This window comes from Megachile rotundata, chromosome 10, assembly GCF_050947335.1.
Source record: "Megachile rotundata isolate GNS110a chromosome 10, iyMegRotu1, whole genome shotgun sequence".
Lineage (NCBI taxonomy): Eukaryota > Metazoa > Arthropoda > Insecta > Hymenoptera > Megachilidae > Megachile > Megachile rotundata.
In genome coordinates, this window is record NC_134992.1 from 812,918 (window position 1) to 885,006 (window position 72,089).

A 72,089-nucleotide genomic window follows, 5' to 3' on the forward strand; every position below is an offset into this window, starting at 1 on the left:
CGAAATCCCAGAGGCCGAAATCCCAAAGGCCGCAATCCCAAGGGCCTGAATCCCAAGGTTCGAGATCCCAAAGGTCGAAATCCCAATGGCCGAAATCTCAAAGGCCGAAATCCCAAAGACTGAAATTCCAAAGGCCGAAATCCCAAAGGCTGAAATTCCAAAGACCGACATCCCAAAGGCCGAAATCCCAAAGGCTGAAACTCCAAAGACCGACTTCCCAAAGGTCGAAATCCCAGAGGCCGATATCCCAAAGGTCGAAATCCCAAAGGCCGAAATGCAAAGGGCCGCAATCCCAAACTTCGAAATCCCAAACTTCGAAATCCCAAAGGCCGAAATCCAAAGGGCCGAAATCCCAAAGGCTGAAATTCCAAAGGCCGATATCTCAAAGGCCGAAATCCCAAAGGCTGAAATCCCAAATGCCGAAATCACAAAGTCCGAAATCCCAAATGCTGAAATCCCAAAGATCGAAATCCAAAGGGCCGAAATCCCAAAGGCCGAAATCCCAAGGGCCGAAATCCCAAAGGGCGAAATTCCAAAGGCCGACATCCCAAAGGCCGAAATCTCAAAGTCCGAAATCCCAAAGGCTGAAATCCCAAAGACCGAAATCCAAAGAGCCGAAATCCCAAAGGCTGAAATTCCAAAGACCGACATCCCAAAGGCTGGAATCCCAAAGGCCGAAATCACAATGGCCGATATCCTAAAGGCGGAAATTCCAAAGGACGAAATCCCAAACGCCGAAATCCCAAAAGGCCGAAATCCCAATGGGGAAATCCCAAGAGCCGAAATCTCAATGCCGAAATCCCAAATGTCCAAATCCCAACGATCGAAATCCCGAAGGCCGATATCCCAAGGGAACATATCCCAAGGGCCGAAATCCCAAAGGCCGAAATCCCAAGGGCCGAAATCCCAAAAGTCCAAATCCCAAAGGCCGAAATCCAAAGAGCCGAAATCCCAAAGGCCGTAATCCCAAAGGCCGAAATCCCAAAGGCCGAAATCCCAAATGTCGAAATCCCATTGGATGAATTCCCAAAAGGCCGTAATCCCAATGGTCGCAATCAAAAAGGCCGAAATCCCAAGGGCCGATATCCTAATTTAGGAAATTCCAAAGGCCGAAATCCCAAACGCCGAAATCCCAAATGTCGAAATCACAAGGCCGAAATACCAAAGGATGAACTCCCAAAAGGCCGAAATCCCAAAGGTCGAAATCCCAAAGGCCGAAATCCCATAGGTCCAAATCCCAAAAGACGAAATTCCAAAGGCCGAATTCCCAAATGCCGATATCCCAAAAGCGGAAATTCCAAAGGCCGAAATCCCAAAGGATGAATTCCCAAAAGGCCGAAATCCCAAAGGCCGAAATCCAAAAGGCTTAAATCCCAAGGGCCGAAATCCCAAAGGTAAAAATCCCAAAGGCCGAAATCCCAAATGTCGAAATTCCAAGGCCGAAATCCCAAATCCCGAAATCCAAAGGGCCGAAATCCCAAAGGCCGAAATCCCAAAGGTCGAAATCCCAGAGGCCGAAATCCCAAAGGCCGTAATCCCAAGGGCCGGAATCCCAAGGTTCGAGATCCCAAAGGTCGAAATCCCAATGGCCGAAATCTCAAAGGCCGAAATCCCAAAGGCTGAAATTCCAAAGGCCGAAATCCCAAAGGCCCAAATCCCAAAGGCCGAAATCCCAAAGGTCGAAATCCCAAAGGCCGAAATCTCAAAGGCCGAAATCCCAAAGGCCGAAATCCAAAGGGCCGAAATCCCAAAGGCTGAAATTCCAAAGACCGACATCCCAAAGGCCGAAATCCCAAAGGCTGAAATTCCAAAGACCGACTTCCCAATGTTCGAAATCCCTGAGGCCGATATCCCAAAGGCCGAAATCCCAAAGTCCGAAATCCAAAGGACCGAAATCCCAAACGTCGAAATCCCAAAGGCCGAAATCTCAAAGGCCGAAATCTCAAAGGCCGAAATCTCAAATGCTGAAAACCCAAAGGCCGAAATCCCAAAGGTTGAAATTCCAAAGATCGACATACCAAAGGCCGAAATCCCAAAGGCTGAAATCCCAAATGTCGAAATCCCAAGAACGAAATCCCGAACGATGAATTCCCAAAAGGCCGAAATCCCACGGGCCGAAAAACCCAAGGGCCGAAATCCCAAAGGCCGAAATCCCAAAGGTCGAAATCCCAAAGGCCGAAATCCCAAGGGCTGAAATTCCAAAGACCGACTACCCAAATGCCGAAATCCAAAGGGCCGAAATTCCAAAGGCCGAAATCCCAAAGGCCGAAATCCCAAAGGCCGAAATCCCAAATGCCGAAATCCCAAATGCCGAAATCCAAAGAGCCGAAATCCCAAACGCTGAAATTCCAAAGACCGATATCCCAAAGGCCGAAATCACAAAGGCCGAAATCCCAAAGGCCGAAATCCCAAAGGCCGAAATCCCAAAGGCCGAAATCCCAAAGGCCGAAATCAAAAAGGCCGAAATCCCAAAGGCCGAAATCCCAAAGGCCGAAATCCCAAAGGCCGAAATCCTAAAGGTCGAAATCCCAGAGGCCGAAGTCCCAAAGGCCGCAATCCCAAGGGCCTGAATCCCAAGGTTCGAGATCCCAAAGGTCGAAATCCCAATGGCCGAAATCTCAAAGGCCGAAATCCCAAAGACTGAAATTCCAAAGGCCGAAATCCCAAAGGCTGAAATTCCAAAGACCGACATCCCAAAGGCCGAAATCCCAAAGGCTGAAACTCCAAAGACCGACTTCCCAAAGGTCGAAATCCCAGAGGCCGATATCCCAAAGGTCGAAATCCCAAAGGCCGAAATGCAAAGGGCCGCAATCCCAAACTTCGAAATCCCAAACTTCGAAATCCCAAAGGCCGAAATCCAAAGGGCCGAAATCCCAAAGGCTGAAATTCCAAAGGCCGAAATCTCAAAGGCCGAAATCCCAAAGGCTGAAATCCCAAAGGCCGAAATCTCAAAGTCCGAAATCCCAAATGCTGAAATCCCAAAGATCGAAATCCAAAGGGCCGAAATCCCAAAGGCCGAAATCCCAAGGGCCGAAATCCCAAGGGCCGAAATCCCAAGGGCCGAAATCTCAAAGTCCGAAATCCCAAAGGCTGAAATCCCAAAGACCGAAATCCAAAGAGCCGAAATCCCAAAGGCTGAAATTCCAAAGACCGGCATCCCAAAGGCTGGAATCCCAAAGGCCGAAATCACAATGGCCGATATCCTAAAGGCGGAAATTCCAAAGGACGAAATCCCAAACGCCGAAATCCCAAAAGGCCGAAATCCCAATGGGGAAATCCCAAGAGCCGAAATCTCAATGCCGAAATCCCAAATGTCCAAATCCCAACGATCGAAATCCCGAAGGCCGATATCCCAAGGGCCCATATCCCAAGGGCCGAAATCCCAAGGGCCGAAATTCCAAAGGTCGAAATCCCAAAGTCCGAAATCCCAAGGCCAAAATACCAAAGGCCGAAATCCCAAAGGCCGAAATCCCAAAGGCTGAAATTCGAAAGACCGAAATCCCAAAGGCCGAAATCTCAAAGGCCGAAATCCCAAAGGCCGAAATCCCAAATGTCGAAATCCCATTGGATGAATTCCGAAAAGGCCGTAATCCCAATGGTCGCAATCAAAAAGGCCGAAATCCCAAGGGCCGATATCCTAATTTAGGAAATTCCAAAGGCCGAAATCCCAAACGCCGAAATCCCAAATGTAGAAATCACAAGGCCGAAATACCAAAGGATGAACTCCCAAAAGGCCGAAATCCCAAAGGTCGAAATCCCAAAGGCCGAAATCCCATAGGTCCAAATCCCAAAAGACGAAATTCCAAAGGCCGAATTCCCAAATGCCGATATCCCAAAAGCGGAAATTCCAAAGGCCGAAATCCCAAAGGATGAATTCCCAAAAGGCCGAAATCCCAAAGGCCGAAATCCAAAAGGCTTAAATCCCAAGGGCCGAAATCCCAAAGGTAAAAATCCCAAAGGCCGAAATCCCAAATGTCGAAATCCCAAGGCCGAAATCCCAAATCCCGAAATCCAAAGGGCCGAAATCCCAAAGGCTGAAATTCCAAAGACCGACATCCCAAAGGCCGAAATCCCAAAGGTCGAAATCCCAAAGGCCGAAATCTCAAAGGCCGAAATCCCAAAGTCCGAAATCCAAAGGGCCGAAATCCCAAACGTCGAAATCCCAAAGGCCGAAGTCTCAAAGGCCGAAATCTCAAATGCTGAAAACCCAAAGGCCGAAATCCAAAGGGCCGAAATCCCAAAGGTTGAAATTCCAAAGATCGACATACCAAAGGCCGAAATCCCAAAGGCTGAAATCCCAAATGTCGAAATCCCAAGAACGAAATCCCGAACGATGAATTCCCAAAAGGCCGAAATCCCACGGGCCGAAAAACCCAAGGGCCGAAATCCCAAAGGCCGAAATCCCAAAGGTCCAAATCCCAACGGTCGAAATCCCAAGGGACGATATCCCAAGGGCCCATATCCCAAGGGCCGAAATCCCAAGGGCCGAAATTCCAAAGGTCGAAATCCCAAAGTCCGAAATCCCAAGGCCAAAATACCAAAGGCCGAAATCCCAAAGGCTGAAATTCGAAGGACCGAAATCCCAAAGGTCGAAATCCCAAAGGTCGAAATCCCAAAGGCCGAAATCCCAAAGGCTGAAATCCCAAAGGCCGGAATCCAAAGGGCCGGAATCCCAAAGGCTGAAATTCCAAAGACCGACTACCCAAAAGCCGAAATGCCAGAGGCCGAAATCCCAAAGGCCGAAATCCCAAAGGCCGAAATCCCAAAGGCCGAAATCCCAAGGGCCGAAATCCCAAAGACCGACATCCCAAAGGCCGAAATCCCAAAGGCTGAAACTCCAAAGACCGACTTCCCAAAGGTCGAAATCCCAGAGGCCGATATCCCAAAGGTCGAAATCCCAAAGGCCGAAATCCGAAGGGCCGAAATCCCAAAGGCTGAAATTCCAAAGGCCGAAATCTCAAAGGCCGAAATCCAAAGGGCCGAAATCCCAAAGTTTGAAATTCCAAGGATCGACATACCAAAGGCCGAAATCCCAAAGGCCGAAATCCCAAATGCCGAAATCTCAAGAACGAAATCCCGAACGATGAATTCCCAAAAGGCCGAAATCCCAAGGGCCGAAATCCCAAGAGCCGAAATCCCAAAGGCCGAAATCCCAAAGGTCCAAATCCCAACGGTCAAAATCCCAAAGGCCGATATCCCAAGGGCCCATATCCCAAGGGCCGAAATCCCAAATGTTGAAATTCCGAAGGCCGACATCCCAAAGGCCGAAATCTCAAAGTCCGAAATCCCAAAGGCTGAAATCCCAAAGACCGAAATCCAAAGAGCCGAAATCCCAAAGGCTGAAATTCCAAAGACCGACATCCCAAAGGCAGAAATCCCAAAGGCCGAAATCCCAAAGGCCGAAATCACAATGGCCGATATCCTAAAGGCGGAAATTCCAAAGGACGAAATCCCAAACGCCGAAATCCCAAAAGGCCGAAATCACAAAGGCCGAAATCCCCAAGGCCGAAATCCCAAGGGCCGAAATCCCAAAGGTCCAAATCCCAAAGGACGAAATCCCAAAGGCCGAAATCCCAAAGGCCGAGATCCTAAAGGCCGAAATCCCAAAGGCCGAAATACCAAAGGATGAATTCCCAAAAGGCCGAAATCCCAAAGGTCGAAAACCCAAAGGACGAAATCCCAAAGGCCGAAATCCCAAAGGCCGAAATCCCAAAGGCCGCAATCCCAAGGGCCGAAATCCGAATGGTCGAAATCCCAAAGGCCTAAATCCCAAAGGATGAATTCCCAAAGGCCGAAATCCCAAAGGCCGAAATCCCAAAGGCTGAAATCCAAAAGTTCGAAATCCAAAGGGCCGAAATCCCAAAGGCTGAAATTCCAAAGGCGGAAATCTCAAAGTCCGAAATCCCAAAGGCCGAAATCCCAAAGGTCGGAATCCCAGAGGCCGAAATCCAAAACGTCGAAATCCCAAAGGCCGAAATCCAAAGGGCCGAAATCCCAAAGGCTGAAATTCCAAAGGCCGATATCCCAAAGGCCGAAATCCCAAAGGCAGAAATCCCAAAGGTCGGAATCCCAGAGGCCGAAATCCCAAAGGCCGTAATCCCAAGGGCCGGAATCCCAAGGTTCGAGATCCCAAAGGTCGAAATCCCAATGGCCGAAATCTCAAAGGCCGAAATCCCAAAGGCTGAAATTCCAAAGGCCGATATCCCAAAGGTCGAAATCCCAAAGGCCGGAAACCCAAAGGCCGCAATCCCAAGGGCCGGAATACCAAGGGTCGAGATCCCAAAGGTCGAAATCCCAATGGCCGAAATCTCAAAGGCCGAAATCCCAAAGGCTGAGATGCCAAAGTCCGAAATCCAAAGGGCCGAAATCCCAAAGGCTGAAATTCCAAAGGCCGAAATCTCAAAGGCCGAAATCCCAAAGGCTGAAAACCCAAAGGCCGAAATCCAAAGGGCCGAAATCCCCAAGGTTGAAATTCCAAAGATCGACATACCAAAGGCCGAAATCCCAAAGGCTGAAACTCCAAAGACAGACTTCCCAAAAGTCGAAATCCCAGAGGCCGATATCCCAAAGGTCGGAATCCCAAAGGCCGAAATCCAAATGGCCGAAATCCCAAAGGCTGAAATTCCAAAGGCCGAAATCTCAAAGGCCGAAATCCCAAAGGCCGAAATCCCAAAGGCTGAAATTCCAAAGACCGACATCCCAAAGGCCGAAATCCCAAAGGCTGAAACTCCAAAGACCGACTTCCCAAAGGTCGAAATCCCAGAGGCCGATATCCCAAAGATCGAAATCCCAAAGGCCGAAATGCAAAGGGCCGCAATCCCAAACTTCGAAATCCCAAACTTCGAAATCCCAAAGGCCGAAATCCAAAGGGCCGAAATCCCAAAGGCTGAAATTCCAAAGGCCGATATCTCAAAGGCCGAAATCCCAAAGGCTGAAATCCCAAATGCCGAAATCACAAAGTCCGAAATCCCAAATGCTGAAATCCCAAAGATCGAAATCCAAAGGGCCGAAATCCCAAAGGCCGAAATCCCAAGGGCCGAAATCCCAAAGGGCGAAATTCCAAAGGCCGACATCCCAAAGGCCGAAATCTCAAAGTCCGAAATCCCAAAGGCTGAAATCCCAAAGACCGAAATCCAAAGAGCCGAAATCCCAAAGGCTGAAATTCCAAAGACCGACATCCCAAAGGCTGGAATCCCAAAGGCCGAAATCACAATGGCCGATATCCTAAAGGCGGAAATTCCAAAGGACGAAATCCCAAACGCCGAAATCCCAAAAGGCCGAAATCCCAATGGGGAAATCCCAAGAGCCGAAATCTCAATGCCGAAATCCCAAATGTCCAAATCCCAACGATCGAAATCCCGAAGGCCGATATCCCAAGGGCCCATATCCCAAGGGCCGAAATCCCAAGGGCCGAAATTCCAAAGGTCGAAATCCCAAAGTCCGAAAACCCAACGCCAAAATACCAAAGGCCGAAATCCCAAAGGCCGAAATCCCAAAGGCTGAAATTCGAAAGACCGAAATCCCAAAGGCCGAAATCTCAAAGGCCGAAATCCCAAAGGCCGAAATCCCAAGGGCTGAAATTCCAAAGTCCGACTACCCAAATGCCGAAATCCCAGAGGCCGAAATCCCAAAGGCCGAAATCCCAAGGGCCGAAATCCCAAAAGTCCAAATCCCAAAGGCCGAAATCCAAAGAGCCGAAATCCCAAAGGCCGTAATCCCAAAGGCCGAAATCCCAAAGGCCGAAATCCCAAATGTCGAAATCCCATTGGATGAATTCCCAAAAGGCCGTAATCCCAATGGTCGCAATCAAAAAGGCCGAAATCCCAAGGGCCGATATCCTAATTTAGGAAATTCCAAAGGCCGAAATCCCAAACGCCGAAATCCCAAATGTCGAAATCACAAGGCCGAAATACCAAAGGATGAACTCCCAAAAGGCCGAAATCCCAAAGGTCGAAATCCCAAAGGCCGAAATCCCATAGGTCCAAATCCCAAAAGACGAAATTCCAAAGGCCGAATTCCAAAATGCCGATATCCCAAAAGCGGAAATTCCAAAGGCCGAAATCCCAAAGGATGAATTCCCAAAAGGCCGAAATCCCAAAGGCCGAAATCCAAAAGGCTTAAATCCCAAGGGCCGAAATCCCAAAGGTAAAAATCCCAAAGGCCGAAATCCCAAATGTCGAAATTCCAAGGCCGAAATCCCAAATCCCGAAATCCAAAGGGCCGAAATCCCAAAGGCCGAAATCCCAAAGGTCGAAATCCCAGAGGCCGAAATCCCAAAGGCCGTAATCCCAAGGGCCGGAATCCCAAGGTTCGAGATCCCAAAGGTCGAAATCCCAATGGCCGAAATCTCAAAGGCCGAAATCCCAAAGGCTGAAATTCCAAAGGCCGAAATCCCAAAGGCCCAAATCCCAAGGGCCGAAATCCCAAAGGTTGAAATCCCAAAGGCCGAAATCTCAAAGGCCGAAATCCCAAAGGCCGAAATCCAAAGGGCCGAAATCCCAAAGGCTGAAATTCCAAAAACCGACATCCCAAAGGCCGAAATCCCAAAGGCTGAAATTCCAAAGACCGACTTCCCAAAGTTCGAAATCCCAGAGGCCGATATCCCAAAGGCCGAAATCCCAAAGTCCGAAATCCAAAGGACCGAAATCCCAAACGTCGAAATCCCAAAGGCCGAAATCTCAAAGGCCGAAATCTCAAATGCTGAAAACCCAAAGGCCGAAATCCCAAAGGTTGAAATTCCAAAGATCGACATACCAAAGGCCGAAATCCCAAAGGCTGAAATCCCAAGAACGAAATCCCAAGAACGAAATCCCGAACGATGAATTCCCAAAAGGCCGAAATCCCACGGGCCGAAAAACCCAAGGGCCGAAATCCCAAAAGCCGAAATCCCAAAGGTCGAAATCCCAAAGGCCGAAATCCCAAGGGCTGAAATTCCAAAGACCGACTACCCAAATGCCGAAATCCAAAGGGCCGAAATCCCAAAGGCCGAAATCCCAAAGGCCGAAATCCCAAAGGCCGAAATCCCAAAGGCCGAAATCCCAAATGCCGAAATCCCAAATGCCGAAATCCCAAATGCCGAAATCCCAAATGCCGAAATCCAAAGAGCCGTAATCCCAAACGCTGAAATTCCAAAGACCGATATCCCAAAGGCCGAAATCACAAAGGCCGAAATCCCAAAGGCCGAAATCCCAAAGGCCGAAATCCCAAAGGCCGAAATCCCAAAGGCCGGAATCAAAAAGGCCGAAATCCCAAAGGCCGAAATCCCAAAGGCCGAAATCCCAAAGGCCGAAATCCCAAAGGCCGAAATCCTAAAGGTCGAAATCCCAGAGGCCGAAGTCCCAAAGGCCGCAATCCCAAGGGCCTGAATCCCAAGGTTCGAGATCCCAAAGGTCGAAATCCCAATGGCCGAAATCTCAAAGGCCGAAATCCCAAAGACTGAAATTCCAAAGGCCGAAATCCCAAAGGCTGAAATTCCAAAGACCGACATCCCAAAGGCCGAAATCCCAAAGGCTGAAACTCCAAAGACCGACTTCCCAAAGGTCGAAATCCCAGAGGCCGATATCCCAAAGGTCGAAATCCCAAAGGCCGAAATGCAAAGGGCCGCAATCCCAAACTTCGAAATCCCAAACTTCGAAATCCCAAAGGCCGAAATCCAAAGGGCCGAAATCCCAAAGGCTGAAATTCCAAAGGCCGAAATCCCAAAGGCTGAAATCCCAAAGGCCGAAATCTCAAAGTCCGAAATCCCAAATGCTGAAATCCCAAAGATCGAAATCCAAAGGGCCGAAATCCCAAAGGCCGAAATCCCAAGGGCCGAAATCCCAAGGGCCGAAATCCCAAGGGCCGAAATCCCAAAGGGCGAAATTCCAAAGGCCGCCATCCCAAAGGCCGAAATCTCAAAGTCCGAAATCCCAAAGGCTGAAATCCCAAAGACCGAAATCCAAAGAGCCGAAATCCCAAAGGCTGAAATTCCAAAGACCGGCATCCCAAAGGCTGGAATCCCAAAGGCCGAAATCACAATGGCCGATATCCTAAAGGCGGAAATTCCAAAGGACGAAATCCCAAACGCCGAAATCCCAAAAGGCCGAAATCCCAATGGGGAAATCCCAAGAGCCGAAATCTCAATGCCGAAATCCCAAATGTCCAAATCCCAACGATCGAAATCCCGAAGGCCGATATCCCAAGGGCCCATATCCCAAGGGCCGAAATCCCAAGGGCCGAAATTCCAAAGGTCGAAATCCCAAAGTCCGAAATCCCAAGGCCAAAATACCAAAGGCCGAAATCCCAAAGGCCGAAATCCCAAAGGCTGAAATTCGAAAGACCGAAATCCCAAAGGCCGAAATCTCAAAGGCCGAAATCCCAAAGGCCGAAATCCCAAATGTCGAAATCCCATTGGATGAATTCCGAAAAGGCCGTAATCCCAATGGTCGCAATCAAAAAGGCCGAAATCCCAAGGGCCGATATCCTAATTTAGGAAATTCCAAAGGCCGAAATCCCAAACGCCGAAATCCCAAATGTAGAAATCACAAGGCCGAAATACCAAAGGATGAACTCCCAAAAGGCCGAAATCCCAAAGGTCGAAATCCCAAAGGCCGAAATCCCATAGGTCCAAATCCCAAAAGACGAAATTCCAAAGGCCGAATTCCCAAATGCCGATATCCCAAAAGCGGAAATTCCAAAGGCCGAAATCCCAAAGGATGAATTCCCAAAAGGCCGAAATCCCAAAGGCCGAAATCCAAAAGGCTTAAATCCCAAGGGCCGAAATCCCAAAGGTAAAAATCCCAAAGGCCGAAATCCCAAATGTCGAAATCCCAAGGCCGAAATCCCAAATCCCGAAATCCAAAGGGCCGAAATCCCAAAGGCTGAAATTCCAAAGACCGACATCCCAAAGGCCGAAATCCCAAAGGTCGAAATCCCAAAGGCCGAAATCTCAAAGGCCGAAATCCCAAAGTCCGAAATCCCAAAGGCCGAAATCCCAAAGGCCGAAATCCCAAAGGCCGAAATCCCAAAGGCCGAAATCCCAAAGGCCGAAATCCCAAAGGCCGAAATCCCAAAGGTCGAAATCCCAGAGGCCGAAATCCCAAAGGCCGTAATCCCAAGGGCCGGAATCCCAAGGTTCGAGATCCCAAAGGTCGAAATCCCAATGGCCGAAATCTCAAAGGCCGAAATCCCAAAGGCTGAAATTCCAAAGGCCGAAATCCCAAAGGCCCAAATCCCAAGGGCCGAAATCCCAAAGGTCGAAATCCCAAAGGCCGAAATCTCAAAGGCCGAAATCCCAAAGGCCGAAATCCAAAGGGCCGAAATCCCAAAGGCTGAAATCTCAAAGTCCGAAATCCCAAAGGCTGAAATCCCAAAGACCGAAATCCAAAGAGCCGAAATCCCAAAGGCTGAAATTCCAAAGACCGACATCCCAAAGGCTGGAATCCCAAAGGCCGAAATCACAATGGCCGATATCCTAAAGGCGGAAATTCCAAAGGACGAAATCCCAAACGCCGAAATCCCAAAAGGCCGAAATCCCAATGGGGAAATCCCAAGAGCCGAAATCTCAATGCCGAAATCCCAAATGTCCAAATCCCAACGATCGAAATCCCGAAGGCCGATATCCCAAGGGCCCATATCCCAAGGGCCGAAATCCCAAGGGCCGAAATTCCAAAGGTCGAAATCCCAAAGTCCGAAAACCCAACGCCAAAATACCAAAGGCCGAAATCCCAAAGGCCGAAATCCCAAAGGCTGAAATTCGAAAGACCGAAATCCCAAAGGCCGAAATCTCAAAGGCCGAAATCCCAAAGGCCGAAATCCCAAGGGCTGAAATTCCAAAGTCCGACTACCCAAATGCCGAAATCCCAGAGGCCGAAATCCCAAAGGCCGAAATCCCAAGGGCCGAAATCCCAAAAGTCCAAATCCCAAAGGCCGAAATCCAAAGAGCCGAAATCCCAAAGGCCGTAATCCCAAAGGCCGAAATCCCAAAGGCCGAAATCCCAAATGTCGAAATCCCATTGGATGAATTCCCAAAAGGCCGTAATCCCAATGGTCGCAATCAAAAAGGCCGAAATCCCAAGGGCCGATATCCTAATTTAGGAAATTCCAAAGGCCGAAATCCCAAACGCCGAAATCCCAAATGTCGAAATCACAAGGCCGAAATACCAAAGGATGAACTCCCAAAAGGCCGAAATCCCAAAGGTCGAAATCCCAAAGGCCGAAATCCCATAGGTCCAAATCCCAAAAGACGAAATTCCAAAGGCCGAATTCCCAAATGCCGATATCCCAAAAGCGGAAATTCCAAAGGCCGAAATCCCAAAGGATGAATTCCCAAAAGGCCGAAATCCCAAAGGCCGAAATCCAAAAGGCTTAAATCCCAAGGGCCGAAATCCCAAAGGTAAAAATCCCAAAGGCCGAAATCCCAAATGTCGAAATTCCAAGGCCGAAATCCCAAATCCCGAAATCCAAAGGGCCGAAATCCCAAAGGCCGAAATCCCAAAGGTCGAAATCCCAGAGGCCGAAATCCCAAAGGCCGTAATCCCAAGGGCCGGAATCCCAAGGTTCGAGATCCCAAAGGTCGAAATCCCAATGGCCGAAATCTCAAAGGCCGAAATCCCAAAGGCTGAAATTCCAAAGGCCGAAATCCCAAAGGCCCAAATCCCAAGGGCCGAAATCCCAAAGGTTGAAATCCCAAAGGCCGAAATCTCAAAGGCCGAAATCCCAAAGGCCGAAATCCAAAGGGCCGAAATCCCAAAGGCTGAAATTCCAAAAACCGACATCCCAAAGGCCGAAATCCCAAAGGCTGAAATTCCAAAGACCGACTTCCCAAAGTTCGAAATCCCAGAGGCCGATATCCCAAAGGCCGAAATCCCAAAGTCCGAAATCCAAAGGACCGAAATCCCAAACGTCGAAATCCCAAAGGCCGAAATCTCAAAGGCCGAAATCTCAAATGCTGAAAACCCAAAGGCCGAAATCCCAAAGGTTGAAATTCCAAAGATCGACATACCAAAGGCCGAAATCCCAAAGGCTGAAATCCCAAGAACGAAATCCCAAGAACGAAATCCCGAACGATGAATTCCCAAAAGGCCGAAATCCCACGGGCCGAAAAACCCAAGGGCCGAAATCCCAAAAGCCGAAATCCCAAAGGTCGAAATCCCAAAGGCCGAAATCCCAAGGGCTGAAATTCCAAAGACCGACTACCCAAATGCCGAAATCCAAAGGGCCGAAATCCCAAAGGCCGAAATCCCAAAGGCCGAAATCCCAAAGGCCGAAATCCCAAAGGCCGAAATCCCAAATGCCGAAATCCCAAATGCCGAAATCCCAAATGCCGAAATCCCAAATGCCGAAATCCAAAGAGCCGTAATCCCAAACGCTGAAATTCCAAAGACCGATATCCCAAAGGCCGAAATCACAAAGGCCGAAATCCCAAAGGCCGAAATCCCAAAGGCCGAAATCCCAAAGGCCGAAATCCCAAAGGCCGGAATCAAAAAGGCCGAAATCCCAAAGGCCGAAATCCCAAAGGCCGAAATCCCAAAGGCCGAAATCCCAAAGGCCGAAATCCTAAAGGTCGAAATCCCAGAGGCCGAAGTCCCAAAGGCCGCAATCCCAAGGGCCTGAATCCCAAGGTTCGAGATCCCAAAGGTCGAAATCCCAATGGCCGAAATCTCAAAGGCCGAAATCCCAAAGACTGAAATTCCAAAGGCCGAAATCCCAAAGGCTGAAATTCCAAAGACCGACATCCCAAAGGCCGAAATCCCAAAGGCTGAAACTCCAAAGACCGACTTCCCAAAGGTCGAAATCCCAGAGGCCGATATCCCAAAGGTCGAAATCCCAAAGGCCGAAATGCAAAGGGCCGCAATCCCAAACTTCGAAATCCCAAACTTCGAAATCCCAAAGGCCGAAATCCAAAGGGCCGAAATCCCAAAGGCTGAAATTCCAAAGGCCGAAATCCCAAAGGCTGAAATCCCAAAGGCCGAAATCTCAAAGTCCGAAATTCCAAATGCTGAAATCCCAAAGATCGAAATCCAAAGGGCCGAAATCCCAAAGGCCGAAATCCCAAGGGCCGAAATCCCAAGGGCCGAAATCCCAAGGGCCGAAATCCCAAAGGGCGAAATTCCAAAGGCCGCCATCCCAAAGGCCGAAATCTCAAAGTCCGAAATCCCAAAGGCTGAAATCCCAAAGACCGAAATCCAAAGAGCCGAAATCCCAAAGGCTGAAATTCCAAAGACCGGCATCCCAAAGGCTGGAATCCCAAAGGCCGAAATCACAATGGCCGATATCCTAAAGGCGGAAATTCCAAAGGACGAAATCCCAAACGCCGAAATCCCAAAAGGCCGAAATCCCAATGGGGAAATCCCAAGAGCCGAAATCTCAATGCCGAAATCCCAAATGTCCAAATCCCAACGATCGAAATCCCGAAGGCCGATATCCCAAGGGCCCATATCCCAAGGGCCGAAATCCCAAGGGCCGAAATTCCAAAGGTCGAAATCCCAAAGTCCGAAATCCCAAGGCCAAAATACCAAAGGCCGAAATCCCAAAGGCCGAAATCCCAAAGGCTGAAATTCGAAAGACCGAAATCCCAAAGGCCGAAATCTCAAAGGCCGAAATCCCAAAGGCCGAAATCCCAAATGTCGAAATCCCATTGGATGAATTCCGAAAAGGCCGTAATCCCAATGGTCGCAATCAAAAAGGCCGAAATCCCAAGGGCCGATATCCTAATTTAGGAAATTCCAAAGGCCGAAATCCCAAACGCCGAAATCCCAAATGTAGAAATCACAAGGCCGAAATACCAAAGGATGAACTCCCAAAAGGCCGAAATCCCAAAGGTCGAAATCCCAAAGGCCGAAATCCCATAGGTCCAAATCCCAAAAGACGAAATTCCAAAGGCCGAATTCCCAAATGCCGATATCCCAAAAGCGGAAATTCCAAAGGCCGAAATCCCAAAGGATGAATTCCCAAAAGGCCGAAATCCCAAAGGCCGAAATCCAAAAGGCTTAAATCCCAAGGGCCGAAATCCCAAAGGTAAAAATCCCAAAGGCCGAAATCCCAAATGTCGAAATCCCAAGGCCGAAATCCCAAATCCCGAAATCCAAAGGGCCGAAATCCCAAAGGCTGAAATTCCAAAGACCGACATCCCAAAGGCCGAAATCCCAAAGGTCGAAATCCCAAAGGCCGAAATCTCAAAGGCCGAAATCCCAAAGGCCGAAATCCCAAAGGCCGAAATCCCAAAGGCCGAAATCCCAAAGGCCGAAATCCCAAAGGCCGAAATCCCAAAGGCCGAAATCCCAAAGGCCGAAATCCCAAAGGTCGAAATCCCAGAGGCCGAAATCCCAAAGGCCGTAATCCCAAGGGCCGGAATCCCAAGGTTCGAGATCCCAAAGGTCGAAATCCCAATGGCCGAAATCTCAAAGGCCGAAATCCCAAAGGCTGAAATTCCAAAGGCCGAAATCCCAAAGGCCCAAATCCCAAGGGCCGAAATCCCAAAGGTCGAAATCCCAAAGGCCGAAATCTCAAAGGCCGAAATCCCAAAGGCCGAAATCCAAAGGGCCGAAATCCCAAAGGCTGAAATTCCAAAGACCGACATCCCAAAGGCCGAAATCCCAAAGGCTGAAATTCCAAAGTCCGACTTCCCAAAGTTCGAAATCCCAGAGGCCGATATCCCAAAGGCCGAAATCCCAAAGTCCGAAATCCAAAGGGCCGAAATCCCAAACGTCGAAATCCCAAAGGCCGAAGTCTCAAAGGCCGAAATCTCAAATGCTGAAAACCCAAAGGCCGAAATCCAAAGGGCCGAAATCCCAAAGGTTGAAATTCCAAAGATCGACATACCAAAGGCCGAAATCCCAAAGGCTGAAATCCCAAATGTCGAAATCCCAAGAACGAAATCCCGAACGATGAATTCCCAAAAGGCCGAAATCCCACGGGCCGAAAAACCCAAGGGCCGAAATCCCAAAGTCCGAAATCCCAAAGGTCCAAATCCCAACGGTCGAAATCCCAAGGGACGATATCCCAAGGGCCCATATCCCAAGGGCCGAAGTCCCAAGGGCCGAAATTCCAAAGGTCGAAATCCCAAAGTCCGAAATCCCAAGGCCAAAATACCAAAGGCCGAAATCCCAAAGGCCGAAATCCCAAAGGCCGAAATCCCAAAGGCTGAAATTCGAAGGACCGAAATCCCAAAGGTCGAAATCCCAAACGCCGAAATCTCAAAGGCCGAAATCCCAAAGGCCGAAATCGCAAAGGCCGAAATCCAAAGCGCCGTAATCCCAAACGCTGAAATTCCAAAGACCGATATCCCAAAGGCCGAAATCACAAGGCCGAAATCCCAAAGGCCGAAATCCCAAAGGCCGAAATCCCAAATGTCGAAATCCCATTGGATGAATTCCGAAAAGGCCGTAATCCCAATGGTCGCAATCAAAAAGGCCGAAATCCCAAGGGCCGATATCCTAATTTAGGAAATTCCAAAGGCCGAAATCCCAAACGCCGAAATCCCAAATGTAGAAATCACAAGGCCGAAATACCAAAGGATGAACTCCCAAAAGGCCGAAATCCCAAAGGTCGAAATCCCAAAGGCCGAAATCCCATAGGTCCAAATCCCAAAAGACGAAATTCCAAAGGCCGAATTCCCAAATGCCGATATCCCAAAAGCGGAAATTCCAAAGGCCGAAATCCCAAAGGATGAATTCCCAAAAGGCCGAAATCCCAAAGGCCGAAATCCAAAAGGCTTAAATCCCAAGGGCCGAAATCCCAAAGGTAAAAATCCCAAAGGCCGAAATCCCAAATGTCGAAATCCCAAGGCCGAAATCCCAAATCCCGAAATCCAAAGGGCCGAAATCCCAAAGGCTGAAATTCCAAAGACCGACATCCCAAAGGCCGAAATCCCAAAGGTCGAAATCCCAAAGGCCGAAATCTCAAAGGCCGAAATCCCAAAGGCCGAAATCCCAAAGGCCGAAATCCCAAAGGCCGAAATCCCAAAGGCCGAAATCCCAAAGGCCGAAATCCCAAAGGCCGAAATCCCAAAGGCCGAAATCCCAAAGGCCGAAATCCCAAAGGTCGAAATCCCAGAGGCCGAAATCCCAAAGGCCGTAATCCCAAGGGCCGGAATCCCAAGGTTCGAGATCCCAAAGGTCGAAATCCCAATGGCCGAAATCTCAAAGGCCGAAATCCCAAAGGCTGAAATTCCAAAGGCCGAAATCCCAAAGGCCCAAATCCCAAGGGCCGAAATCCCAAAGGTCGAAATCCCAAAGGCCGAAATCTCAAAGGCCGAAATCCCAAAGGCCGAAATCCAAAGGGCCGAAATCCCAAAGGCTGAAATTCCAAAGACCGACATCCCAAAGGCCGAAATCCCAAAGGCTGAAATTCCAAAGTCCGACTTCCCAAAGTTCGAAATCCCAGAGGCCGATATCCCAAAGGCCGAAATCCCAAAGTCCGAAATCCAAAGGGCCGAAATCCCAAACGTCGAAATCCCAAAGGCCGAAGTCTCAAAGGCCGAAATCTCAAATGCTGAAAACCCAAAGGCCGAAATCCAAAGGGCCGAAATCCCAAAGGTTGAAATTCCAAAGATCGACATACCAAAGGCCGAAATCCCAAAGGCTGAAATCCCAAATGTCGAAATCCCAAGAACGAAATCCCGAACGATGAATTCCCAAAAGGCCGAAATCCCACGGGCCGAAAAACCCAAGGGCCGAAATCCCAAAGGCCGAAATCCCAAAGGTCCAAATCCCAACGGTCGAAATCCCAAGGGACGATATCCCAAGGGCCCATATCCCAAGGGCCGAAGTCCCAAGGGCCGAAATTCCAAAGGTCGAAATCCCAAAGTCCGAAATCCCAAGGCCAAAATACCAAAGGCCGAAATCCCAAAGGCCGAAATCCCAAAGGCCGAAATCCCAAAGGCTGAAATTCGAAGGACCGAAATCCCAAAGGTCGAAATCCCAAACGCCGAAATCTCAAAGGCCGAAATCCCAAAGGCCGAAATCGCAAAGGCCGAAATCCAAAGCGCCGTAATCCCAAACGCTGAAATTCCAAAGACCGATATCCCAAAGGCCGAAATCACAAGGCCGAAATCCCAAAGGCCGAAATCCCAAAGGCTGAAATTCGAAAGACCGAAATCCCAAAGTCCGAAATCTCAAAGGCCGAAATCCCAAAGGCCGAAATCCCAAAGGCCGAAGTCCCAAAGGCCGAAATCCCAAAGGTCGAAATCCCAAAGGTCGAAATCCCAAAGGCCGAAATCCCAAAGGCTGAAATCCCAAAGGCCGGAATCCAAAGGGCCGGAATCCCAAAGGCTGAAATTCCAAAGACCGACTACCCAAAAGCCGAAATGCCAGAGGCCGAAATCCCAAAGGCCGAAATCCCAAAGGCCGAAATCCCAAAGGCCGAAATCCCAAGGGCCGAAATCCCAAAGACCGACATCCCAAAGGCCGAAATCCCAAAGGCTGAAACTCCAAAGACCGACTTCCCAAAGGTCGAAATCCCAGAGGCCGATATCCCAAAGGTCGAAATCCCAAAGGCCGAAATCCGAAGGGCCGAAATCCCAAAGGCTGAAATTCCAAAGGCCGAAATCTCAAAGGCCGAAATCCAAAGGGCCGAAATCCCAAAGTTTGAAATTCCAAGGATCGACATACCAAAGGCCGAAATCCCAAAGGCCGAAATCCCAAATGCCGAAATCTCAAGAACGAAATCCCGAACGATGAATTCCCAAAAGGCCGAAATCCCAAGGGCCGAAATCCCAAGAGCCGAAATCCCAAAGGCCGAAATCCCAAAGGTCCAAATCCCAACGGTCAAAATCCCAAAGGCCGATATCCCAAGGGCCCATATCCCAAGGGCCGAAATCCCAAATGTTGAAATTCCGAAGGCCGACATCCCAAAGGCCGAAATCTCAAAGTCCGAAATCCCAAAGGCTGAAATCCCAAAGACCGAAATCCAAAGAGCCGAAATCCCAAAGGCTGAAATTCCAAAGACCGACATCCCAAAGGCAGAAATCCCAAAGGCCGAAATCCCAAAGGCCGAAATCACAATGGCCGATATCCTAAAGGCGGAAATTCCAAAGGACGAAATCCCAAACGCCGAAATCCCAAAAGGCCGAAATCACAAAGGCCGAAATCCCCAAGGCCGAAATCCCAAGGGCCGAAATCCCAAAGGTCCAAATCCCAAAGGACGAAATCCCAAAGGCCGAAATCCCAAAGGCCGAGATCCTAAAGGCCGAAACCCCAAAGGCTGAAATTCCAAAGACCGACTTCCCAAAGGATGAACTCCCAAAAGGCCGAAATCCCAAAGGTCGAAATCCCAATGGCCGAAATCCCAAAGGCCGAAATCCCAAGGCCGAAATACCAAAGGATGAATTCCCAAAAGGCCGAAATCCCAAAGGTCGAAAACCCAAAGGACGAAATCCCAAAGGCCGAAATCCCAAAGGCCGAAATCCCAAAGGCCGCAATCCCAAGGGCCGAAATCCGAATGGTCGAAATCCCAAAGGCCTAAATCCCAAAGGATGAATTCCCAAAGGCCGAAATACCAAAGGCCGAAATCCAAAAGGCCGATATGCCAAAGGCGGAAATTCCAAAGGTCGAAATCCCAAAGGATGATTTCCCAAAAGGCCGAAATCCGAAAGATCGAAATCCAAAGGCCTAAATCCCAAGGGCCGAAATCCCAAAGGTCGAAATCCCAATGGCCGAAATCTCAAAGGCCGAAATCAAAAAGGCTGAAATCCCAAAGGCCGAAATCCAAAGGGCCGAAATCCCAAAGGCCGAAATCCCAAAGGCCGAAATCCCAAAGGCCGAAATCCCAAAGGCCGAAATCCCAAAGGCCGAAATCTCAAAGACCGACTTCCCAAAAGTCGAAATCCCAAAGGCCGAAATCCCAAAGGCTGAAATCCAAAAGTTCGAAATCCAAAGGGCCGAAATCCCAAAGGCTGAAATTCCAAAGGCGGAAATCTCAAAGTCCGAAATCCCAAAGGTCGGAATCCCAGAGGCCGAAATCCCAAACGTCGAAATCCCAAAGGCCGAAATCCAAAGGGCCGAAATCCCAAAGGCTGAAATTCCAAAGGCCGATATCCCAAAGGCCGAAATCCCAAAGGCAGAAATCTCAAAGGTCGGAATCCCAGAGGCCGAAATCCCAAAGGCCGTAATCCCAAGGGCCGGAATCCCAAGGTTCGAGATCCCAAAGGTCGAAATCCCAATGGCCGAAATCTCAAAGGCCGAAATCCCAAAGGCTGAAATTCCAAAGGCCGATATCCCAAAGGTCGAAATCCCAAAGGCCGGAAACCCAAAGGCCGCAATCCCAAGGGCCGGAATACCAAGGGTCGAGATCCCAAAGGTCGAAATCCCAATGGCCGAAATCTCAAAGGCCGAAATCCCAAAGGCTGAGATGCCAAAGTCCGAAATCCAAAGGGCCGAAATCCCAAAGGCTGAAATTCCAAAGGCCGAAATCTCAAAGGCCGAAATCCCAAAGGCTGAAAACCCAAAGGCCGAAATCCAAAGGGCCGAAATCCCCAAGGTTGAAATTCCAAAGATCGACATACCAAAGGCCGAAATCCCAAAGGCCGAAATCCTAAAGGCCGAAATCCCAAAGGCCGAAATCCCAAAGGCTGAAATCCCAAGGGCCGAAATCCCAAAGGTCGAAATTCCAAAGGCCGACATCCCAAAGGCCGAAATCTCAAAGGCCGAAATCCCAAAGGCTGAAATCCAAAATTTCGAAATCCAAAGGGCCGAAATCCCAAAGGCTGAAATTCCAAAGGCCGAAATCTCAAAGTCCGAAATCCCAAAGGCTGAAATCCCAACGAGCGAAATCCAAAGAGCCGAAATCCCAAAGGCTGAAATTCCAAAGACCGACATCCCAAAGGCCGAAATCCCAAAGGCCGAAATCCCAAAGGCCGAAATCACAATGGCCGATATCCTAAAGGCGGAAATTCCAAAGGACGAAATCTCAAACGCCGAAATCCCAAAGGCCGAAATCCCAGAGTCCGAAATCCCAAAGGCCGAAATCCCTAAGGCCGAAATCCCAAATGTCGAAATCCCAAGAACGAAATCCCGAACGATGAATTCCCAAAAGGCCGAAATCCCAAGGGCCGAAATCCCAAGAGCCGAAATCCCAAAGGCCGAAATCCCAAAGGCCGAAATCCCAAAGGCCGAAATCGCAAAGGCCCAAATCCCAAGGGCCGAAATCCCAAAGACCGACATCCCAAAGGCCGAAATCCCAAAGGCTAAAACTCCAAAGACCGACTTCCCAAAGATCGAAATCCCAGAGGCCGATATCCCAAAGGTCGAAATCCCAAAGGCCGAAATCCAAAGGGCCGAAATCCCAAAGGCTGAAATTCCAAAGGCCGAAATCTCAAAGGCCGAAATCCCAAAGGCTGAAATCCCAAAGGCCGAAATCCAAAGGGCCGAAATCCCAAAGTTTGAAATTCCAAGGATCGACATACCAAAGGCCGAAATCCCAAAGGCCGAAATCCTAAATGCCGAAATCTCAAGAACGAAATCCCGAACGATGAATTCCCAAAAGGCCGAAATCCCAAGGGCCGAAATCCCAAGAGCCGAAATCCCAAAGGCCGAAATCCCAAAGGCCGAAATCCCAAAGGCCGAAATCGCAAAGGCCCAAATCCCAAGGGCCGAAATCCCAAAGGTCGAAATCCCATAGGTCGAAATCCCAAAGGCCGAAATCGCAAAGGCCGAAACCCCAAAGGCTGAAACTCCAAAGACCGACTTCGCAAAGGTCGAAATCCCATAGGCCGAAAACACAAAGGCCGAAATCCCAAAGGCCGAAGTCCCAAAGGCCGAAATCCCAAAGGTCGAAATCCCAAAGGCCGAAATCCGAAGGGCCGAAATCCCAAAGGCTGAAATTCCAAATTCCGAAATCTCAAAGGCCGAAATCCAAAGGGCCGAAATCCCAAAGTTTGAAATTCCAAGGATCGACATACCAAAGGCCGAAATCCCAAAGGCCGAAATCCCAAATGCCGAAATCTCAAGAACGAAATCCCGAACGATGAATTCCCAAAAGGCCGAAATCCCAAGGGCCGAAATCCCAAGAGCCGAAATCCCAAAGGCCGAAATCCCAAAGGTCCAAATCCCAACGGTCAAAATCCCAAAGGCCGATATCCCAAGGGCCCATATCCCAAGGGCCGAAATCCCAAATGTTGAAATTCCGAAGGCCGACATCCCAAAGGCCGAAATCTCAAAGTCCGAAATCCCAAAGGCTGAAATCCCAAAGACCGAAATCCAAAGAGCCGAAATCCCAAAGGCTGAAATTCCAAAGACCGACATCCCAAAGGCAGAAATCCCAAAGGCCGAAATCCCAAAGGCCGAAATCACAATGGCCGATATCCTAAAGGCGGAAATTCCAAAGGACGAAATCCCAAACGCCGAAATCCCAAAAGGCCGAAATCACAAAGGCCGAAATCCCCAAGGCCGAAATCCCAAGGGCCGAAATCCCAAAGGTCCAAATCCCAAAGGACGAAATCCCAAAGGCCGAAATCCCAAAGGCCGAGATCCTAAAGGCCGAAACCCCAAAGGCTGAAATTCCAAAGACCGACTTCCCAAAGGATGAACTCCCAAAAGGCCGAAATCCCAAAGGTCGAAATCCCAATGGCCGAAATCCCAAAGGCCGAAATCCCAAGGCCGAAATACCAAAGGATGAATTCCCAAAAGGCCGAAATCCCAAAGGTCGAAAACCCAAAGGACGAAATCCCAAAGGCCGAAATCCCAAAGGCCGAAATCCCAAAGGCCGCAATCCCAAGGGCCGAAATCCGAATGGTCGAAATCCCAAAGGCCTAAATCCCAAAGGATGAATTCCCAAAGGCCGAAATACCAAAGGCCGAAATCCAAAAGGCCGATATGCCAAAGGCGGAAATTCCAAAGGTCGAAATCCCAAAGGATGATTTCCCAAAAGGCCGAAATCCGAAAGATCGAAATCCAAAGGCCTAAATCCCAAGGGCCGAAATCCCAAAGGTCGAAATCCCAATGGCCGAAATCTCAAAGGCCGAAATCAAAAAGGCTGAAATCCCAAAGGCCGAAATCCAAAGGGCCGAAATCCCAAAGGCCGAAATCCCAAAGGCCGAAATCCCAAAGGCCGAAATCCCAAAGGCCGAAATCCCAAAGGCTGAAATTCCAAAGGCCGATATCCCAAAGGCCGAAATCCCAAAGGCAGAAATCTCAAAGGTCGGAATCCCAGAGGCCGAAATCCCAAAGGCCGTAATCCCAAGGGCCGGAATCCCAAGGTTCGAGATACCAAAGGTCGAAATCCCAATGGCCGAAATCTCAAAGGCCGAAATCCCAAAGGCTGAAATTCCAAAGGCCGATATCCCAAAGGTCGAAATCCCAAAGGCCGGAAACCCAAAGGCCGCAATCCCAAGGGCCGGAATACCAAGGGTCGAGATCCCAAAGGTCGAAATCCCAATGGCCGAAATCTCAAAGGCCGAAATCCCAAAGGCTGAGATGCCAAAGTCCGAAATCCAAAGGGCCGAAATCCCAAAGGCTGAAATTCCAAAGGCCGAAATCTCAAAGGCCGAAATCCCAAAGGCTGAAAACCCAAAGGCCGAAATCCAAAGGGCCGAAATCCCCAAGGTTGAAATTCCAAAGATCGACATACCAAAGGCCGAAATCCCAAAGGCCGAAATCCTAAAGGCCGAAATCCCAAAGGCCGAAATCCCAAAGGCTGAAATCCCAAGGGCCGAAATCCCAAAGGTCGAAATTCCAAAGGCCGACATCCCAAAGGCCGAAATCTCAAAGGCCGAAATCCCAAAGGCTGAAATCCAAAATTTCGAAATCCAAAGGGCCGAAATCCCAAAGGCTGAAATTCCAAAGGCCGAAATCTCAAAGTCCGAAATCCCAAAGGCTGAAATCCCAACGAGCGAAATCCAAAGAGCCGAAATCCCAAAGGCTGAAATTCCAAAGACCGACATCCCAAAGGCCGAAATCCCAAAGGCCGAAATCCCAAAGGCCGAAATCACAATGGCCGATATCCTAAAGGCGGAAATTCCAAAGGACGAAATCTCAAACGCCGAAATCCCAAAGGCCGAAATCCCAGAGTCCGAAATCCCAAAGGCCGAAATCCCTAAGGCCGAAATCCCAAATGTCGAAATCCCAAGAACGAAATCCCGAACGATGAATTCCCAAAAGGCCGAAATCCCAAGGGCCGAAATCCCAAGAGCCGAAATCCCAAAGGCCGAAATCCCAAAGGCCGAAATCCCAAAGGCCGAAATCGCAAAGGCCCAAATCCCAAGGGCCGAAATCCCAATGGTCGCAATCCCATAGGTCGAAATCCCAAAGGCCGAAATCGCAAAGGCCGAAACCCCAAAGGCTGAAACTCCAAAGACCGACTTCGCAAAGGTCGAAATCCCATAGGCCGAAAACACAAAGGCCGAAATCCCAAAGGCCGAAGTCCCAAAGGCCGAAATCCCAAAGGTCGAAATCCCAAAGGTCGAAATCCCAAAGGCCGAAATCCCAAAGGCTGAAATCCCAAAGGCCGGAATCCAAAGGGCCGAAATCCCAAAGGCTGAAATTCCAAAGACCGACTACCCAAAAGCCGAAATGCCAGAGGCCGAAATCCCAAAGGCCGAAATCCCAAAGGCCGAAATCCCAAGGGCCGAAATCCCAAAGACCGACATCCCAAAGGCCGAAATCCCAAAGGCTAAAACTCCAAAGACCGACTTCCCAAAGATCGAAATCCCAGAGGCCGATATCCCAAAGGTCGAAATCCCAAAGGCCGAAATCCAAAGGGCCGAAATCCCAAAGGCTGAAATTCCAAAGGCCGAAATCTCAAAGGCCGAAATCCCAAAGGCTGAAATCCCAAAGGCCGAAATCCAAAGGGCCGAAATCCCAAAGTTTGAAATTCCAAGGATCGACATACCAAAGGCCGAAATCCCAAAGGCCGAAATCCTAAATGCCGAAATCTCAAGAACGAAATCCCGAACGATGAATTCCCAAAAGGCCGAAATCCCAAGGGCCGAAATCCCAAGAGCCGAAATCCCAAAGGCCGAAATCCCAAAGGCCGAAATCCCAAAGGCCGAAATCGCAAAGGCCCAAATCCCAAGGGCCGAAATCCCAAAGGTCGAAATCCCATAGGTCGAAATCCCAAAGGCCGAAATCGCAAAGGCCGAAACCCCAAAGGCTGAAACTCCAAAGACCGACTTCGCAAAGGTCGAAATCCCATAGGCCGAAAACACAAAGGCCGAAATCCCAAAGGCCGAAGTCCCAAAGGCCGAAATCCCAAAGGTCGAAATCCCAAAGGCCGAAATCCGAAGGGCCGAAATCCCAAAGGCTGAAATTCCAAAGGCCGAAATCTCAAAGGCCGAAATCCAAAGGGCCGAAATCCCAAAGTTTGAAATTCCAAGGATCGACATACCAAAGGCCGAAATCCCAAAGGCCGAAATCCCAAATGCCGAAATCTCAAGAACGAAATCCCGAACGATGAATTCCCAAAAGGCCGAAATCCCAAGGGCCGAAATCCCAAGAGCCGAAATCCCAAAGGCCGAAATCCCAAAGGTCCAAATCCCAACGGTCAAAATCCCAAAGGCCGATATCCCAAGGGCCCATATCCCAAGGGCCGAAATCCCAAATGTTGAAATTCCGAAGGCCGACATCCCAAAGGCCGAAATCTCAAAGTCCGAAATCCCAAAGGCTGAAATCCCAAAGACCGAAATCCAAAGAGCCGAAATCCCAAAGGCTGAAATTCCAAAGACCGACATCCCAAAGGCAGAAATCCCAAAGGCCGAAATCCCAAAGGCCGAAATCACAATGGCCGATATCCTAAAGGCGGAAATTCCAAAGGACGAAATCCCAAACGCCGAAATCCCAAAAGGCCGAAATCACAAAGGCCGAAATCCCCAAGGCCGAAATCCCAAGGGCCGAAATCCCAAAGGTCCAAATCCCAAAGGACGAAATCCCAAAGGCCGAAATCCCAAAGGCCGAGATCCTAAAGGCCGAAACCCCAAAGGCTGAAATTCCAAAGACCGACTTCCCAAAGGATGAACTCCCAAAAGGCCGAAATCCCAAAGGTCGAAATCCCAATGGCCGAAATCCCAAAGGCCGAAATCCCAAGGCCGAAATACCAAAGGATGAATTCCCAAAAGGCCGAAATCCCAAAGGTCGAAAACCCAAAGGACGAAATCCCAAAGGCCGAAATCCCAAAGGCCGAAATCCCAAAGGCCGCAATCCCAAGGGCCGAAATCCGAATGGTCGAAATCCCAAAGGCCTAAATCCCAAAGGATGAATTCCCAAAGGCCGAAATACCAAAGGCCGAAATCCAAAAGGCCGATATGCCAAAGGCGGAAATTCCAAAGGTCGAAATCCCAAAGGATGATTTCCCAAAAGGCCGAAATCCGAAAGATCGAAATCCAAAGGCCTAAATCCCAAGGGCCGAAATCCCAAAGGTCGAAATCCCAATGGCCGAAATCTCAAAGGCCGAAATCAAAAAGGCTGAAATCCCAAAGGCCGAAATCCAAAGGGCCGAAATCCCAAAGGCCGAAATCCCAAAGGCCGAAATCCCAAAGGCCGAAATCCCAAAGGCCGAAATCCCAAAGGCCGAAATCCCAAAGGCCGAAATCCCAAAGGCCGAAATCTCAAAGACCGACTTCCCAAAAGTCGAAATCCCAAAGGCCGAAATCCCAAAGGCTGAAATCCAAAAGTTCGAAATCCAAAGGGCCGAAATCCCAAAGGCTGAAATTCCAAAGGCGGAAATCTCAAAGTCCGAAATCCCAAAGGCCGAAATCCCAAAGGTCGGAATCCCAGAGGCCGAAATCCCAAACGTCGAAATCCCAAAGGCCGAAATCCAAAGGGCCGAAATCCCAAAGGCTGAAATTCCAAAGGCCGATATCCCAAAGGCCGAAATCCCAAAGGCAGAAATCTCAAAGGTCGGAATCCCAGAGGCCGAAATCCCAAAGGCCGTAATCCCAAGGGCCGGAATCCCAAGGTTCGAGATCCCAAAGGTCGAAATCCCAATGGCCGAAATCTCAAAGGCCGAAATCCCAAAGGCTGAGATGCCAAAGTCCGAAATCCAAAGGGCCGAAATCCCAAAGGCTGAAATTCCAAAGGCCGAAATCTCAAAGGCCGAAATCGCAAAGGCCGAAATCGCAAAGGCCCAAATCCCAAAGGCCGAAATCCCAAAGGCAGAAATCTCAAAGGTCGGAATCCCAGAGGCCGAAATCCCAAAGGCCGTAATCCCAAGGGCCGGAATACCAAGGGTCGAGATCCCAAAGGTCGAAATCCCAATGGCCGAAATCTCAAAGGCCGAAATCCCAAAGGCTGAGATGCCAAAGTCCGAAATCCAAAGGGCCGAAATCCCAAAGGCTGAAATTCCAAAGGCCGAAATCTCAAAGGCCGAAATCCGAAAGGCTGAAAACCCAAAGGCCGAAATCCAAAGGGCCGAAATCCCCAAGGTTGAAATTCCAAAGATCGACATACCAAAGGCCGAAATCCCAAAGGCCGAAATCCTAAAGGCCGAAATCCCAAAGGCCGAAATCCCAAAGGCTGAAATCCCAAGGGCCGAAATCCCAAAGGTCGAAATTCCAAAGGCCGACATCCCAAAGGCCGAAATCTCAAAGGCCGAAATCCCAAAGGCTGAAATCCAAAATTTCGAAATCCAAAGGGCCGAAATCCCAAAGGCTGAAATTCCAAAGGCCGAAATCTCAAAGTCCGAAATCCCAAAGGCTGAAATCCCAACGAGCGAAATCCAAAGAGCCGAAATCCCAAAGGCTGAAATTCCAAAGACCGACATCCCAAAGGCCGAAATCCCAAAGGCCGAAATCCCAAAGGCCGAAATCACAATGGCCGATATCCTAAAGGCGGAAATTCCAAAGGACGAAATCTCAAACGCCGAAATCCCAAAGGCCGAAATCCCAGAGTCCGAAATCCCAAAGGCCGAAATCCCTAAGGCCGAAATCCCAAATGTCGAAATCCCAAGAACGAAATCCCGAACGATGAATTCCCAAAAGGCCGAAATCCCAAGGGCCGAAATCCCAAGAGCCGAAATCCCAAAGGCCGAAATCCCAAAGGCCGAAATCCCAAAGGCCGAAATCCCAAAGGCCGAAATCGCAAAGGCCCAAATCCCAAGGGCCGAAATCCCAAAGGTCGAAATCCCATAGGTCGAAATCCCAAAGGCCGAAATCGCAAAGGCCGAAACCCCAAAGGCTGAAACTCCAAAGACCGACTTCGCAAAGGTCGAAATCCCATAGGCCGAAAACACAAAGGCCGAAATCCCAAAGGCCGAAGTCCCAAAGGCCGAAATCCCAAAGGTCGAAATCCCAAAGGTCGAAATCCCAAAGGCCGAAATCCCAAAGGCTGAAATCCCAAAGGCCGGAATCCAAAGGGCCGAAATCCCAAAGGCTGAAATTCCAAAGACCGACTACCCAAAAGCCGAAATGCCAGAGGCCGAAATCCCAAAGGCCGAAATCCCAAAGGCCGAAATCCCAAGGGCCGAAATCCCAAAGACCGACATCCCAAAGGCCGAAATCCCAAAGGCTAAAACTCCAAAGACCGACTTCCCAAAGATCGAAATCCCAGAGGCCGATATCCCAAAGGTCGAAATCCCAAAGGCCGAAATCCAAAGGGCCGAAATCCCAAAGGCTGAAATTCCAAAGGCCGAAATCTCAAAGGCCGAAATCCCAAAGGCTGAAATCCCAAAGGCCGAAATCCAAAGGGCCGAAATCCCAAAGTTTGAAATTCCAAGGATCGACATACCAAAGGCCGAAATCCCAAAGGCCGAAATCCTAAATGCCGAAATCTCAAGAACGAAATCCCGAACGATGAATTCCCAAAAGGCCGAAATCCCAAGGGCCGAAATCCCAAGAGCCGAAATCCCAAAGGCCGAAATCCCAAAGGTCCAAATCCCAACGGTCGAAATCCCAAAGGCCGATATCCCAAGGGCCCATATCCCAAGGGCCGAAATTCCAAAGGTCGAAATCCCAAAGTCCGAAATCCCGAGGCCAAAATACCAAAGGCCGAAATCCCAAAGGCCGAAATCCCAAAGGCTGAAATTCGAAGGACCGAAATCCCAAAGGCCGAAATCTCAAAGGCCGAAATCCCAAAGGCCGAAATCCCAATGGCCGAAATCCCAAAGGCCGAAATCCCAAAGGCCGAAATCCCAAAGGCCGAAATCCCAAAGGCCGAAATCCCAAAAACCGAAATCCCAAAGGCCGAAATCCCAAAGGTCGAAATCCCAAAGGCCGAAATCCCAAGGGCTGAAATTCCAAAGACCGACTACCCAAATGCCGAAATCCCAGAGGATGAAATCCCAAAGGCCGAAATCCCAAGGGCCGAAATCCCAAAAGTCCAAATCCCAAAGGCCGAAATCCAAAGGGCCGAAATTCCAAAGGCCGAAATTCCAAAGGCCAAAATCTCAAAGGCCGAAATCCCAAAGGCTGAAATCCCAAAAGTCCAAATCCCAAAGGCCGAAATCCAAAGGGCCGAAATCCCAAAGGTTAAAATTCCAAAGATCGACACACCAAAGGCCGAAATCCCAAAGACCGAAATCCCAAATGTCGAAATCCCAAGAACGAAATCCCGAACGATGAATTCCCAAAAGGCCGAAATCGCAAGGGCCGAAATCCCAAGAGCCGAAATCCGAAGAGCCGAAATCCCAAAGGTCCAAATCCCAACGGTCGAAATCCCAAAGGCCGATATCCCAAGGGCCCATATACAAAGGGCCGAAGTCCCAAGGGCCGAAATTCCAAAGGTTGAAATCCCAAAGTCCGAAATCCCAAGGCCAAAATACCAAAGGCCGAAATCCCAAAGGCTGAAATTCGAAGGACCGAAATCCCAAAGGCCGAAATCTCAAAGGCCGAAATCCCAAAGGCCCAAATCCCAAGGGCCGAAATCCCAAAGGTCGAAATCCCAAAGGCCGAAATCTCAAAGGCCGAAATCCCAAAGGCCGAAATCGCAAAGGACGAAATCCAAAGGGCCGAAATCCCAAACGCTGAAATTCCAAACACCGATATCCCAAAGGCCGAAATCACAAGGGCGAAATCCCAAAGGCCGAAATCCCAAAGGCCGAAATCCCAAAGGCTGAAATTCGAAAGACCGAAATCCCAAAGGCCGAAATGTCAAAGGCCGAAATCCCAAAGGCCGAAATCCCAAAGGTCGAAATCTCAAAGGCCGAAATCCCAAAGGCTGAAATCCCAAAGACCGAAATCCCAAAGGTCGAAATTCCAAAGGCCGACATCCCAAAGGCCGAAATCTCAAAGTCCGAAATCCCAAAGGCTGAAATCCCAAAGACCGAAATCAAAATAGCCGAAATCCCAAAGGCTGAAATTCCACAGACCGACATCCCAAAGGCCGAAATCCCAAAGTCCGAAATCCCAAAGGCCGAAATCCCAAAGGCCGAAATCACAAGGGCCGATATCCTAAAGGCGGAAATTCCAAAGGACGAAATCCCAAACGCCGAAATCCCAAAAGGCCGAAAGCCCAATGGCCGAAATCCTTTGAGCCGAAATCCCAAAGGCCGAAATCCCAAAGGTCCAAATCTCAACGGTCGAAATCCCAAAGGCCGAAATCCCAAGGGCCGAAATTCCAAAGGCCGAAATCCCAAAGGCCGAAATCCCAAAGGCCGAAATCCCAAAGGCCGAAATCCCAAACGCTGAAATTCCAAAGACAGATATCCCAAAGGCCGAAATCCCAAAGGCCGCAATCCCAAGGGCCGGAATACCAAGGTTCGAGATCCCAAAGGTCGAAATCCCAATGGCCGAAATCTCAAAGGCCGAAATCCCAAAAGCTGAAATGCCAAAGGCCGAAATCCAAAGGGCCGAAATCCCAAGAGCCGAAATCCCAAAGGTCCAAATCCCAACGGTCGAAATCCCAATTGGCCGATATCCCAAGGGCCCATATCCCAAGGGCCGAAATCCCAAGGGCCGAAATTCCAAAGGTCGAAATCCCAAAGTCCGAAATCCCAAGGCCAAGATACCAAAGGCCGAAATCCCAAAAGCCGAAATCCCAAAGGCTGTAATTCGAAAGACCGAAATCCCAAAGGCCGAAATCTCAAAGGCCGAAATCCCAAAGGCCGAAATCCCAAAGGCCGAAATCCCAAAGGCCGAAATCCCAAAGGCCGAAATCCCAAAGGCCGAAATCCCAAAGGCCGAAATCCCAAAGGCCGAAATTCCAAAGGCCGAAATCCCAAAGGTCGAAATCACAAAGGTCGAAATCCCAAAGACCGACTTCCCAAAGGTCGAAATCCCAAAGGCCAAAATCCCCAAGGCCGAAATCCCAAAGGCCGAAATCCCAAAGGCCGAAATCCCAAAGGCCTAAATCCCAATGGTCGAAATCCCAGAGGCCGAAATCCCAAAGGCCGGAATCCCAAGGTTCGAGATCCCAAAGGTCAGAATCCCAATGGCCGAAATCTCAAAGGCCGAAATCCCAAAGGCTGAAATTCCAAAGGCCGAAATCCCAAGGGCCGGAATACCAAGGTTCGAGATCCCAAAGGTCGAAATCCCAATGGCCGAAATCTCAAAGGCCGAAATCCCAAAGGCTGAAATGCCAAAGGCCGAAATCCAAAGGCCCGAAATCCCATAGGCTGAAATTCCAAAGACCGATATCCCAAAGGCCGAAATCACAAGGCCGAAATCCCAAAGGCCGAAGTCCCAAAGGCCGAAATCCAAAGGGCCGAAATCCCAAGAGCCGAAATCCCAAAGGTCCAAATCCCAACGGTCGAAATCCCAATTGGCCGATATCCCAAGGGCCCATATCCCAAGGGCCGAAATCCCAAGGGCCGAAATTCCAAAGGTCGAAATCCCAAAGTCCGAAATCCCAAGGCCAAGATACCAAAGGCCGAAATCCCAAAAGCCGAAATCCCAAAGGCTGTAATTCGAAAGACCGAAATCCCAAAGGCCGAAATCCCAAAGGCCGAAATCCCAAAGGCCGAAATCCCAAAGGCCGAAATCCCAAAGGCCGAAATCCCAAAGGCCGAAATTCCAAAGGCCGAAATCCCAAAGGTCGAAATCACAAAGGTCGAAATCCCAAAGACCGACTTCCCAAAGGTCGAAATCCCAAAGGCCAAAATCCCCAAGGCCGAAATCCCAAAGGCCGAAATCCCTAAGGCCGAAATCCCAAATGTCGAAATCCCAAGAACGAAATCCCGAAAGATGAATTCCCAAAAGGCCGAAATCCCAAGGGCCGAAATTCCAAAGGTCGAAATCCCAAAGTCCGAAACCCCAAGGCCAAAATACCAAAGGCCGAAATCCCAAAGGGCGAAATCGCAAAGGCTGAAATTCGAAGGGCCGACATCCCAAAGGCCGAAATCCCAAAGGCTGAAACTCCAAAGACCGACTTCCCAAAGATCGAAATCCCAGAGGCCGATATCCCAAAGGTCGAAATCCCAAAGGCCGAAATCCAAAGGGCCGAAATCCCAAACTTCGGAATCCCAAAGGCCGAAATCCCAAAGGCTGAAATTCCAAAGGCCGAAATCTCAAAGGCCGAAATCCCAAAGGCTGAAATCCCAAAGACCGAAATCCAAAGGGCCGAAATCCCAAAGGTTGAAATTCCAAAGACCGACATACCAAAGGCCGAAATCTCAAAGTCCGAAATCCCAAAGGCCGAAATCCCAAGGCCGAAATACCAATGGATGAATTCCCAAAAGGCCGAAATCCCAAAGGATGAAATCCCAAAGGCCGAAATCCCAAAGGCCGAAATCCCAAAGCCCGAAACCCCAAAGGCCGCAATCCCAAGGGCCGGAATCCCAAGGGTCGAAATCCCAAAGGCTGAAATTCCAAAGGCCGAAATCACAAAGGCCGAAATCCCAAAGGCTGAAACTCCAAAGACCGACTTCCCAAAGATCGAAATCCCAGAGGCCGATATCCCAAAGGTCGAAATCCCAAAGGCCGAAATCCAAAGGGCCGAAATCCCAAATGTCGAAATCCCAAGGCCGAAATCCCAAAGGGCCGAAATCCCAAAGGGTGAAATTCGAAAGACCGAAATCCCAAAGGCCGAAATCTCAAAGGCCGAAATCCCAAAGGCTGAAATCCCAAAGGCCGAAATCTCAAAGGCCGAAATCCCAAAGGCCCAAATCCCAAGGGCCGAAATCCCAAAGGTCGAAATCCCAAAGGCCGAAATCTCAAAGGCCGAAATCCCAAAGGCCGAAATCGCAAAGGACGAAATCCAAAGGGCCGAAATCCCAAACGCTGAAATTCCAAACACCGATATCCCAAAGGCCGAAATCACAAGGGCGAAATCCCAAAGGCCGAAATCCCAAAGGCCGAAATCCCAAAGGCTGAAATTCGAAAGACCGAAATCCCAAAGGCCGAAATGTCAAAGGCCGAAATCCCAAAGGCCGAAATCCCAAAGGTCGAAATCTCAAAGGCCGAAATCCCAAAGGCTGAAATCCCAAAGACCGAAATCCCAAAGGTCGAAATTCCAAAGGCCGACATCCCAAAGACCGAAATCTCAAAGTCCGAAATCCCAAAGGCTGAAATCCCAAAGACCGAAATCAAAATAGCCGAAATCCCAAAGGCTGAAATTCCACAGACCGACATCCCAAAGGCCGAAATCCCAAAGTCCGAAATCCCAAAGGCCGAAATCCCAAAGGCCGAAATCACAAGGGCCGATATCCTAAAGGCGGAAATTCCAAAGGACGAAATCCCAAACGCCGAAATCCCAAAAGGCCGAAAGCCCAATGGCCGAAATCCTTTGAGCCGAAATCCCAAAGGCCGAAATCCCAAAGGTCCAAATCTCAACGGTCGAAATCCCAAAGGCCGAAATCCCAAGGGCCGAAATTCCAAAGGCCGAAATCCCAAAGGCCGAAATCCCAAAGGCCGAAATCCCAAAGGCCGAAATCCCAAACGCTGAAATTCCAAAGACAGATATCCCAAAGGCCGAAATCCCAAAGGCCGCAATCCCAAGGGCCGGAATACCAAGGTTCGAGATCCCAAAGGTCGAAATCCCAATGGCCGAAATCTCAAAGGCCGAAATCCCAAAAGCTGAAATGCCAAAGGCCGAAATCCAAAGGGCCGAAATCCCAAGAGCCGAAATCCCAAAGGTCCAAATCCCAACGGTCGAAATCCCAATTGGCCGATATCCCAAGGGCCCATATCCCAAGGGCCGAAATCCCAAGGGCCGAAATTCCAAAGGTCGAAATCCCAAAGTCCGAAATCCCAAGGCCAAGATACCAAAGGCCGAAATCCCAAAAGCCGAAATCCCAAAGGCTGTAATTCGAAAGACCGAAATCCCAAAGGCCGAAATCTCAAAGGCCGAAATCCCAAAGGCCGAAATCCCAAAGGCCGAAATCCCAAAGGCCGAAATCCCAAAGGCCGAAATCCCAAAGGCCGAAATCCCAAAGGCCGAAATCCCAAAGGCCGAAATTCCAAAGGCCGAAATCCCAAAGGTCGAAATCACAAAGGTCGAAATCCCAAAGACCGACTTCCCAAAGGTCGAAATCCCAAAGGCCAAAATCCCCAAGGCCGAAATCCCAAAGGCCGAAATCCCAAAGGCCGAAATCCCAAAGGCCTAAATCCCAATGGTCGAAATCCCAGAGGCCGAAATCCCAAAGGCCGGAATCCCAAGGTTCGAGATCCCAAAGGTCAGAATCCCAATGGCCGAAATCTCAAAGGCCGAAATCCCAAAGGCTGAAATTCCAAAGGCCGAAATCCCAAGGGCCGGAATACCAAGGTTCGAGATCCCAAAGGTCGAAATCCCAATGGCCGAAATCTCAAAGGCCGAAATCCCAAAGGCTGAAATGCCAAAGGCCGAAATCCAAAGGCCCGAAATCCCATAGGCTGAAATTCCAAAGACCGATATCCCAAAGGCCGAAATCACAAGGCCGAAATCCCAAAGGCCGAAGTCCCAAAGGCCGAAATCCAAAGGGCCGAAATCCCAAGAGCCGAAATCCCAAAGGTCCAAATCCCAACGGTCGAAATCCCAATTGGCCGATATCCCAAGGGCCCATATCCCAAGGGCCGAAATCCCAAGGGCCGAAATTCCAAAGGTCGAAATCCCAAAGTCCGAAATCCCAAGGCCAAGATACCAAAGGCCGAAATCCCAAAAGCCGAAATCCCAAAGGCTGTAATTCGAAAGACCGAAATCCCAAAGGCCGAAATCCCAAAGGCCGAAATCCCAAAGGCCGAAATCCCAAAGGCCGAAATCCCAAAGGCCGAAATCCCAAAGGCCGAAATCCCAAAGGCCGAAATCCCAAAGGCCGAAATTCCAAAGGCCGAAATCCCAAAGGTCGAAATCACAAAGGTCGAAATCCCAAAGACCGACTTCCCAAAGGTCGAAATCCCAAAGGCCAAAATCCCCAAGGCCGAAATCCCAAAGGCCGAAATCCCAAAGGCCGAAATCCCAAAGGCCTAAATCCCAATGGTCGAAATCCCAGAGGCCGAAATCCCAAAGGCCGGAATCCCAAGGTTCGAGATCCCAAAGGTCAGAATCCCAATGGCCGAAATCTCAAAGGCCGAAATCCCAAAGGCCGCAATCCCAAGGGCCGGAATCCCAAGGGTCGAGATCCCAAAGTTCGAAATCCCAATGGCCGAAATCCCAAGGGCCGGAATCCCAAGGGTCGAGATCCCAAAGTTCGAAATCCCAATGGCCGAAATCTCAAAGGCCGAAATCCCAAAGGCTGAAATCCCAAAGGCCGGAATCCAAAGTGCCGAAATCCCAAAGGCTGAAATTCCAAAGACCGACATCCCAAAGGCCGAAATCACAAGGCCGAAATCCCAAAGGCCGAAATCCCAAATCCGAAATCCCAAAGGCCGAAATCCCAAATGTCGAAATCCCAAGGCCGATATCCCAAAGGTCGAAATCCCAAAGGCCGAAATCCAAAGGGCCGAAATCCCAAACTTCGAAATCCCAAAGGCCGAAATCCAAAGGCCCGAAATCCCAAAGCCTGAAATTCCAAAGGCCGAAATCTCAAAGGCCGAAATCCCAAAGGCTGAAATCCCAAAGGCCGAAATCCAAAGAGCCGAAATCCCAAAGGCTGAAATTCCAAAGACCGACATCCCAAAGGCCGAAATCACAAGGCCGAAATCCCAAAGGCCGAAATCCCAAATCCGAAATCCCAAAGGCCGAAATCCCAAATGTCGAAATCCCAAGGCCGATATCCCAAAGGTCGAAATCCCAAAGGCCGAAATCCAAAGGGCCGAAATCCCAAACTTCGAAATCCCAAAGGCCGAAATCCAAAGGCCCGAAATCCCAAAGCCTGAAATTCCAAAGGCCGAAATCTCAAAGGCCGAAATCCCAAAGGCTGAAATCCCAAAGGCCGAAATCCAAAGAGCCGAAATCCCAAAGGTTGAAATTCCAAAGATCGACATACCAAAGGCCGAAATCCCAAAGGCCGAAATCCCAAAAGCTGAAATCCCAAGGGCCGAAATCCCAGGGGCCGAAATCCCAAACGCCGAAATCCCAAAGGCCCAAATCCCAAGGGCCGAAATCCCAAAGTTCGAAATCCCAAAGGCCGAAATCTCAAAGGCGGAAATCCCAAAGGCCGAAATCGCAAAGGCCGAAATCCAAAGGGCCGAAATCCCAAACGCTGAAATTCCAAAGACCGATATCCCAAAGGCCGAAATCACAAGGGCGAAATCCCAAATGCCGAAATCCCAAAGGCCGAAATCCCAAAGGCCGAAATCCCAAAGGCCGAAATCCCAAAAGCCGAAATCCCAAAGGCCGAAATCCCAATGGCTGAAATTCGAAAGACCGAAATCCCAAAGGCCGAAATCTCAAAGGCCGAAATCCCAAAAGCCGAAATCCCAAAGGCCGAAATCCCAAACGCCGAAATCCCAAAGGCCGAAATCCCAAAGGCCCAAATTCCAAGGGCCGAAATCCCAAAGGTCGAAATCCCAAAGGCCGAAATCCCAAATCCGAAATCCCAAAGGCCGAAATCCCAAATGTCGAAATCCCAAAGGCCGAAATCCCAAAGGCCGAAATCCCAAAGGCTGAAATTCCAAAGACCGACTACCCAAAGGCCGAAATGCCAGAGGCCGAAATCCCAAAGGCCGAAATACCAAAGGCCGAAATCCCAAGGGCTGGAATTCCAAAGACCGACTACCCAAATGCCGAAATTCCAGAGGCCGAAATCCCAAAGGCCGAAATCCAAAGGGCCGAAATCCCAAAGGCCGAAATCCCAAAGGCCGAAATCCCAAAGGCCCAAATCCCAAGGGCCGAAATCCCAAAGGTCGAAATCCCAAAGGCCGAAATCTCAAAGGCCGAAATCCCAAAGGCCGAAATCGCAAAGGACGAAATCCAAAGGGCCGAAATCCCAAACGCTGAAATTCCAAACACCGATATCCCAAAGGCCGAAATCACAAGGGCGAAATCCCAAAGGCTGAAATCCCAAAGGCCGAAATCCAAAGAGCCGAAATCCCAAAGGTTGAAATTCCAAAGATCGACATACCAAAGGCCGAAATCCCAAAGGCCGAAATCCCAAAAGCTGAAATCCCAAGGGCCGAAATCCCAGGGGCCGAAATCCCAAACGCCGAAATCCCAAAGGCCCAAATCCCAAGGGCCGAAATCCCAAAGTTCGAAATCCCAAAGGCCGAAATCTCAAAGGCGGAAATCCCAAAGGCCGAAATCGCAAAGGCCGAAATCCAAAGGGCCGAAATCCCAAACGCTGAAATTCCAAAGACCGATATCCCAAAGGCCGAAATCACAAGGGCGAAATCCCAAATGCCGAAATCCCAAAGGCCGAAATCCCAAAGGCCGAAATCCCAAAGGCCGAAATCCCAAAAGCCGAAATCCCAAAGGCCGAAATCCCAATGGCTGAAATTCGAAAGACCGAAATCCCAAAGGCCGAAATCTCAAAGGCCGAAATCCCAAAAGCCGAAATCCCAAAGGCCGAAATCCCAAACGCCGAAATCCCAAAGGCCGAAATCCCAAAGGCCCAAATTCCAAGGGCCGAAATCCCAAAGGTCGAAATCCCAAAGGCCGAAATCCCAAATCCGAAATCCCAAAGGCCGAAATCCCAAATGTCGAAATCCCAAAGGCCGAAATCCCAAAGGCCGAAATCCCAAAGGCTGAAATTCCAAAGACCGACTACCCAAAGGCCGAAATGCCAGAGGCCGAAATCCCAAAGGCCGAAATACCAAAGGCCGAAATCCCAAGGGCTGGAATTCCAAAGACCGACTACCCAAATGCCGAAATTCCAGAGGCCGAAATCCCAAAGGCCGAAATCCAAAGGGCCGAAATCCCAAAGGCCGAAATCCCAAAGGCCGAAATCCCAAAGGCCCAAATCCCAAGGGCCGAAATCCCAAAGGTCGAAATCCCAAAGGCCGAAATCTCAAAGGCCGAAATCCCAAAGGCCGAAATCGCAAAGGACGAAATCCAAAGGGCCGAAATCCCAAACGCTGAAATTCCAAACACCGATATCCCAAAGGCCGAAATCACAAGGGCGAAATCCCAAAGGCCGAAATCCCAAAGGCCGAAATCCCAAAGGCTGAAATTCGAAAGACCGAAATCCCAAAGGCCGAAATGTCAAAGGCCGAAATCCCAAAGGCCGAAATCCCAAAGGTCGAAATCTCAAAGGCCGAAATCCCAAAGGCTGAAATCCCAAAGGCCGAAATCCCAAAGGTCGAAATTCCAAAGGCCGACATCCCAAAGGCCGAAATCTCAAAGTCCGAAATCCCAAAGGCTGAAATCCCAAAGACCGAAATCAAAATAGCCGAAATCCCAAAGGCTGAAATTCCACAGACCGACATCCCAAAGGCCGAAATCCCAAAGTCCGAAATCCCAAAGGCCGAAATCCCAAAGGCCGAAATCACAAGGGCCGATATCCTAAAGGCGGAAATTCCAAAGGACGAAATCCCAAACGCCGAAATCCCAAAAGGCCGAAAGCCCAATGGCCGAAATCCCTTGAGCCGAAATCCCAAAGGCCGAAATCCCAAAGGTCCAAATCCCAACGGTCGAAATCCCAAAGGCCGAAATCCCAAGGGCCCATATCCCAAGGGCCGAAATCCCAAGGGCCGAAATTCCAAAGGTCGGAATCCCAAAGTCCGAAATCCCAAGGCCAAGATACCAAAGGCCGAAATCCCAAAAGCCGAAATCCCAAAGGCTGTAATTCGAAAGACCGAAATCCCAAAGGCCGAAATCCCAAAGGCCGAAATCCCAAAGGCCGAAATTCCAAAGGCCGAAATCCCAAAGGTCGAAATCACAAAGGTCGAAATCCCAAAGACCGACTTCCCAAAGGTCGAAATCCCAAAGGCCAAAATCCCCAAGGCCGAAATCCCAAAGGCCGAAATCCCAAAGGCCGAAATCCCAATGGTCGAAATCCCAGAGGCCGAAATCCCAAAGGCCGGAATCCCAAGGTTCGAGATCCCAAAGGTCAGAATCCCAATGGCCGAAATCTCAAAGACCGAAATCCCAAAGGCTGAAATTCCAAAGGCCGAAATCCCAAGGGCCCGAATACCAAGGTTCGAGATCCCAAAGGCCGAAATCCCAAAGGCCGAAATCCCAAAAGCCGAAATCCCAAAGGCCGAAATCCCAATGGCTGAAATTCGAAAGACCGAAATCCCAAAGGCCGAAATCTCAAAGGCCGAAATCCCAAAAGCCGAAATCCCAAAGGCCGAAATCCCAAACGCCGAAATCCCAAAGGCCGAAATCCCAAAGGCCCAAATTCCAAGGGCCGAAATCCCAAAGGTCGAAATCCCAAAGGCCGAAATCCCAAATCCGAAATCCCAAAGGCCGAAATCCCAAATGTCGAAATCCCAAAGGCCGAAATCCCAAAGGCCGAAATCCCAAAGGCTGAAATTCCAAAGACCGACTACCCAAAGGCCGAAATGCCAGAGGCCGAAATCCCAAAGGCCGAAATACCAAAGGCCGAAATCCCAAGGGCTGGAATTCCAAAGACCGACTACCCAAATGCCGAAATTCCAGAGGCCGAAATCCCAAAGGCCGAAATCCAAAGGGCCGAAATCCCAAAGGCCGAAATCCCAAAGGCCGAAATCCCAAAGGCCCAAATCCCAAGGGCCGAAATCCCAAAGGTCGAAATCCCAAAGGCCGAAATCTCAAAGGCCGAAATCCCAAAGGCCGAAATCGCAAAGGACGAAATCCAAAGGGCCGAAATCCCAAACGCTGAAATTCCAAACACCGATATCCCAAAGGCCGAAATCACAAGGGCGAAATCCCAAAGGCCGAAATCCCAAAGGCCGAAATCCCAAAGGCTGAAATTCGAAAGACCGAAATCCCAAAGGCCGAAATGTCAAAGGCCGAAATCCCAAAGGCCGAAATCCCAAAGGTCGAAATCTCAAAGGCCGAAATCCCAAAGGCTGAAATCCCAAAGGCCGAAATCCCAAAGGTCGAAATTCCAAAGGCCGACATCCCAAAGGCCGAAATCTCAAAGTCCGAAATCCCAAAGGCTGAAATCCCAAAGACCGAAATCAAAATAGCCGAAATCCCAAAGGCTGAAATTCCACAGACCGACATCCCAAAGGCCGAAATCCCAAAGTCCGAAATCCCAAAGGCCGAAATCCCAAAGGCCGAAATCACAAGGGCCGATATCCTAAAGGCGGAAATTCCAAAGGATGAAATCCCAAACGCCGAAATCCCAAAAGGCCGAAAGCCCAATGGCCGAAATCCCTTGAGCCGAAATCCCAAAGGCCGAAATCCCAAAGGTCCAAATCCCAACGGTCGAAATCCCAAAGGCCGAAATCCCAAGGGCCCATATCCCAAGGGCCGAAATCCCAAGGGCCGAAATTCCAAAGGTCGAAATCCCAAAGTCCGAAATCCCAAGGCCAAGATACCAAAGGCCGAAATCCCAAAAGCCGAAATCCCAAAGGCTGTAATTCGAAAGACCGAAATCCCAAAGGCCGAAATCTCAAAGGCCGAAATCCCAAAGGCCGAAATCCCAAAGGCCGAAATCCCAAAGGCCGAAATCCCAAAGGCCGAAATCCCAAAGGCCGAAATCCCAAAGGCCGAAATTCCAAAGGCCGAAATCCCAAAGGTCGAAATCACAAAGGTCGAAATCCCAAAGACCGACTTCCCAAAGGTCGAAATCCCAAAGGCCAAAATCCCCAAGGCCGAAATCCCAAAGGCCGAAATCCCAAAGGCCGAAATCCCAATGGTCGAAATCCCAGAGGCCGAAATCCCAAAGGCCGGAATCCCAAGGTTCGAGATCCCAAAGGTCAGAATCCCAATGGCCGAAATCTCAAAGACCGAAATCCCAAAGGCTGAAATTCCAAAGGCCGAAATCCCAAGGGCCCGAATACCAAGGTTCGAGATCCCAAAGGTCGAAATCCCAATGGCCGAAATCTCAAAGGCCGAAATCCCAAAGGCTGAAATGCCAAAGGCCGAAATCCAAAGGCCCGAAATCCCATAGGCTGAAATTTCAAAGACCGATATCCCAAAGGCCGCCATCACAAGGCCGAAATCCCAAAGGCCGAAGTCCCAAAGGTCGAAATCCAAACAGGCCGAAATCCCAAAGGCCGCAATCCCAAGGGCCGGAATCCCAAGGGTCGAGATCCCAAAGTTCGAAATCCCAATGGCCGAAATCCCAAGGGCCGGAATCCCAAGGGTCGAGATCCCAAAGTTCGAAATCCCAATGGCCGAAATCTCAAAGGCCGAAATCCCAAAGGCTGAAATCCCAAAGGCCGGAATCCAAAGTGCCGAAATCCCAAAGGCTGAAATTCCAAAGACCGACTACCCAAAGGCCGAAATGCCACAGGCCGAAATCCCAAAGGCCGAAATCCCAAGGGCCGATATCCCAAAGGTACAAGTTCCAAACGCCGAAATCCCAAAAGCCGAAATCCCAAATGTCGAAATCCCATTGGATGAATTCCCAAAAGGCCGTAATTACAATAGTCGCAATCCCAAAGGCCGAAATCCCAAGGGCCGATATCCTAATTTCGGAAATTCCAAAGGCCGAAATCCCAAACGCCGAAATCCCAAATGTCGAAATCACAAGGCCGAAATACCAAAGGATGAACTCCCAAAAGGCCGAAATCTCAAAGGCCGAAATCCCAAAGGTCCAAATCCCAAAGTACGAAATTCCAAAGGCCGAAATCTCAAAGGCCGAAATCCCAAAGGCCGATATCCCAATGGCCGAAATCCCAAGAGCCGAAATCCCAAAGGCCGAAATCCCAAAGGCCCGAATCGCAAGGGCCGAAATCCCAAAGGTCGAAATCCCAAAGGCCGAAATCTCAAAGGCCGAAATCCCAAAGGCCAAAATCGCAAAGGCCGAAATCCAAAGGGCCGAAATCCCAAACGCTGAAATTCCAAAGACCGATATCCCAAAGGCCGAAATCCCAAAGGCCGAAATTCCAAAGGCTGAAATCCCAAGGGCCGAAATCCCAAAGGTCGAAATTCCAAAGGCCGACATCCCAAAGGCCGAAATCTCAAAGTCCGAAATCCCAAAGGCTGAAATCCCAAAGACCGAAATCAAAATAGCCGAAATCCCAAAGGCTGAAATTCCAAAGACCGACATCCCAAAGGCCGAAATCCCAAAGGCCGAAATCCCAAAGGCCGAAATCACAAGGGCCGATATCCTAAAGGCGGAAATTCCAAAGGACGAAATCCCAAACGCCGAAATCCCAAAAGGCCGATATCCCAATGGCCGAAATCCCAAGAGCCGAAATCCCAAAGGCCGAAATCCCAAAGGTCCAAATCCCAAAGGCCGAAATCCCTAAGGTCCAAATCCCAACGGTCGAAATCCCAATTGGCCGATATCCCAAGGGCCCATATCCCAAGGGCCGAAATTCCAAAGGTCGAAATCCCAAAGTCCGAAATCCCAAGGCCAAGATACCAAAGGCCGAAATCCCAAAAGCCGAAATCCCAAAGGCTGAAATTCGAAAGACCGAAATCCCAAAGGCCGAAATCTCAAAGGCCGAAATCCCAATGGCCGAAATCCCAAAGGCCGAAATCCCAAAGGCCGAAATCCCAAAGGCCGAAATCCCAAAGGTCGAAATTCCAAAGGCCGAAATCCCAAAGGTCGAAATCACAAAGGTCGAAATCCCAAAGACCGACTTCCCAAAGGTCGAAATCCCAAAGGCCGAAATCCCCAAGGCCGAAATCCCAAAGGCCGAAATCCCAAAGGCCGAAATCCCAATGGTCGAAATCCCAGAGGCCGAAATCCCAAAGGTCGAAATCCAAAAAGGCCGAAATCCCAAAGGCCGCAATCCCAAGGGCCGGAATCCCAAGGGTCGAGATCCCAAAGTTCGAAATCCCAATGGCCGAAATCCCAAGGGCCGGAATCCCAAGGGTCGAGATCCCAAAGTTCGAAATCCCAATGGCCGAAATCTCAAAGGCCGAAATCCCAAAGGCTGAAATCCCAAAGGCCGGAATCCAAAGTGCCGAAATCCCAAAGGCTGAAATTCCAAAGACCGACTACCCAAAGGCCGAAATGCCACAGGCCGAAATCCCAAAGGCCGAAATCCCAAGGGCCGATATCCCAAAGGTACAAGTTCCAAACGCCGAAATCCCAAAGGCCGAAATCCCAAAGGTCCAAATCCCAAAGGCCGAAATCCCTAAGGTCCAAATCCCAACGGTCGAAATCCCAATTGGCCGATATCCCAAGGGCCCATATCCCAAGGGCCGAAATTCCAAAGGTCGAAATCCCAAAGTCCGAAATCCCAAGGCCAAGATACCAAAGGCCGAAATCCCAAAAGCCGAAATCCCAAAGGCTGAAATTCGAAAGACCGAAATCCCAAAGGCCGAAATCTCAAAGGCCGAAATCCCAAAGGCCGAAATCCCAAAGGCCGAAATCCCAAAGGCCGAAATCCCAAAGGCCGAAATCCCAAAGGTCGAAATTCCAAAGGCCGAAATCCCAAAGGTCGAAATCACAAAGGTCGAAATCCCAAAGACCGACTTCCCAAAGGTCGAAATCCCAAAGGCCGAAATCCCCAAGGCCGAAATCCCAAAGGCCGAAATCCCAAAGGCCGAAATCCCAATGGTCGAAATCCCAGAGGCCGAAATCCCAAAGGTCGAAATCCAAAAAGGCCGAAATCCCAAAGGCCGCAATCCCAAGGGCCGGAATCCCAAGGGTCGAGATCCCAAAGTTCGAAATCCCAATGGCCGAAATCTCAAAGGCCGAAATCCCAAAGGCTGAAATCCCAAAGGCCGGAATCCAAAGTGCCGAAATCCCAAAGGCTGAAATTCCAAAGACCGACTACCCAAAGGCCGAAATGCCACAGGCCGAAATCCCAAAGGCCGAAATCCCAAGGGCCGATATCCCAAAGGTACAAGTTCCAAACGCCGAAATCCCAAAGGCCGAAATCCCAAATGTCGAAATCCCATTGGATGAATTCCCAAAAGGCCGTAATTACAATAGTCGCAATCCCAAAGGCCGAAATCCCAAGGGCCGATATCCTAATTTCGGAAATTCCAAAGGCCGAAATCCCAAACGCCGAAATCCCAAATGTCGAAATCACAAGGCCGAAATACCAAAGGATGAACTCCCAAAAGGCCGAAATCCCAAAGGTCGAAATCTCAAAGGCCGAAATCCCAAAGGTCCAAATCCCAAAGTACGAAATTCCAAAGGCCGAAATCTCAAAGGCCGAAATCCCAAAGGCCGATATCCCAATGGCCGAAATCCCAAGAGCCGAAATCCCAAAGGCCGAAATCCCAAAGGCCCAAATCCCAAGGGCCGAAATCCCAAAGGTCGAAATCCCAAAGGCCAAAATCTCAAAGGCCGAAATCCCAAAGGCCAAAATCGCAAAGGCCGAAATCCAAAGTGCCGAAATCCCAAACGCTGAAATTCCAAAGACCGATATCCCAAAGGCCGAAATCCCAAAGGCCGAAATCCCAAAGGCTGAAATCCCAAGGGCCGAAATCCCAAAGGTCGAAATTCCAAAGGCCGACATCCCAAAGGCCGAAATCCCAAAGGTCCAAATCCCAACGGTCGAAATCCCAAAGGCCGATACCCCAAGGGCCCATATCCCAAGGGCCGAAATCCCAAGGGCCGAAATTCCAAAGGTCGAAATCCCAAAGTCCGAAGTCCCAAGGCCAAAATACCAAAGGCCGAAATCCCAAAGGCCGAAATCCCAAAGGCTGAAATTCGAAAGACCGAAATCCCAAAGGCCGAAATCTCAAAGGCCGAAATCCCAAAGGCCGAAATCCCACGGGCCGGAATCCCAAGGTTCGAGATCCCAAAGGTCGAAATCCCAATGGCCGAAATCTCAAAGGCCGAAATCCCAAAGCCTGAAATGCCAAAGGCCGAAATCCAAAGGGCCGAAATCCCAAAGGCTGAAATTCCAAAGACCGACATCCCAAAGGCCGAAATGACAAGGCCGAAATCCAAAGGGCCGAAATCCCAAACGCTGAAATTCCAAAGACCGATATCCCAAAGGCCGAAATCACAAGGGCGAAATCCCAAAGGCCGAAATCCAAAGGGCCGAATTCCCAAAGTCTGAAATTCCAAAGACCGACATCCCAAAGGCCGAAATCCCAAATGTCGAAATCCCAAGGCCGAAATCGCAAAGGCCGAAATCCCAAAGGTTGAAATTCCAAAGACCGACATCCCAAAGGCCGAAATCCCAAAGGCTGAAACTCCAAAGACCGACTTCCCAAAGGTCGAAATCCCAGAGGTCGATATCCCAAAGGTCGAAATCCCAAAGGCCGAAATCCAAAGGGCCGAAATCCCAAACCTCGAAATGCCAAAGGCCGAAATCCAAAGGCCCGAAATCCCAAAGCCTGAAATTCCAAAGGCCGAAATCTCAAAGGCCGAAATCCCAAAAGCTGAAATCCCAAGGGCCGAAATCACAAAGGTCGAAATTCCAAATGCCGACATCCCAAAGGCCGAAATCTCAAAGTCCGAAATCCCAAAGGCTGAAATCCCAAAGACCGAAATCAAAATAGCCGAAATCCCAAATGCTGAAATTCCAAAGACCGACATCCCAAAGGCCGAAATCACAATGGCCGATATCCTGAAGGCGGAAATACCAAAGGACGAAATCCCAAACGCCGAAATCCCAAAAGGCCGAAATCCCAATGGCCGAAATCCCAAGAGCCGAAATCCCAAAGGCCGAAATCCCAAAGGCCGATATCCCAAGGGCCCACATCCCAAGGGCCCATATCCCAAGGGCCCAAATCCCAAGGGCCGAAATCCCAAGGGCCGAAATCCCAAGGGCCGAAATTCCAAAGGCCGAAATCTCAAAGGCCGAAATACCAAAGGCCGAAATCCCAAAGGCTGAAATTCGAAAGACCGAAATCCCAAAGGCCGAAATCTCAAAGGCCGAAATCCCAAAGGCCGAAATCCCAAAGGCCGAAATCCCAAACGCCGAAATCCCAAAGGCCGAAATCCCAAAGGCCGAAATCCCAAAGGCCCGAATCCCAAGGGCCGAAATCCCAAAGGTCGAAATCCCAAAGGCCGAAATCTCAAAGGCCGAAATCCCAAAGGCCGAAATCGCAAAGGCCGAAATCCAAAGGGCCGAAATCCAAAGGGCCGAAATCCCAAACGCTGAAATTCCAAAGACCGATATCCCAAAGGCCGAAATCACAAAGGCGAAATCCCAAAGGCCGAAATCCCAAAGGCCCAAATCCCAAGGGCCGAAATCCCAAAGGCCGAAATCTCAAACGCCGAAATCCCAAAGGCCGAAATCGCAAAGGACGAAATCCAAAGGGCCGAAATCCCAAACGCTGAAATTCCAAGGACAGATATCCCAAAGGCCGAAATCCCAAAGGCCGAAATCCCAAAGGCCGCCATCCCAAGGGCCGGAATACCAAGGTTCGAGATCCCAAAGGTCGAAATCCCAATGGCCGAAATCTCAAAGGCCGAAATCCCAAAGGCTGAAATGCCAAAGGCCGAAATCCGAAGGGCCGAAATCGCAAAGGCCGAAATCCAAAGGGCCGAAATCCCAAGAGCCGAAATCCCAAAGGCCGAAATCCCAAAGGTCCAAATCCCAAAGGTCGAAATCCCAATTGGCCGATATCCCAAGGGCCCATATCCCAAGGGCCGAAATCCCAATGGCCGAAATTCCAAAGGTCGAAATCCCAAAGTCCGAAATCCCAAGGCCAAGATACCAAAGGCTGAAATCCCAAAGGCCGAAATCCCAATGGCTGAAATTCGAAAGACCGAAATCCCAAAGGCCGAAATCTCAAAGGCCGAAATCCCAAAAGCCGAAATCCCAAAGGCCGAAATCCCAAACGCCGAAATCCCAAAGGCCGAAATCCCAAAGGCCCAAATTCCAAGGGCCGAAATCCCAAAGGTCGAAATCCCAAAGGCCGAAATCTCAAAGGCCGAAATCTCAAAGGCCGAAATCCCAAATCCGAAATCCCAAAGGCCGAAATCCCAAATGTCGAAATCCCAAGGCCGAAATCCCAAAGGCCGAAATCCAGTGGGCCGAATTCCCAAAGTCTGAAATTCCAAAGACCGACATCCCAAAGGCCGAAATCACAAGGCCGAAATCCCAAAGGCCGAAATCCCAAATCCGAAATCCCAAAGGCCGAAATCCCAAATGTCGAAATCCCAAGGCCGATATCCCAAAGGTCGAAATCCCAAAGGCCGAAATCCAAAGGGCCGAAATCCCAAACTTCGAAATCCCAAAGGCCGAAATCCCAAAAGCTGAAATCCCAAGGGCCGAAATCCCAAAGGTCGAAATTCCAAAGGCCGACATCCCAAAGGCCGAAATCTCAAAGTCCGAAATCCCAAAGGCTGAAATCCCAAAGACCGAAATCAAAATAGCCGAAATCCCAAAGGCTGAAATTCCAAAGACCGACATCCCAAAGGCCGAAATCACAATGGCCGATATCCTGAAGGCCGAAATCCCAAAAGGCCGAAATCCCAATGGCCGAAATCCCAAGAGCCGAAATCCCAAAGGCCGAAATCCCAAAGGTCCAAATCCCAACGGTCGAAATCCCAAAGGCCGATATCCCAAGGGCCCATATCCCAAGGGCCCATATCCCAAGGGCCGAAATCCCAAGGGCCGAAATTCCAAAGGTCGAAATCCCAAAGTCCGAAATCCCAAGGCCAATATACCAAAGGCCGAAATCCCAAAGGCTGAAATTCGAAAGACCGTAATCCCAAAGGCCGAAATCTCAAAGGCCGAAATCCCAAAGGCCGAAATCCCAAAGGCAGAAATCCCAAACGCCGAAATCCCAAAGGCCCAAATCCCAAGGGCCGAAATCCCAAAGTTCGAAATCCCAAAGGCCGAAATCTCAAAGGCCGAAATCCCAAAGGCCGAAATCCCAAAGGCCGAAATCCCAAACGCCGAAATCCCAAAGGCCGAAATCCCAAAGGCCCAAATCCCAAGGGCCGAAATCCCAAAGGTCGAAATCCCAAAGGGCGAAATCTCAAAGGCCGAAATCCCAAAGGCCGAAATCGCAAAGGACGAAATCCAAAGGGCCGAAATCCCAAACGCTGAAATTCCAAAGACCGATATACCAAAGGCCGAAATCACAAGGCCGAAATCCCAAAGGCCGAAATCCCAAAGGTAAAAATAACAAAAGGCCGAAATCAAAATGTCGAAATCCCAAGGCCGAAATCCCAAAGGCCGAAATCCAAGGGGCCGAAATCCCAAAGGCTGAATTTCCAAAGACCGACATCCCAAAGGCCGAAATCCCAAAGGCTGAAACTCCGAAGACCGACTTCCCAAAGGTCGAAATCCCAGAGGCCGATATCCCAAAGGTCGAAATCCCAAAGGCCGAAATCCCAAAGGTCGAAATTCATAAGGCCGTTATCCCCAAGGTCGAAATCCCAAAGGCCGAAATCCCACTGGTCGATATCCCAAATGCCGATATCCGAAAGGCCGAAATCCCAAAAGGTCGAAATACCAAAGGCCGAAATCCCAAAGGCTGAAATGACGAAAGTCCAAATCCCAAAGGTCGAAATCCCCAAGGCCGAGATCCCAAGGGCCGACATCCCAAAGGCCGTCATCCCCAAGGTCGAAATCCCAAAGGCCGAAATCCCAAAGGTCGACATGTCAAAGGCCGATATCCTAAAGGCTGAAATTCCAAAGGCCGTCATAACAAAGGCCAAAATCAAATAGGTCCAAATCCCAAAGGTCGAAATCCCAAAGGCCGAAATCCCAAACGTCAAAAAACCCTGAGACCGAAATAACCAACGCCGAAATCCCAAAGGCCGGATTCCCAAAGGCCAAAATCACAAAGGCCGAAATCCCAAAGGTCGAAATCCCAAAGGCCGAAACCCCAAAGGCCGAAACCCCAGAGGACCAAATCCCAAAGCTTGAAACCCCAAAGGTCGAAATCCCAAAGACCGAAATCCCACAGGTCGAAATCCCAATTGTCGACATCCCAAAGGCCGATATCCTAAGGGCCGAAATCGCAAAGGCCGGAATCCCAAAGACCGAAATTCCAAAAGCCGAAACCCCAAAGGTCCAAATCCCAAAGGTGCAAAGACCAAAAGTCGAAATCCCAAAGGCTGAAATCCCAAAAGGTCGAAATCATAAGGGGCCAAATCCCAAAGGTCGAAATCCCATAGCCCGAAATCTCAAAGGTCGAAATACCAAATGTCGATGTCCTAAAGGCTGAAGACCCAAAGGTCCAAAACCCAGAGGCCGAAATCCCAAGGGCCAAAATTCCAAAGGCTGAAATCCCAAAGGTCCAAATCCCAAAGGTCGAAATCCTCCCGCGGAACCAATTACTGAACTCTAACTCAGTCAATGAGACACAAATAGCCAAATTACCAGAGAAGAAACTAATCGAGGAATCTTATAGTCCTTTTGCTGCACGGGTCACGCTAGCATAAAGAAAGATGAAGGAAAGACACGTATGTGCATAGACTTCAGAGATTTAAACAAAAACATTGTCCCTCAAGCACAACAATTTCCTTTAATAGATGATACAATAATGAGAGCCAGAAACTGTAAATATTTTACGACATTGGATATAAACTCAGCTTTTTGGTCAATACCACTCTGAATCGAAGATAGAAGAAAAACGGGATTTGTATCGCAAGACGGTCACTTTCAATGGAAATGTCTACCCTTTGGCTTAAAAACGCCTCCAGCCATATTTCAACGAATTCTGAGCAATATATTGAGAAAACATGGACTAACCGAATTTTCAGCAAACTATATAGACGATATTCTAATACACTCACCGACATTTGAAGAGCATCTAGATCACATTGAAAAAGTATTCGATGCAATAAAAAAAGAGGGATTTAGGTTAAAATTTAAAAAATGTACGTTTGCCACTGGTTCGGTTAGATGCCGGTTAGGAGAAAATACAGTTACACCATTGAAAGATAACATAACATCGATAAAAAATTTCCCGACTCCTACCACACAAAAACAGATCAGACAGTTTCTAGGAAAAATAAATTTTTACCATGAATACATAGAAAAGAACTCAATATTATTAGATCCATTACATCAACTATTAAGGAAGAATGTAAAATTCATATGGACAGAAGATTATGAGCAAGCTTTCAGAAATGCGTGTAGTCTTGCGTGTCATGTGTTTTAATGTCAAGAGCTCACGTAGTGATTGAGGTCTCTCTTTTGGACTTTGTAAGTTTGTTTAAATTTTCGTTAATGATCCTTCCGCAGGTTCACCTACGGAAACCTTGTTACGACTTTTACTTCCTCTATATAATCAAGTTTGGTCATCTTTCCGGTAACATCGGCAATGCCGAGACATTGCCGCGCACCTGTACGAAGACCTCAGTAAATCATTCAATCAGTAGTAGTGACGGGCGGTATGTACAAAGGGCAGGAACGTAATCAACGCGACCTCATGACTCGCGTTTACTGGGAATTCCTCGTCCATGGGGAATAATTTCAAGCCCCATTCCCTAGCACGAAGGAGGTTCAGCGGGTTACCCGGACCTTTCGGTCAGGGAAAACACGTTGATTCCTTCAGCGTAGCGCGCGTGCAGCCCAGAATATTTAAGGGCATCACAGACCTGTTATTGCTCAATCTCGTGCGACTAGAAGCCGCTTGTCCCTCTAAGAAGATTTGTTTGTACGTTGGTAGTAAAAATCACACCGACCGAAGTCGGGGGTCTTCGAGACACCATAATTTACGTCTTTTTAACAGGCTAGAGTCTCGTTCGTTATTGGAATTAACCAGACAAATCGCTCCACCAAATAACAACGCCCATGCACCGAATCAAGAAAGAGCTATCAATCTGTCAATCCTTCCGGTGTCAGGGCCTGGTGAGGTTTCCCGTACTGAGTCAAATTAAGGCGCAGACGACACTTCTGGTGGTGCCCTTCCGTTAATTCCTTTAAGTTTCAGCTTTGCAACCATACTTCCCCCGGAACCCAAAAGCTTTGGTTTCTCTTCGAACATCTAACTTGCGTTCTTGATTAATGAAAACATTTTTGGCAAACGCTTTCGCTTCTGTCCTTCTTGCGACGATCCAAGAATTTCACCTCTAACGTCGCAATACGAATGCCCCCATCTGTCCCTATTAATCATTACCTCGGGGTTCCGAAAACCAACAAAATAGTCCTATTCCATTATTCCATACAAAGAATATTCAGGCGAAGATAGCCTGCTTTAAGCACTCGAATTTGTTCAAAGTAAACGTACCGGCCCACCTCAACACTCAGCGAAGAGCAGTGCGATGGGATATTTAACTAGGGCCGCCACCCCGAAGAGAAGCTAAACCCAACGGTAGGACGTATCGCATAATACCAGTTAAACACCGCGAGCGGCGAACTGACACTGCGACACACACATTCAACTACGAGCTTTTTAACCGCAACAACTATAATATGCGCATCGGCTGCAAAGAAGGATGGCTATCAGGGTCATTAGGTGATACCGCACCATCTCCTACGCGGCGGCGAAGGCTCTGGCGGGCCTGATACCATTTGAAATGCTGGCGACGGCGGACGCGTTGGTCCACATGCGCGTCCGTGCTGTCCGCCAGCTCAATGGAGCCCCGCCAGAGCCCACAGCAATCGAGGCGTTCAAGCGCCAGGCCTGACAGCTGGCTGAAAATCGGTGGCGATGCGAGCTGCGTCGTTACACCGATAAGCCGGTTGTTGGGGCTCTCCTGTCGCTACTCACAGAGTGGCGGGAGAGAGGTCATGCTAGGCTCATCTACCGTATGACGCAGATGTTCACCGGACACGGTTGTTTCGGTGAATACCTGTGTCGACTCGGGAAGGAGTCGGCGACGGCATGCCACCACTGCGGGGAAAGAGTGGACACGACGCAGCAAACACTGGAGGAGTGCCCCGCCTTTCCAGCGCTGCGCCGTGTCTTGCACCAACAAATCGGGCACGACCTCTCGCTGCCAGCAGTATTTGGAGCAATGCTGGCAAGAGCGGTGGCCTCCTTCTGTGAGCAGGTAATGCTCCAGAAGGAGGCCGCGGACCAGGCGCAGGCCGGCCCGCTCTGCGACGCGAAGAGGTGGCACGGGAGCCGGAAGTTCCCGGTCGTCCACCCCAAGATGGCCGGGGGTGTTCGACGGCCCTAGGCCGCCGATCGTCCGGGCTCTTTAGCCCAGCGGGGTTGCGGTGATTCCGGGGAGGTCTTCCGCCTCCCCTTGTAGAGCCGCCGCTGGGGTCGTGGCATCCTGGGTGGGGGCCCAGGACGCCCTACACGTGGCCCCTTGGCGGACGGCGGCATCTTGGTGGTCCGGGTGTCGTCGTAAAATTGGAGCTTGTAGTATAGGGGGAGGTCACTGGCCTTCCCAGGGCAGTGCACTATGTAAAGCGAGGGCGCTTTTGGAGGGGTCCCAGTTGTGTTCTGTGAGAGTTCACAGTTTGTGCAATTTCCCTCCTAATGCGCCGAGGAGGACCACCGTGGGGGTTTTAGCCGGTAAAAATCCGGCATAACCTTGCGTCTTCCCCCAAGGGTGCGGGGTATCCTTTTGAAGATTTCCCCACGTAAAAAAACAGGAGTCCCGTATCGTTATTTTTCGTCACTACCTCCCCGTGCCGGGAGTGGGTAATTTGCGCGCCTGCTGCCTTCCTTGGATGTGGTAGCCGTTTCTCAGGCTCCCTCTCCGGAATCGAACCCTAATTCCCCGTTGCCCGTTACAACCATGGTAGGCGTAGGACCTACCATCGACAGTTGACAAGGCAAACATTTGGAAGATCCGTCGTCGGTGCTAGAAGACCGTACGATCAGCACAAAGTTATTCAGAGTCATCATAGCCGACGATAGGAAGACGGACGAACCATCCGCCACATCGATTGGTTTTGATCTAATAGAAACATTGCTCCCATCTCTGGGTGGAATTCTGGTTTGCATGTATTAGCAAACCAGATGCATGTATTTGGCTTAAGATATTGAAATAATTCTTTGAGCTCCCTGGTTGATCCTGCTAATAGTCATATGCTTGTCTCAAAGATTAACAAGGGACCATCCCGAAGTGATAATCACCGATTTTGATGAAACTTGGATATAACGTAGTTCTCGAAAAAATATTCGACACGTATTTTTTTTTAGCTGCTATCATTCATGTTAAGGGGGTGAAAATAGCTCTCGAAGTTGGGGGTTGAAACCATATTTTTGGGAATATCTCCGGAACTAAATAAGATAATTGAATTCTTTTTTTTTGTAAATTGTTCGTCTTTAGATAGGAAATTTTTGTGCGAAAAAAAATTTCAAGAAACTTTATTTGTTTAAATAATATTTAAAAAATTTATCATTTTTGTTTAAATTTTTGCACTAAATGTTGATCTATTTTTTTGCAACTTCGTGTACGTAAACTATGGATAAAAATAGAGGATACGTGTTTTTGGAATTTGTTGTTTGTTGCAATGTTTATTAGATATATAATTTAACATCACCTCCTGTGAAGAGGGGCAATCAGCATTTTTATTAAAAATATCATTATTTTTACAATTTTTTACAATATTTTAAACATTTTATACCTCTTCATATGCCGTTAATTGATTTCTGAATAATTATTGTAAGCGTCGCAGGTATCTTAATTTTATTTAACATCAAATTGGGTCTTTTTACGTTCGACGGCGCCTTTATAATTTAACAACGACCGATCGACGTTAAGACTCACAAATTCTCCTCTCCTCCTTTTCTCTCTCTTGTTTCGATTTTATTACGAATCCTCCACACCTCAATGCCGCAGATTCGAAGAAATGCATATCGACGTAATGCCAAAAAATAATATTCTCCGGTTCAAACAAGTTTAGATGAACCGCTTTCACGCCGTTCATCTAAACATAAGAAGCACGTAAATCGCACACGCTCGGATCGAATTAATCGATCCTCATCGACGTAAGCGCCTAACAAGCACGCTGGACATTGTGTTCGTTTTTTTTCAGTTTTTCAGCTTAAACGTTCCTTTCCTTTTATGATTATTTGTACAACTTTTTGTACATGAACCAATTGCAGCTCTCTTTGTCCCTTTCCTTTTGGTTCGCAGTATTATTATATACGTGAAGTTATTATAGTCTTTCACATACAATGTTTCATTTAACGACACAACACCGAAATAGCGCGTATAGCAGAGCACGCTGGACAATACGCTAAGACGCGTACAGCGTACATGCTGTTCGTCGAAACAAATCGAAACCATGTCGATATCAACGTTTCATTCCTCCAAGGGGTCTCTCTCCCTTATTTTGTATCGATAAAGCGCGCAAAAATGCAAATCCTTTCGTGCCAGAAAGATTTCTCGTTGAAAAGTTTTGGAAACATGTACACCCGCTTTCATGCTTTGCATCGAAACGGTTGCTACGCGGTATTTCACGCATAGCTCGATCGTTGCCCGCGACCCCGCTTCGCCCGCGAATACTCGAACGGCCCTTCCCGACCATGCCCGCGACTACGACCGTCGCGGCGCGTCCGCGGATTCGCGGGCGAGAAGCACTTCGGCCACCGATTCGAATCCGTTCAATATTTCTTTACTTTACTTTGTAATTGGGCGCCAGACTCTTCTTAGCGTCGCGATAGGGAACTATGACGGGAAACGAGATTCTACGGTGGAAAAATAGTAAAGTCGCTTATATCAATCCCGGAAGAACGCGGAAGACTCGAATCGGCGGCGGAACGGCTCGGTAGCTCAGTAACAGAACGAAAGGGTAGAGTGGCGGGATTCTGCAAGGGTAAAGGAGCTAGACGCGGAGGCGGACGAGAGAGAATGTCCCGGAATAATCCGCGAGAGACCTCAATTTAGCGGTGTTTGTTAAAACAGCGGTATTTATTTAAAATCTAATTAACCTAGGCGCACAGCGTGATCCAGTATCGGGATGCAATTTAATCGTAACGCTCTCGGCGGAAGGCCGAGGTACGATTTCCGCGAGATTTTAACCACGGAGACGGTAAATGCCAGTTCCTAAGCGTGATGCAGTCTTGGATTTAGTATCGATTCTCGGAACGGTACGCGACGCAACGAAATTAACTAAAACGCAACGCATTTACTTAAACGAAACGCGACGTAATTATCCGAACGGTACGTAACGCGACGAAACGCAAAGAAACGCAATTATTCTAAACGCAACGGAATCAAACGCACTTAAACTACACGCGACGCGACTTATTCTTACACGTGAATCGACTCTGTATCGGCGACCGTCTAGAGAGGGAAGGCGAGAAGTTACGCGACAAACCACGAAATGTCCGGTACGACAAAACATGCACTTTACGAACTGCTCCCGTACCAAGAGTTCCCGAAATCGGGACGTGGGAGGGCACAATATTGGCAAAGGCCTACTCTTTGTCAATATTATTTTACAAGGATAATAACTGTAATTCTTATCCTTATTACACTTGTTATTGGCAATATGACTTATATTATTACCCATATTATGTTGCTACTATAGATAAAACTGTAATTATTATCCTTATTACTCTTATTATTGTTAGTATAACTTATATTATTACCCATATTATGTTGCTATTATCGATAGAACTGCAATTATTATCCTTATTACACTTGTTATTGTCAATATAACTTATATTATTACCCATAGTACGTTGCTATTATCGATAGACCTGTAATTATTATCCTTATTACACTTGTTATTGGCAGTATAACCTATATTATAACCCATATTATGTTGCTATTATCGATAGAACTGTACTTGTTATCCTTATTACTCCTATTATTGTCAGTATAACTTATATTATTACCCATAATAAGATAGTAAGTGAAATCTCCTTTTTCAATTATCAAAACACTAATAGATTTTGATATTGTTTTCTCTGAAGTTGTTTTCTGTACTCGTGTTTATATAAAATCGTTATATTTTCAGATAAAAAGAATTTGTGACCGCTTTCAAATAACTGGGTCAGTCAACGAAAACAGAATACCGAGACACGTTACACCATCAATTGAAAATTTGAATGCGGAAATTTGCGCCGTAGCAGCGATTCAGGAGAAACCCAAAAGTTCACTCCGGGAAATAGCGAAGCGTTGCGGATTATCAAAAACGACAGTCCACAAAATCTTAAAAAAAAATAACATGAGGCCGTACAAACCTACAAAAGTGCACAGATTGTTTGATAGGGATTTCGATGCTAGGTTGGAATTTTGTTTATGGTTTTCGAATAAGTTAGCCGATAATTCAATTTTTGTGCGAAACATATTTCTTTCCGATGAATGTATATTTTCCATAAACTGCATATGCCACCAAAACACAAGAATGTGGTCATCCGCAAATCCAAATTGGAAAATACAAGTAAATACACAAATTAAAGCGAGTACCAGGGTTTGGTGCGGAATTTTTAATAGAAAAATTTACGGACCATACTTCTTTGAAAATTCGGTTACCGCACAATCCTATCTTTCATTTTTAAATAATTTTTTATTTCCTATCTTGGAGGAAATGAATCTCCAAGATAGGAAAAATATGTGGTTCCAACACGACGGAGCTCCTCCGCATTACGCGAGAGAGACTAGGGAGTGGTTGGATAGAATATTTAATGATAAATGGATAAGCCGTGGTGGACCAATTTCTTGGCCACCGCGGTCACCTGATTTGACTACGTGTGATTTCTTCTTATGGGGTCACATTAAATAACAAATTTATAGAACTCCTATAAACAATATAAATGAGTTAAAAAATAGAATACACAATGCATGCGCAAATGTTCCATGCGAAATTATGGAAAAGGTCGAGAACGAATTTGTAAAACGTTTACAAACTTGTATTTCAAATAGCGGAAAGCATGTAGAATAAATTTTTTGCATATTATTTTTTGTTAAATTGTCTTTATACCTACCTTCTACTGAAACATTTAAATAAATGTCCCAACCTTCCAAACTATTAATATCATCCTCGATATGGAAAACTTAGACCGTAATGGACAATACTTTCTACGTTTCTTACTCTTCGGACCTGCCATTTTGACCATAGACCCCACCTATCTGTTTCGGTAGGCAGAGCCAAACCAGCGGCACTTACCGTAACAATAAGAACGTTTTTATGACTTACTCGTCAAACCGAGATGTCACTGCTGAAAATCAGTAAATTTCTAAGCGTTATATCTCGAAAACTAATAAAAATCGGGTAAGTACATAAAACCTTGATGAATTCGTCTTGAAAAGCACTATCGCCTGATCGAAAAAAAATTATAGTTCCATTTAAAAAACGAAACTTCACCATCATATCTTTTACATTAATAACAATAAAAAAATTTTGCTTCTGCCAAAACATAGGGCCTCTTTTACCCTGCAATTTCCATATAAGCACTTTTTCGTGACATCAATAGTTCATGAGATATTAAGGTGTAACACTTTGACGCGGACACCCTGTATACAAATTTCGCGGAAAGGTTTAGTTTTCGAGATATTAGCGAAAAATTGTTGAAAAGTTTTGAAATCAACTTTGGACGATTTTCATGTCCTTTTAATATGTTATCGGGGGCACGATTCTGAACAACTTTTTCTTTAGCCGCAATTAAGGGGAAGCTTTAGTTTTCGAGTGATTAGCGAAAAACTATTGTTACTAATGTTTTGAATTCTACGTATGCCTCCGTGTCACTGGTGGTGTATGAGTCAACATGCAGTCACTGATTTTCTACTGTTTCTACAAACACGTCTTGTCGGCCGATAAAAAGCGTGAAATAAAATAATTTTAAGAAAAAAAATACACCGACTTCGAAATGCACTAAAAAGTATAAAATAATTTCTATTTCATTCAATCATACAATTACGTCACAGATATGAATGAAACCTATTTAGGTAGTATATTAAATACATTTCAACCTTTTCGGAGGCGGCGCAAAATTAAAAGATTTTCTTGAACATGTCAACCTTTGGACAGCCAAACATAGGCAAAGCTTGTATAGCTATTTTTTTTCTATACATATAACTAGACAGCACGCCGCGAAGTAGGTGTTAGTACGTATAGAATGTAACTATGGTCTATCTAGCCTTTTGCGGACGGGACGGTTCGAAGTGAACCGCCGTGGAGCCGAGCTCCTGCCGCGATAGTCATTAAAAATTGCCAGCGCATATTTCTGCTTAACCCCTTAACGCACAGTTTTTTTTAAAAAAACCGGCCAAAAAAAATCAATTTTTTTAATGTAAAAAAAACACAATTTAGAACATTTCTTTAGCAAAAAAATTAAAAAAATACAAAAATATTCAACATTTTTGTTTTAATTTTGGATTTTGATCCACATTGCAGAAAAGAGCCGAATGTTGCAATGTTACACGTACATCGACCTTTTTATATTTCTTTACGAATTGCTATTTCGGAAAAAACATATTTTTATCAGTAAAAATATTTATTTACACTTTTACAACATAAATAATAATAATACTAGAATTTATTTTAAAAAATTATTCAAGATTTTCTTTTGTGTGATATATTTCGAAACAAGGTGCAGCACATAGCCCAACATTGCAAGTATTACACATGTAACGACTCTCTTTTCGTTTCCTTTTTCCTTTGCTATCCCTTTTAGCACAATACACAGCGCAATATCTTGTGGGAGCTTCTTTTTTTGGTGTTTGTTTCGGATGGTGTGGTGATTCGGTGAATATGGGGACACCAATCCGTAGGAAATCACTGGTTGACTTTAGCGTGGAATAGTCACTGGATTTCGAGGAGGAAAATCGGCACTGTTCTATGAATATTGTATTTTCAATTTAATACAACTAAAACAACTAGTTAACGTTACAATAACAATAAAATACAAATAAAGAACAGAAATACACAAAACGAAATTGGTTATGGGTCGCCACGAACACTTTATAACTGAGAGAATTTAAATTGATGCGGTACGTTTGAAAGATCGCAACGAACAGGTGTACTCGGTGGCCGTTCGGGCGCTCGGAGAGACTTTTTCGGCGCTCTAATCGCGAACCGACGGTTTACGATTTGGGTATACCGACCGAGACGCCAACTTGAGCCAGTCGTCGGTATTGCTCGAGATTCGTACAGTGTTGGTAGAACAAAACTGGGAAAATGACGTTCCATTAGTCGTAGAATTCCAGAAGATTTTGGTCTACCCGATTTTTTTATATTTGTGTGACTATGGTAGGTTTGTATAAGTCTTTCTACTAATTTGCTTCTGAATTCTAAATTTTTCTTTTCACCTCCATTTTTTGTATACAAGACATATGCGTTCCAAATGCTAATGTCTAACAAATGGAAGAATATTTTTTTATAATATTTTTTCCCCCTTTTTCTGGTAATGGGATAGTCATGTAAATGCTGATCTAGACGATCAACACCTCCCATCGTTTCGTTATAATCTATCACCACTTTCGGTTTAGATATAACATTACCGTCTTTATCCGTTTTGTTTGTAGTTGCCTTTTCGATATTATGTACCATAGATAGCAAACAAATATCTCTTTTATCTTGCCACTTCATTATCATCACTTTTCCACGTCGACCAGCTACTGTTTCACACTTTTTCAATTTTTTGTTTTGAATAAATTTTGGTACATCTTTTCTATTCTTCCTTACAGTCCCATATGTGTCCGTTTTATGACTTACTAAAAAATTTGCTAGTTGTGGTGATGTGTAATAATTGTCAGTAGTGAGACAGTAGCCTTGGTCTAAAAGTGGATCTAGCAACGACGCAACAATTTGGGAAGTAACTGGCAGATCTTTATTTGTCAGTTATTACTGTGCCTTTCCCTGTGTATATAATAAATGAAAACAGATAACCACTTTGAGATTCGCACAACAAAAATAATTTTATTCCAAATCTCGATTTTTTTAGTGGTATATACTGGATCCAACCTAATCGACCTTTATAAAGCATTAGACTTTCATCGATCGTTATGTCTCGTTCTGGTATATATAAACTAGAACATTTATTATTTATTATTTCATAAATAGGCCAAATTTTATAAAGTTTTGGGTTGGGATGAGTATTTCGGTCAAATGTTCCATTATTACAAAAATGTAAATTTCTTTTTATACTTTGATATCTTCGTAGGTTCATCAATTTTGGAAAAACAGGAGTACACCATATTTCGTTAGTCGACCAATACATTCTTTCTTCTGGTTTTTTTATAAGGCCCTGAAGTATATTTATAGCAAGAAATATCATCATTTCATTTTTATCAACGTGTTTCCATTGACTGTCAGATCTGCTCGGTTGTTGTTCCGAATATCTGTTTGTTTCTAAAACTGATATATCCAACACCGAATCATCCAAAAATAATTTGAAATATGTTAGTATATCAAAATTGTCCTCCAAAAGGAAAGTTGAACCAGGGGCGGCAACAAATGGAAACCTTTGAAGAGATGGATTTGGTTGGACATTGCTTATATCCTTCCAATCAACGACTATATCTTCTTCTGAACTATCTTCAGAATCACTACTATAATTATCACTTTCTTCTGATCCGCTTTCCGACAAATTTGCGTATTCATATTCTGATTCTGAATTGCTCATTTTCAATATATTTTACTAAAATATAACATAAAATAAAATATAATAATAACAACAACAACAATAATAATATTCTGAAAATTAGAAATCATACCAATTGTGTAAATATCCAATATACCCAATTTTATCTTCTGTAATCACCAAATAACTCACTGTCTATAAATATACACTTATCTTTGCAAGTTTAGAACACTTACAAGGGACATCACCAAGGTGTCACACGCGGATTTTAATGAAATTGACATATGTTGTAGCTTTTTAAAAATCATTTGACACGTATTTTTTTATATCTGCGGACATCCATGTTGAGGGTGTGAAAATAGCCCTCAAAGTTGGGGGTTGAAAACACATTTTCTTTAATATCTCGGAAACTAGAGGGTGTAGGAAGGTGAATTTTTTTTTAAATTGTGTAGTTTTTAGTCAGGAATTTAGTTAGTGACAAATATTTCGGGAGAAATTATTTATTTAAACAATATATTAAAAAATTGGACTTTTTTTTCAGTTTTTCACCCTAAATGCAGTTCGATTTTTTTGCAGCTTTGTATACTAAAGATATGGATCAAAATAGGGGATACGTGTTTTTGGAATTTTTTGTTTATTGTAATTTAGCAATAATTACTACATATACAATTTTCTCTTACCTTTTACGGAGAAGTGAATTGAGATTTGTTTTCGAAGAGGGTGAGCCCTTTTTATACGATAATTTGTCACGTCTTTAACAATTGGATAATATCAGATGTTTATTGTTCCATCGGTAGCCAGGGAAAGTCAGAGCGGGCAGGTATAAGTCCGCCGCGGTACCAGTCGTCGTAATACGGAACATAGGTTTCTATGGCCAATGAAACTTTTAGCCGGAGGTATACCTTTATTTATTTGACTTTTAATAATGAATTTCTTCATTGAATTTGATTATTGTGCACACTATATAGCATAATCGCCAGAAGCAAGCATTCAACTTCAGCTTTATCAATTTGTATTACATTGTCTTTTGTGAGTAAACTTGTATCTAAATTCAATAAAACTAAAGGATTAGAAACTTTTCGAACAAAATTTTTTTAACTTCGAAACCTATCGACGTCAAATAGTTGAACAAACGGTAGGGTATTTTTTGGTATTTTTAACATTTCCTGTTTCTTACACTGTTTCTGACCTAGGATCGACATAACTTGTTCTCGGTATATCTTTTCCATGAATCAAGAAGCAAAACAGTATTTTCTGGTTCACACGGAACAAAAATATATTGGCAGGTTCTTAAGGAGAAGCTTGTTCTATTTCCTCTTAATTCGCAAAAATTGGCAAGATTTAGACATACGTCCAGTCATTAAATATAATCTCTTATTGCATTTATATATCTGTATATGCCCATTCTTTATACATATGAATTGCATCTATTATGTTTTGATCCAGTTTAACTTTGTTTCGATTTATGTGTGCTTCCTGCTTATTAGAGTTAAATATTTTCATTAAAATGTTAATAATATTAATGGGATTAACATTCACACTTATAAAAAATAAATTTTACAAATGTTCAAAAAGGAAAACAATAATGCAATTGCCATATACTTATTTATACACACTTTCCTGCAACAGTATATTTTGGAATAATTTACTTACCCTTGTTCGGATTACGACGACCAATACAAATTTCTGAAATTTCCCACTTCCACTTTAGCAACGTATAAAAAACCAAGAAACAACAGTAGCGCACTGTTCGAATCTTCAGCTCTTTACAGAACTGCCAAAATTAGCTCTTTTCAGAACTATCAAAATCAGCTTTTCCGAAATACCAAATCATTTAAACGAAAAACATTTCGGTTCAAATTATTAAAAGTCAAATAAATAAACTTATACCTCCGGCTAAAAGTTTCATTGGCCATAGAAACCTATGTTCCGTATAGCGACGACTGGTACCGCGGCGGATTTATACCTGCTCGCTGGACCTTCCTTGGCTACCGATGGCACAATAAACATCTGATATTATCCAATTGTTAAAGACGTGACAAATTATCGTATAAAAAGGGCTCACCTTCTTCGAAAACAAATCTCAATTCATTTCTCCGTAAAAGGTAAGAGAAAATTGTATATGTAGTAATTACTGCTAAATTACAAAAAACAAAAAATTCCAAAAATACGTATCCCCTATTTTGATCCATATCTTTAGTATACAAAGCTGCAAAAAAATCGAACTGCATTTAGGGTGAAAAACTGAAAAAAAGTCTAATTTTTTAATATATTGTTTAAATAAATAATTTCTCCCGAAATATTTGTCACTAACTAAGTTCCTGACTAAAAACTACACAATTTAAAAAAAAATTCACCTTCCTACACCCTCTAGTTTCCGAGATATTAAAGAAAATGTGTTTTCAACCCTGAACTTTGAGGGCTATTTTCACCCCCTCAACATGGATGTCCGCAGATATAAAAAAATACGTGTCAAATGATTTTTAAAAAGCTACAACATATGTCAATTTCATTAAAATCCGCGTGTGATACCTTGGTGATGTCCCTTGTTAGATAAATACTGAACTAAACTGTAAAAGAAGAGAAACAAGTGTTTGATATTTCACGACTAAATCGTACTGTAGTCAATCGTCACGAGTGCAGAAATGCAAGAATGTAGTCTTGTGTATCAAACTATTTATATAAAACAAAAGAAAGCACCTACGGCGAACAAAGATAAGTGTATCTTTATAGACAGTCAGTCATTTTGTGATTACAGAAGATAAAATTGGGTAAAATGGATATTTGTACAATTGGTATGATTTCTAATTTTCAGAATATTATTATTATTATTCTTGTTGTTGTTGTTGTTGTTGTTGTTGTTGTTATGTTTTATTTTACATTATATTTTAGTAAAATATACATTGAAAAATGAGCGAATCAGAATCTGAATATGAATACGCTGTCGGAAAGCGACTCAGAAGAAAGTGATAAGTATAGTAGTGATTCTGAAGATAGTTCAGAAGAAGATATAGCCGTTGATTGGAAGTAGATAAGCAATATCCAACCAAATTCACATCCTCAAAGGTTTCCATTTGTTACCGCTCCTGATACAATTTCTCTTTTGATGGAGAATTTTGATATACTGCGCTTTTATTCCATGGAAAAAGGCTATATTTTACTCTTGAATAAATAAGTGTTATAGCTTACAATCACATGTAAATGATAAATATCAATAAAACGATTTTTTTTCTTTGCTTTCACATTGTTATTTTCAATTCTCGATTATATTCGAGTGTGAAAAATTATAGCAGCATAAAATACAACGCCGCTCGAATTATCTCGAGTGTGCACAGTTTGGCCTGTTTAGCGTGCTCGAATTAACTCGAGCGTACAAGTTAAGGGGTTAAACACGGTTTTCGTTCATAGCATTCCAAGTCAAATTCTGGACATATATGTACATGCACAGATTTATGTGCATGCACACATGTACGCATTTCTTGGCTCTATCAGTTGTTTTCGCGGAATGCATAGTTATGTTTCTCGGCCATACCCACGCATTTACGTGGGACACATATGTGCTTTTATCGGCTCAATCAACTGTTTTCGCCAAACGCATATATGAGTTCTTCGGCCAATTTGATGATTTACGCAGAACGCATATATGCGGCGGTAGTCCGCAAAGGGCTAGATTCATAGCGTATGCGACGGAAAGACTCGATCGTCGCATATACTATAAAGATAGAGCCCATCTGCCGCAAATTTGGTAATTCCCGCGTCGTGAGCGCCGTTTATAGGTTCTTAGATCCATAGCTTCCACATGCGAACGAAGTCAATTCAATTTCATTTATATCAGAAACGTTGCGAAATGACGATGCAGTCGTTACATTTACGTATATTACCAGATATATCTATGTAAGTTTGACGTTACCCCAAACTTAGTGTGCCCGCCAATGCCACGTGACAGGTGGAGTGGGGGCGACTACGCAGTGCCCATGAAAACAACAAAACCGAGTCAGTGTAACGAAAGACTAAGAACGAATGTAAACACCGACAATTTGTACGGTTTTAGGTGCGGTATGCGTATTATGTAGATAGAGTATTATTGTTCATTATTATTGTTTAATTATTAATTATATTATAGTTTTTAACTGCAACCACGGATTGTTGTGTTTATTTATCCTGGCATAAAGTCCACCCAAGAAAGGCTTACAAAACCGTACAAATATGGGGGACATAAAAGCAAGATTCCACTTTGTCTCCGAGGCAGTGGGCAGCAAAACTACGGAGGTTAAGGTCAAGACAATTCAATTGGTGGGACAACCGGAAATTTTCAAATTCCCTGAAGGGGCACAAACAAAGGCTGAACACCCAAATCTTTTTGAAAATCAAGTAACGAAGGGAGTCGTCAAAAGCTTGAAATTGCGCAACAAATTTCGGAACGTCGTCATCACCTTGACGGAAGGCAAATTGAAAGACAGTTATGTGGATCATGAAGGTAATGTTGTTTTTGATGGGTATTATTTGGAAGCGATTCAGACTGATTCCCCTATCCCATCAAACCATCCTGCTCCTGAAAACCCACCCCAGGAAAAACCAATCCATTCTATTTCGAAAAATATAATATTGGAGAAGTTTAATGGAAGAAACTTTAACGCGGAGTCGTGGATGAAGATTTTCGTGGCAGAATGCAAACGACTCGAAATAAAAGAAAATAAATATCCAGAGGTCTTAAGATTATTTTTAGAAGGTCCCGCTTCAAATTGGTTTTCAATATTTTTAAAGACAAACTCGCTAGCGTGTGAATGGGAACATTGGAATAAGTCATTTATGGATACATTCAATCAAAAATCGTGGTCTGAAATTGCGTATGCCTACACATTTAGATATCTAAATGGACCCTTTTTGGACTTTGCCTTGAAGAAGAGAAATATGTTGATAGACATAGACCCAGATCTAACGATAAATTCACAAATAAACTTAATTGTAATTGCTCTTCCGCACTTTGTTAAATCGCGATTAGAGAGGAAAAATTTAACAAACATAGACAACTTAATGTCATTACTGAGTCAAATGGAACCTATAAATAATAGAAATTTCAATGAGAAAAAAGATGACAAACAAAAATATAATGAAGATAGACAAACAAACCAACGCTCGCGGAAGCCTTGTGCATATTGTGAAAGTGTAGGTTTTAAAAATAGATTCCATCCAGAGGAGGTATGTCGTACAAAAACAGCAAACCGAAAAACAGACAAAAATGATAAAATCAAAATAGCTAATAACATAGAGATCGAAGATGCAGTATCTTTTACCGAGGAGGCAAAAAACGTATAGTGACCCCACTTATAAAATTAAAAATTCTTGTGAATGACAAACCAGTTGTTGGTCTCTATGATTCAGGAGCCAACATTTCACTAATAAATTATGATTTTTGGGCAAAACAAAATCTAGATAAAAAGATAAGTGGGGATAAAAATATAAAAACTATTTCGGGAATTTCAAAATCCGAAGGTATGATTACTTTACCGGTAAAGGTTTTTAACATGAAAAAAAAATTTCCATTTTTTATAGTAAAAAGCAATTCATTTAAAGATGATGCACTACTTGGTTTAGATTTTATAAAAGAATTTAAATTATGTCAAGACGAGAATTTAAAAATAAGACAAATCAATAATACAGAAATAAACCAGGTAGAAAAAGAACAGGAAATGTCCGATAAGATATACACTGCTGATCGCAAGATACAAAACATATTAAAAAATTACAGGAAAGTGTTTGCAAAAGGAAAATTTGATGTGGGTAGAGTTAAAAATTATGAAGCGGCAATAAAGCTAACGGAAAACAAATACATATCGAAAAAACCATATAAATGTTCGATACAAGATAAAATAGAAATAGAGAATCAAATTAAAGAATTAGTAAAAGCAGGATTAATTGAAGAGTCATGCAGTCCTTATGCGGCCCCGATTACATTAGTATACAAAAAAGAAGAAGCAAAAAAATCTCGCTTATGTATTGATTATAGAGAGCTGAATAGAATAGTAGTCCCGGAGAGTCAACCTTTTCCGCGAATCGAAGATATAACGTTACGTGCAAGAAATTGTAAATATTTCACAAAGTTAGACGTGAATTCGGCGTTTTGGTCGATTCCGGTGCGTAACAAAGACAAATATAAAACGGCATTCGTAACGCATCAAGGGCACTGGCAATGGTGTTGTTTACCATTCGGTTTAAAATCCTCGCCGGCAATATTTCAAAGAATTTTGTCCAGTGTCATAAGGAAAAGTAATTTAGCGGCTTTTACGATAAATTACATTGACGATGTTTTAATCTATTCCAAAAATTATGAAGAACATTTGAAAAATATTGAATCAGTTTTAAATGCGTTGCAAAAATATGGCTTCAAATTGAATCTATCAAAGTGCAAATTTGCACAACGAAAAATAACATATTTGGGTCATGAAATAGGCGATAATTATATAAAACCCATAAATGATAATGTAATCGCTATAAAAAATTTTCCAATACCACGAACAAGAAAACATGTGAGACAATTTTTGGGAAAATTGAATTTTTATTTGGAATACATTCCCCAGTCGAAAATAATATTAGAACCGTTCTATAACCTCTTAAGAAAAAATGTAGAGTTTAAATGGTCCAAACTGTGTCATGAAAGTTTTGAAAAAATAAAAAATTACTTGTGCTCAGAGCCGATTTTGGCCATCTTTGATCCTACGAATTCAATTTATATCTATACGGATGCAAGTTTACAGGGGGTGGGGGCAGTATTAAAACAACCCCAAAATGACGGGGTTATAAAACCAGTTTTTTTTTTCTCGCGAAAATTATCAGAATCACAGAAGAAGAAAAGGGCAATTTATATAGAAAGTCTGGCCATAAAAGAAGCTATTCTATATTGGCAGTATTATTTAATGGGACAAAAATTCACTATATTTACGGACCATAAGCCGCTCGAAAACTTTAATGTAAAAAAATGCAATGATCCAGAATTAAATCAAATACTAAACTATATTTCTCAATTTGATTTTGACATAGTTTATAACCCGGGTAAAAATAATTTAGAAGCTGATTGTTTATCCCGAAGCCCGGTTCTAGAAGAAAACAAAGACGACGAAACATCAGTAATAAAAATAGTACATTTTTTACAAATAGACGAAATAATAAACAATCAAAAACAATTAAAATTAGATAACAATTATGATATTGAAAATGTCATAATTTATAAGACATTAAATAATAAAAGGAAAATTTGGTTAACTGAAGAGTTTGGTATCTCTCTAATTAAAGATGTACACAATAAACAAGGGCATATAGGAACAAAACAATTAGAATTGACAATCACACAAAAATTTTATTTTAAAAATATGCATAAGCATATTAAAATGATATGTCGTTCATGCGAAACTTGCATTAAAAATAAGACCAGAATAGGAAACTTTAAAGCCCCACTATCACAACTAGGCCCAGCCTCAGAGCCGTTCGAGATCGTTGCACTAGATACGATAGGCGGTTTCGCAGGAAATAAAAGCACAAAGAAGTATTTGCATTTGTTGATCGATCATTTTACAAGGTATGCGTTTATATCAACGTCTAAAACACAAGGCGCGAAAGATTTTATTAAACTAATAAAAACAATAAAAAAGGACAATAACATAAAAACTTTATTCACAGACCAATATGCAGGTATAAATTCGAAAGAATTTAAACAATATTTGAGGTCCCAAAAGATAAACTTAATCTTCACAGCAGTGGATTGTGCTTTTTCTAACGGTTTAAATGAGAGAACGAATCAAACACTAATCAACAGGATAAGATGTAAAATATTTGAGAACAAAAATCGCCCATGGCCCATTATAGCACAAGAATGTGTCAAAGAATATAACAATACAATTCATAGTTCAACAGGTTTCACACCCAATTATTTGCTCACTGGAAAAGACAAATCAACTCTACTAAGCGAACTAAACCCTAGTAATGAACGTAACTTGAAAGAAGATAGATTAATAGCATTCCAAAATTCAATGAAAGCTCACAGACAAAATAAAAATTATTATGATAAGAATACAAATTATATAGATTACAAAGTTGGAGACCTAGTATATATAGTAAATGGTAATAAATTAAACAGAAACAAATTAGACCCAATTAGAACAGGTCCATATAAAATAAAAAATAAAGTATCTAATGTGATATATATAGTTGATAGAGGTTTCAGAAAGAATGAATCAAACCTTTTTCACACCAGTAAATTGATCCCTTATCACCCATTTCCTAAGCCGTCCACTCAACTTGAAGGGGGGGATGTAAGTTTGACGTTACCCCAAACTTAGTGTGCCCGCCAATGCCACGTGACAGGTGGAGTGGGGGCGACTACGCAGTGCCCATGAAAACAACAAAACCGAGTCAGTGTAACGAAAGACTAAGAACGAATGTAAACACCGACAATTTGTACGGTTTTAGGTGCGGTATGCGTATTATGTAGATAGAGTATTATTGTTCATTATTATTGTTTAATTATTAATTATATTATAGTTTTTAACTGCAACCACGGATTGTTGTGTTTATTTATCCTGGCATAAAGTCCACCCAAGAAAGGCTTACATCTATAATGGTTCATATTCCTTCTCAGGATTTATTAATTTCCAATACGTCATACCACAATCAACTGGTTATTGGCAGCAACGTTTACTGAGGTATTTTTAATTATGCGCCACCTCCGAAAAGGTTGAAATGTATTTAATATACTACCTAACGAGTAAATAGGTTTCATTCATATCTCTTACGTAATTGTATGATTGAATGAAATAGGAATTACTTCATTAGGAAATAGAAATCATTTTTTGCCTTTTAGTGCATTTCAAAGTCGGCGTACTTTTTTTCTTAAAATTATTTTATTTCACGCTTTTTATCGGCCGACAAGACGTGTTTGTAGAAACAGTAGAAAATCGGCGACTGCATGTTGATTCATACACCACCAGAGACACGGAGGCATACGTAGAATTCAATATATTAGTAACAATAATTTTTCGCTAATAACTCGAAAACTAAAGCTTCCCCTTAATTGTGGATAAGGAAAAAGTTGTTCAGAATCGTGTCCCTGATAACATATTAAAAGGACATGAAAATCGTCCAAAGTTGATTTCAAAACTTTTCAACAATTGTTCGCTAATATCTCGAAAACTGAACCTTTCCGCGAAATTTGTATATGAACAAAATTGTTCAGAATCATGTCCGTGATAAGATATTAAAAGCGCACTAAAATCGAGAAAAGTTTATTTCAAAAGTTTCCGGTTTTTTGCAATAACAATACTTTGCAATTAGAAAATGAAAAATGTTTTGATAATGGTACCAATGGGGAGTCAGAACCTACCAGATGAAAAAGGTTTCGTTCCGATCGGTCCATCCAGCTAGGCGAAATCGGCGGGCACACATAGAAAAAAAAAAAAAAATACTGATCGAATTGAGTAACCTCCTCCTTTTTCGAAGTCGGTTAAAAATAATTGAATATATAGAATACAAACTTTTTATGTCGTTTTGTTTTAAAGAAAATTAAATATGAAAATTTTTTCACTTTTTTGTATGGTAAATTTATCTTCATTAATGAAAGTCATAATTTTAACAGATGTTTATGAAAAATATTCACAGTAATTGATCTTGTAAAGGTAATAAAAGGCAGATGTAATATATAGACAAGAATATATATTTCGACACAAAACTCAGGATAACCAATTACTTTTACGCGCACGTGGTGCAATCCTTACGCATGTACCGAGCAGAGAGAAGTGCGAATCGCTCGCTCTCGTCCTCATGCGATCCTGTTCCCCACCATCACACAAGGAACAAAAGAATACAGATGTACTATATTAACACGCCTCCTTATATCTGTATTTCGCACTCTAATTCTATAAACATACTTTTACAATATTGGAATTATTTTGCATACTCTCGTCAAATTTACTTTATGTTGAACAAGTCTCTAAACTTTTCAAATTTTTCACAATATTATCGGTAGAATCTATTTTAATTATTTCAATCATTCCATCTTTTACACACTCATGCACAAAATAATAATGAATTTCGATATGCTTCGAATTCTTTGTATAATTTCCAAACTTTGCTATATTTATCGCACTTGAATTGTCCTCATAAATCTTCGCCGCTTCTTTCATACTTATACCGAAAATATTTATCAACTCTTTAATATATTTTAACTCGCTTACGACTTCTGATAGCGCCACGTATTCTGCATATGTAGATGCTTTTGTCACGCATTTCTGTTTCCTCGATTTCCAGTCAATTACATTTCCATACATTTTTATAACATATCCGGACGTGGACTTTCTATCCAAAATATCTCCCGTCCAGTCAGCATCTACATAACAGTCCAAAATCTCACAGTTTTCATTCTTTCCATAACGCAACTTCAAATTTCTAGTTAAATACAGGTATTTCAATATTCGTAACTCATATCTAAAATGTGACTCGCTATAACAGTTCTGAAATCTACTCAAATAATTAACGCTATAACTTACATCAGGTCTCGTACTCGCACTTATACAGGGTGTCTCACAACTCGTGTAGGTCCCTGAAATGGGGGGTAGCTGACGTGATTCTAAGCAAGATTTCCCTTTGCAAAAATCGGGTTTGAAGCGTCGTTTTCGAGTTATTAACGAAAAACACGGACCAATCAGAGCGCCGGGATTACGCGCGCCGAGAAGCGGGAGCGAAAGCTTCGAGCCGGTCGCCGGAGTGCGAGCGCGGCCAACTGAGTTTTCCTCGGAACTGTCTTAACGTCTAATAAGAAGTCTTTACATCGAAACTCAGTTAAATAACAAACAGAATAATTAAAAGTAATGTTCATTTATTCATTCCTCATGAAGGAGGATCGGAATTAGTTATGTGTAATTGACACAAAGTATGCAAATGGAATTTATTGAATACTGCAATTCGTTAACGACAAGGAATGTGACATTAAATATCGAAATTTTTTTGTTTTATTTTCGACAATAATATTGGCCAACGAATTTACGTATTTTAATAGGAAATACTTATTCTGTTTGTGATAAAAAAGAGTTTCAATGTGAGATCTAACAAATGTATTAACGTCTCTACTAATTTACAGGAAATTTATTAAAATAAGACTCACCCACTCTGAAAATAATCCTGTTTGTTAATAATCCGAGAGTGAAAGTGATGGGGTAATTGCCCCTGGGTCGTCCTGCCAATGTTGACCTGTCGCAGACATTGGCACCTTATAACACAGCTGGTGGCACTCACAGGTCACTGCACTGTCTTTATTTCAAAACACTTTTGTTTTCACTTTCACTTTCTGGAGAATCCCTGGTAAAAGGTATTGTCCCTCCCGATGCCTCCGAGGGTGTCCGAAAGGGGCCGATTATTTTAATATTGTCCTGGACTGCTCCTGTGATTAATAATAATCCCCCAAGATCCATGTTGAAAACTGCAGGTGCTGTGAAAAGTCCTCAGAATTTAGATTATGCGGCCGTATAAACTTATACGGGTGCATCTCGTTCTCTTGAAGAATTCGATGTACCGCGGAGCGATTCACACTGAAATAAAATACAGAAATGT